Here is a 57,934-nt window from a genome sequence, read left to right on the forward strand (position 1 = left end):
CTGCAAGCATGCTAGGGGTCTGCTTTGTGCTGGGTACAAGTGCACTATAGCACAGAGGATGTGCTTATAATTTTTTTTTTTTTTTGGTGAATTTACTGAAAATGAGCTGTGCATCCCTGCTGTGCCTTCCGCTGCTCCTCTCCTAAGTGGGCTCATTCCATGAAATTAAATGAATTGGCAGCCACAGAAGAGCTACAGCCCCTTGTTAAGCAACAACCAGGCTGTTTCTGTGTTTTCACTCAATTTTGCAAAGCAGATGCAGTCTCCTCAAGCTGCTGAAGTTCTAGGATAGTGAAATTACTTTCTCTTAACTATTTGAGTGATTGCACTATTTCCCTTCCGACTCACTTGGATTTCCTGGCTTATTTGGCTTCCTCACCTCCCTATTTGGAATGCAAATCCATTGGAAATCTATTTTTAAAAATAAAAATAAAGATAAATCCCCATCTTGATTCCAGCTGCGTGGCAGCTGCTGGGAAAGCAATTAAAAGGAGTGGAAACTAAAAAAAAAAAAAAAAAAAAAAAAGTAAAAAATAAAAAAATATTAAAAACAAAAGGGAGATTGAAAACACAAAATAAAAGTCCCTTTGGTGCTAGGACAGAAGATTTGCCCTGGCAGAGGAAGAAGTTCTTGCTGACTCAGGCTCTGGGCGCGATGGGGAGCAGGCAGCGAAGCTTTCCCTGCAGAGGAGCTTGGCAGGGTCGAGGTTTCTTTGCCATGCGACTGGGATCTTGAGCTCACCCATCCCAGTCCCCACAGCTCTGCATTTCTCCCTGGCACCTGCAGCAGCACTTGGGAACCCCGGGCAAAGGTAAATGTGTGAGCAGATGCTGAGCTGGTCAGCAGTCTTCCCTCGGAGCTGCTTTGCTGGAAAGTGTCCTTTTGTTGTTAATGTGGCAAAATCAAGTGAACTTTTTTAAAAAATCAAGTAACTTCCTTAAACCTTAAAAACGATGTTAAACCAGCTGGTATTTAGTTTAGGTTCTGACTTTGGTTTTGCTCACCCTAATACTGCCTAATGAGTGCACACGTGGAAAGCCTGGCGGAAACATGCTATTATATCTTCCACGCGATGCACGCGTCCTGTTAACACAACGTAGTGCGAAATGCAAGGTTCGTAGCTCCCAGCCCAGGCCAGCTGCCTGCAGGCATCGCTCACCGGGGTCATCACCTCCTCCCCGCAGCGCTGGGAGCGCCGACACCGCCGGGACCGGACTCTGACGTCAGGCTGGAGAGGGGCATGGCCACTGGCTGCCTCTCAGCATTGAACCCTCTCCAGGACTGCAACGAGACGACGAGCCCAGACATCTCGGAGCTGCTGGAGATGCACTTCTAATGGAAAACACATCACCAGGTAAGGGGTCCCTGTTTCTGTTCTGGAAGTGAAAAACTATACCTGGGGTGTCTTCGTGGAGGGGTTCTCTTTTCCTGGTTATTTTAATACTGTTATGCTAAAAGTATAACAGCTCTACTTTCCAGCTCTGTTCTCTGGCAAACACTGAGTTTTACATCAAAAAGTTAAAGAGGCTTTTCTGGGTGCTCATGGATTTTGATTCTTGCCACGGATGCCCTGAGCACCACAGGTTGAGCACCCGGCGACCCTGCCTCCCTTCCCTCCCCTCCTGCGGTCCTGCGTTGCTACTGAAGGCTTTGAAAGATGGGAACCCTCAAAGTTCACTTCTCTGGGGAAATTAAAGAGTTAAACTTTGATATGGGACAGGCTTAGCACTCTTTTTCTAGAGTGCAAAGTTGGGGAAAAAAATTATTTGAAGAACTGTGTTAGAGCAGAATCTGTGCAAGCCCATCCTGTATTTATCAGGTAGTAAATACAAGGCTGTGCAGGGGCCAGCTGCAAGTTTTTGTTTGCAGACACTCACAAACAGGAGGGCACCGAGAGAGCACGTTCCCCACGTGGGGATTCAGCTTTGGTACATGGAGAATCGGCAGCTCCTCATGGCAGCACAGGGTGCAGCTCACCTTTATCCCTCCCCAGCCAGCATCAAGGGTTTCCTGCCAGTAATGCTGAGGAGCAGCTTGCTTTTAGGAGTCAGTTGTGATATGCTCTGTTCATTTTACATTAGAGGGAAAAAAATCTGAGGAGGTTCCAAGTAGGAAATCCCTGCGATGGTAAGTGAAGGGATGAGGTGCATGTACGGGACGTGCCTTCCCGGGACTACCTCTAGCATAGCAAGACACAGAACCACAGCAGAAGTTTTTGTCATGCCTAGGAAGTGTGTTCCTGGAGAACATGAAGTTTGGGTTCATTTACTGAGCACTCAAAAAGGAAATATTTCCAGAGATACTCAGTTTTACAGGCGATGCTCTTACTGGTTTAAGGCTTCTCAGCACTGCTGTCCCCAAAACATCTCTGGTTTCTTTCTTCTGAATCTGAAGCTTTGAATCTCAGATCTTTCAGAAGCATCTCTCCTGCTTACGTTTTGTGTCTTTGGGTATCTGCTTTAAACTGAAGTTCTTCCTGATGAAGTTCATGCAACATTTGTAGACATCACCATTTGTCTGCTTCTAGCTTCATGTTTCAGCTTCCAAGGGGTATTTGTTTCTTGTTCCAGAAGCAAAAATAAAATTAAAAGCAGTAGAAATTTAATTGGATATTTATTTGTTTTAGTTTCCTATGTGATCCCTTTTTGTAACAGCTTGTTAACATCAGTAGAGAGTCAGCGTAGTTTTTAAAGGACCATTGTATTTTCCTTGTTATCCGAATGCCCCCATGTGGATCTCTGTCTAGTGTCCCAGCCTCAGCTGAGCTGCTGCTTTCGGTTCACGAGTGAAATCCAGGCTTGGCCAAAAGCAAGTAGCACTTCCTCGAAATCACCTCCCAGTTGCCGTTAGCCTGCGATGTGGAAGCGCGAGAGAAAGCCTCGGGCAGGGCAAACAGCAGGAAAATATCTTTGTGCTAATAATCAGAGGGTAAACAGGGATCCATCGCCCCTGGAGTATACAAATGTTTAGTCCTTCCAAAAACAAACAATGAGGGGAATGGAGTAGTGGAATCATTTATTAACTCCAGCTGCCCGATCCATGAATCCAGGAAGCGATGTCTGAGGGGAACGGAGCACAATGCTTTTGAGGTTGCTTTGATTTTGGTTTCATCCCTTCTAAAGGGCTAAAATGCAAAAACGTGTTTTGAGGTTCCCTGCCCAGCTCTCGTTCTGGGAAGGTCATGCAGGCAGTCACCACGAAGCTGCCGCTGTTCCTGCACGGGATGTTGGCTGCTGGGCTGTGTGGTTGAAGCTAGAGCTGGGATAAATATTCCCCAATTCCAGTATTTCCCTGTCCAGTATTTAGGAGGAGATAAAGAAACAGGTTGTATTTTCTTAGCGATACCCTCCTCCAGCTATATTAGACTTATGATTTTATGACATAGCATTTGAGTAGAAATGAATTATTTTTGAGAGGGGAGAGGTGGGGTAAAAAAAAAAAAAAAAAAAAAAAAAAATCAGGCTCTTGCCAGCACACTTAAAGGAGATGGTGTCAGCATCTCATTTGGGCTATTTCTGGCATCTAAGCAGTGTTTCTGATTTGGCCTCCTGTATGTAGCGGGTGTTTCACTGTCTGGTTATGCCATCTAGAGCAAAGGGGCGGTGGCTTACCGATGCATGGCTAAGGCATGGCACAAATTCCCTGCAAGAAATGCATGATCAGAGGCTCAGCTGCATGCACAGCATGTGCCAGAACTGCTGCACTCAGCAGCTGGCCTTCGTGCTGTGGTGGCAGATCCAGAATCTTAAGCATTTGGAGAAATTGCATTAAAAGCAAACAAAATATATATTCTTCCATTAACCACTCAATCCTTTCATGTTATCTTCTCTCTGTTAACTTCATGTAGGTGAAGAATCAAACTACAGCCAGTTAAAAGCCTCTTCCTACAAACCTCTTGAGGAAGACATGGGCTGAATCTGGAAATGAGCATGAGGCAGCTGGGGCTGACCCCCAGCCCTGTGTTCACGTGTGTGATCCCACACCATTTCCTTTGAACTTCTCCTTGGTGTCTGAACTGTAACATGTGGAAAAGCTCTGGACCTTTGGCATGCTATTGGATTTCTCTAAAGAGGAGCTTACCCAAGTAAATATATTAACTTTCAATGACCTAAATGCTTTTTTGTTTGTTTGTTTCATCCTAGGTGGGAAAATGCAGAGAATATTCAAGAAAGCCTCAAAAATAAGCCAGCAAACCTGGGCTCTTTTATGGAAAAACATTCTGCTGGTGCGGAGGAAGAAAACAGAAACTTTCCAGGCAAGTGTCTGTCCTTCCAAAGGGAAGTTAGGATTTCCACTACCAACTGTTTTTGCACTGCATTGTTTTTGTTCTAGGTGATACATGAGAAGCCTCAGCTGGTTATGTGGCTCTCTGGAAAACATCCACTGTTGCGGTTCTTCCCGTGACACTACAATATTGTAGCATAATAAGGGTTGAGACAAAGCCAGCTTGTTGCTGTGTGTTGTTGATCCCATCTCCGCGCTGACCAGAAGAACACAATGTCCAACTCGTGATGTCCACCTATTGGCTCCCATACTAAAAAAACATGGTTTTTCACTCAGAGCTGTCCTCATACTTTAAAATTACTCCACCTGTAAAATAGCTCATTTTCAGGAAGAAAGCATTCGTGGCTGGATGAGCCGGACCATGCAGGCAGATCGGTCCTTGAAGCAGCTCCAACCTCTTCCCACAGCACCCAATTTCCAAACCACTGTGCTGCCACTCACCTTTATTTCTCTCCCATCTCCTAGGAATGGATTACATGTGCGGTTTTTCTCTTAATAATACAAATATCGTCAAGTATGATAGACCACTCTGTGCGGCAAGAAATCCCTTATAAATTCCTTGGGCGATTAGACGATCCTGCCTTTAATGCAACAGGAGTGACGCTGATGTATACACCTGTAACAAACACCACCAGGCAGATAATGAGCAAAGTGGCTTCAGACTCCGTGATGACAGGTAACTAGCTAAAAGGGCTTGGACATCCCAAATCCCAATTCACAAGAGCACACGATGTGGCTGCTGCTTCGTGTGGGTGCATTGCTAATCAGAGTTTCTGCTGTGGTGGTGTTTGTTCTCAGGTGCATTAGTAGAAGAGGTGGAAAACGAGGAAATCCTGGACACAAGAGAAAATTTCGGTGATGACATTATCGGTGTGGTTTTTAAGGATGACTTCTCCTACCATCTCAGATTTCAGAGTTACAGTGTGGTGTCTCCGAACGAAGCCTTTGAACACATTGGTAAGAAAAATAAATGAAACCAGAGAACTTGATTTTACACTAGAAAATGTATAGATGGATCTCTGTGCTGCCATGCCACTCAGAAGGGCTCAAGGCTGTATATGCTAAATGCTTCTAGAAAGATTTTATTTAGACTTTGAGGTTTTGTTCACTTAGGAGGAAACCAGGGAGCCACAGCCTTTGACTCCCCATGTCACATTATTCTGGGAGAAAAATGGCTGCTCCGGGCTCAGTAGTACTAAATCTTGATTTCTTGACTCATTTTCAACACACATGTATACATATCTGTGTGTGTGTACATATATGTATGTATATAAATATGTACCCATATATATATGAAAATATGTAGATAAAATGCTTCATTTTCTTTCTTTCCCACAGATACCTGCAGCAATTATTCATTAAACTTCTGCAAGGTCCCTTCATACTGGTATGTGGGCTTCCTATCATTGCAGTCCAGCATTGATGCAGCAGTCATAGAAGTAAGTGTGATCATGATAGAAAATATTCTTTCTAGAGCTATCCAGAAACTTTACTAGGAAAAAAAAAAAAAAAGTCCCATGGCTGTTAACTTCTTAAATATCTAGTGTCATTCAAAAGTGAAAAGAATGATGGATCATTGTGGCAAGTTGCATATTTCTTCTGGGTGCAAGAGATTTCCTGAGTTATGTTGAAAATTAACCTACTCATGGAATAACTGGGCTGATGCTGATTTAGAGGGTGACAGTCCATTTGTGGAGTTAAAAAGCATGGAACTTTTTTTGTTGCCAAACTCTTTTTTTCTTCTTCTTCTTTTTTCTTTTCTTTCTTCTTTTTTTTTTTTTTATTATTATTATTTTCAGGACTACAGGAAAATTCAAAGTAAAACAAATGGAAACAATATTGCTGGAATTTTTATCTTTCAGGTTTTATTTTTATCAGATTGACCCATTTCGAAAAGAAGTGTGAAATGTTCAGTATGGACCAAACTGTATTTTTCAGTGATAAATTCTTCCGTCATGAAAAATTAATCAACTCCAAATACAGTATTTACAGAGCAGTAAAGCTCCTGCCCTTTAGCTATACTATAATTGCTTCACTACTTCTGTTATATTTCTGTTCCATCTGTTTGGTAGGCAATGCTTGCTCTTATAGCTCAAAGGCAACATTAGTGTTTATTACATCGCAGTACAAAAAGATATTAAATTTTGAGGCTAATTTGCCCCTATTAAACTTAACATTGCTCTTGAAAAACTGGTAAGTTTAATGCCTACGAAAGGCTATTTTTTCCAAATTTGGCTGTTTAGAAAATAAAGAAAATAAAATTAATGGCTCACTTCTGTCCTTCAGATGAAAACCAACCGTTCTGTCTGGGAAGAGATGAAATCAATTAGCGGCGTGCGTCTGCAATCCCACTCCATCAAGCCTGTCTACAAGTTGGATTATATTTGGTTCATCATTTACGCCGTGCTGTGTTTCTCCCCATATATGTACTTTCTCTCAGTGAAAGTTATCAGGGAGAAAAAGAAGCTGAAGGTGTTGATGAAAGCCATGGGTTTGCAAGACCTTGCCTTCTGGTAAGCCTGATGGGAGCAGGCAGGGGAAAGGACAAGTGGGCAGGGGGCTTCTGTACGTCGTTGAAGCCTTTGCTTCAAACCTTCGCTGCTTTTATTGTCAGCTGGAGGAGCTCAGATTCCAAGGACGTTGCTCTGATGCAGGATTTGGTTGTTCGTTGTTTTGAGCTCTCAAAAAATAAATAAATAAATAAATAAAAAGAGGCAGTGAAAGAGCACTCTTCGTGTAGCAAAGCTCTTGGTGCCCAGGTGTTGCACGCCTCCAGGAACAGGCTGATACATGCAGAGAGCAGCAACAACAACAAAAGTGAAGAAATGGGAAATTTTGGAGATGATGAAGCTTGCGGGGGTGTAGGGTCTACCAAAACAGGAAGGCTCTACTTCCGAAGCCTTCTGAGCATGGGTATTTCCAGTTGTTTGGAAAGCACCGGGATGAGTAACATTGGCTGCAGAGCTCAGCAGCAATTTGCTGGTGTTGCTGCATCTGCAGAGGTTTGGGTGGCTGCGAGGCACCTCCTCACTCCCCTCCTTGGTGGTGCAGGGACCACAAAGCATCTCCTCCTGCAAGGAAGGCTCCTTGGCTCCTTTCTGGTGGGGCAGCTGCAGGTGGAGCCATGGTTGGGAATTACTTTGGGTCCGAATTAAGAAGGGCGCACCTTGAACTGGCTGTGTCTTGGCAGGTGCTGACACCTACAGAAGCAACAGTAGCTGTGCCTTCCTTTGCAGGTTGTCCTGGAGCCTCCTGTACACCATTTATATTTCAATCATGGCCAGTCTGATGACTGCGATCACGATTAACGGAGTCACCCTCGATCGCAACTTTTTGGAAATGTACTTCTTTTATTTCTTTTATGGCATAGCATCTGTAAGTCTGCCTTCTTTTTCTCTCTCTCTTTTTTATTTTTTTTAATGATGTACAAATTTTTTTCCATTTCCTAATTAAAGCATCTAAAACAGAGTACAGAGTACTCCCTGGCTGGGAGAAAGAAACAAAAACCTCTCCATTACTGCACTTTCTTGCTACAGTTTGTAGGCTAATATACCACTCCTATTCTTTGATTTGGGGAGATCTAGACTTAAAATCAGAGCAAGGAGTGGTGGTAACATGAGTGGGCATGAGAAAGCTGGTGCTGTGTGGGGCTGAGGCTGCATCATGGGGAGGAAGAGCTGGGTCTGGTCTGCCCATCCCTATAGACCTGCCCTGAATATCCAAGCTGACTGCTAAATGAAATAATCCTTGTGAGAAGCTGTGTGCATCTCTAAGTGACAACTGGAACCCAGCTGGGTCTCTTAATGTTGCTTGTTGGATTTTTATATGTTTCTTTTTTTTCCTTAATCACAAGCAGAAATGCATCCTGCTAACACCTGTTTTTCCCTGCTGCAGATTCACTTCTGTTTCATGCTCAGCTCCTTGCTAAAGCAGCCTAATATTGCCAGTTTCGTGGGATTTGTCCTTCACGTCATCTTTGGATTACTGGGCTTTATGACAATATTTGAAAAAGTGCCCCCATCTTTGGAGTGGATTTTTAGCCTCTTCAGTCCTTTCACCTTTATAGCTGGCATCTCAAAGGTATGCTCAAAATAAAGCCATCAGGGGAGCTCAGCTCACAGCAAACTTGCTGCAGGCTTCTGCCAGCTGGAGGAGTACCTGCCATGTGTAATTTGCATTGCCATAGAGACACAATTGCCCCTCCACCCTAAATATTTAGTACAACCAAAATTCGTCTTTAAAAAGTGCATGCTAGTTCCTAACAAACATAGTTAGAACCTGAACTGCACAAGGAACTTTGCCAGCTCTGTGTGTATATGTACATTATATATATATATATATATATATATATAAAAAGTTTCCAGCTCTGGAAAATGATTGCAGCAGTGATCCCAGGTGGGCATGAGTTTCTTGTGGAGAACATGCCATGATTACACAGCTGTAGCTTGCATGCAGTGTCTCTGTCTAAAGAGTGATGCATCTGATTTGTGCTTTTTATTTTTTCCCTCCTAGGTTATAAAATTAGAAAAATATGAACCAGAATTGTACCCTCTCCTTAACCCATGCATCATACTGGCCCTAGACAGTGTTTTGTATTTGCTGCTGGCCATCTATTTTGATAAGGTTTTGCCTGGTAAGTAGAAACATAAGGAAAAAAAGTTAAATTCTTCTATTTTTCTTCTATAACCCCCAGCCCCCTCATGGGGAAGAGGTGCAGGATGGCATTGCAGCAGCAAAGGCTGTGCCTCATTGCGTGAAGGGCAGCAAATTGGATTTACTACATTGCTTGTGAAGAAACTTTGGGAAGAATCCTGTTTCCCAGCAGCTGGCTGCAAGTAGCTACCCAGTTTGGCCTCAAAAGCAGGCTCCAAAAGGAACCTGAAATCCTTTGGCAAGGCACTGAGACCATCTAGGTCTACTCCAGCAGCCCTAACCACTAGGTTTAGAAGGATGTTCTAATTTTTGTATGCATTTTGGGCTGAGGTGACTATTGAGGTCTTTGCTCTGACTGTTGCCTGCCTGCATTGTAGACAGGGATGAGTGAGCAGAAACTGCAGAAATCACCCCTCCCTCCACACTGCCCAAGGGCTCTGTTCTGCAGCTGTAGATGGACAAAGCTGAGCTGCCACACAGCAGTTTGAGCCTTCTATTTCACCTTGTTTGCTTCTGATTTAGGCAAGTACGGGGTGCCATACCCTCCTGCCTTCTTCCTGAGGCCGTCGTACTGGCTTCAGCATGGGAGCCAGGGTGCGGGGCTGCGAGCTGGCAGCGTGGGCAGCCACCAGCCTGTCCCCAGCTGTGACACCGAGCCGATGCCACCAGGCTTCGAGGGGAAGGATGCCATCAGGTAACAGCTCTGCAGGCATGAAAAACATCTGCTGCCTTCTGGGTTTGGCTGGAGGGCATGGCCGGGTTGCCTGGTGAAGGGTGTACTGAGCTGGTTGAGCAGGACAGATAAGGGGAATGGCTCGTAGCTTCCCAAACAAATCATACCAGGTCATCCCTTCAGATGGAATTACCCTACCCCCTGATGGTGACGAGAAGGACCAGCCCGGGGAGGAGGTTGAGAAATGTTTTTTTTTTTCGCCTAGTTTTCAAAGCTTATTTTGAGGCAGAGGGAGCGTGCCAAAATTGTGGGATTCAGTAGTAACAGCTTGCTTAACTTTCCTTTAGACTAAACAATATAAAAAAAGTATACAAGAAGAAGGACAAGAAAACTGAAGCTTTAAGAGGTAAGAGAGGTTTTGCAATTGCTTTAATTTCATTTTTCACTAGATATGAACCCAAGCTGTTTTGAAACACACTGGATGTACTTATTGCATTTTAACAATGCTGGAGGCATAATTATGCAGTGGTTATTTCTGCCAGGGTAAATTACTGGCAAATTTCTATAAGGTTATCATCTTTGCCTTTTCACTCCAGGAAAATTATTATTTATTACTTCTGTAATAAAAGAAGCCTCCTTAAAATCTGTGTTTTTTTCAGCCAGGAGCCGCTGTGAAAAATCGCCTCTCAGCTCTCCCTCATAATGTGTAAATTGATTTGGGAAAAAAAAAACTGGCTTTGGGTCCCTGGCTGGAGCTACATCTGCTGTCATGGGCTGAGCCCTGCTCTCTAAGCATTTGCTCATTTGCCAGCCACAGGTGTGCAGATGGTTGGCATCATCATAGCACAGCCCCGAGAAGTTTGTTAAATGCCTTTGTTTAACAAGAACACTATGTGACAGTGAAAATATCAGTGTGGTCTCAAAGGTTTACATAGGGTGAAAAAAAATTTCAAAATGAGCCTTTTTTTTAAGGAATGTGGATAGCAAACTCTGTATCTCCTGCTTTAAAATAATTCCTGAACACTCATATCTTGGGAAGGCTATGGGCTCTTCTTTTTGTGGGGGCTCTCTTTTGAGTCATGCCAAAAGAAAAGGCTATGAACCTTGTAGAAAATAAAATCAATGTTTTGTGTTTAAATATTAACACGCAACACACATTTTCAGATCTGTGTCAAAAGATAAAATGTTCCTCCGGCAGATTTGGCAACAAGCTACATGCACAAGTCTGCTGGCCTCACAAACTTCCATCCTAATATTGCCATATTTCTCTTCTAGGTTTGTCCTTCAGCATTTATGAAGGCCAAATCACTGCATTACTTGGGCACAGCGGATCTGGAAAAACGGCTCTCTTAAACCTGCTCAGTGGATTTTCCAAGCCTTCAGCAGGTAGGACCTGAATGCAGAAGAGGAGAAGCTGACTGGTTTGCAAGCTTAAGGGGGTAAAGAAGCAAAAAGCCAAGTTTTATCTCGGTTGCTCAGTCTGGCTCATTGTCAGTGCTCCTTCAGCATCAGCTTCAGCACTAGCACATCCCTCGTGTGTGCAAGCATATGCAGATGGTTATGGCTCCATCTGGATGGCCTGATGTTTTCCATGAGCTGCTAATCAATAGGAAATATAATTTAGTTCTTAAGGGAGAGACTTGAAGTATTTTGGAACAGCATTACTTTTTGAGAGAAACACCCTCAATGCTGGAATTAATAGCAAAGGTGTGAACACGGTGTGCTTTCCCCTTACAATTGGGGAGGATTGTGCAGTATGAAATCTGTTTTATTTATTCCTGTGTGCAGGTTCTGCAACGATATACAACTACAAGGTATCTGAAGTGCAGGATATGGAAGGAATTCAGGCAATGGTTGGGATTTGCCCGCAATTTAATTTGCATTTTGAAACCTTAACGGTGAAGGAAAACTTGAGACTTTTTGCTCACATCAAAGGGATTCAGTGGAAGGAAACAGAGCAAGAGGTTGGTATGTGCTTCTTGGTCGCTGACCTCTGTCCTACAGCATTTGGACAGTTTGGTGAGATATATTCTAGATTATCACCAGTATCTTGTTCTGCAGAAATTAGAGCATCACTGATTTAGGGGAGTATTTTTTAAAATTTCTTATCCTTATGTGATGAGAGTCAGAATTCAGGTTTGCAGAACTTACCTCACAGCAAATCCACTTAAAGCAGGGAAGTTTTAAATCCTGAAGTCATACCCTTCTGTATTGTGTGTAGCCATGCATGAATCAAAATATGACCAATGTTGCATGTTTTATTTTAATTCGTTCTCAAGGTACAGAAAGTCTTGGTGCAGTTGGACCTCACTGGCCTTCAGGACATCCACGCTGATGCTCTGAGTGGGAGACAAAAAAGAAAACTGTCTCTTGCAATTGCAATTTTAGGGAATCCCCAGGTAAGCACCGGTCATACTTGCACACACAAAATGGGTATTGTTTTAGCACATAGCTTTGCATTTTGGTTCGGACGACAGACGTGTACTTTGCCCTTGGCACTCAGAGAGCCTGCTGACCTAGTGACTCACTTGGCTGCCAGAAGGATCAAGGAATCCAGGTCAGTGAGAACCTTGTAAATGAAAAAGGTATTAACAATGAAATAGAAAAAAAGAGCAATAAGAATGGCTGCCATTGAGGATGCATTTTATCCTTTGAGTGATACCACAAAAAGCACGAAACAAGGATAAGTGGCAATGGAAATGGCAATTTGGACACATGGCAGCCTGATCTCACTCCTCTTTGCAGGTGTTGCTTTTGGACGAGCCGACGGCCGGGTTGGACCCGTGCTCCCGGCACCACGTGTGGAGCCTCCTGAAGGAGCGGCAGGCCGGCCATGTCATCCTCTTCACCACCCAGTCCATGGATGAGGCCGACACACACGCTGGTGAGCCCAGGCATCCACCCTGAGAGCAGCTGCAGTGTAGGACTAGGGGGTCCCCACCAGCCCCCGTGGGGTCTGGGCTTGCTGGGTGCATCATGTCTGAGAGCGAGGTGTGCTTCAGCGACCCATCCTGTGCCCAGCTCCATTAAATCAGGGCTTACCACGAGCTGCACGCAGAGCAATTGGGGATGTTGTTCCAATTAATATCTTTCCTATGTCTTTATTTGTCTTGGGCTGCCTGGGGAATTTTCTATAAGCCAGTAAGAATAAGTAAGTAAAAGACTAATCTTGGTGCTTAGGTGAAAGGCAGCACTTTTGGTGTTTTGTTTTTATTAAAAAAAAAAAAGAAAAAAAAAAAAACTTCCAGTCCTGGCCTGACTTTACTCCTGTTGACTTCATTATAAAAATATCCGTTGAGTTCAGAAGGAGCAGAATAAGGTCAATCTACTGCACTGCTGTAAATTCCCCCTAAATCTTTCGTATTCATACCTCCTTAGATCGGAAGGCTTTCCTCTCAAATGGGAGATTAGAGTGTGTTGGCTCATCTCTGTACTTGAAGAGAAAATGGGGAATTGGCTATCACTTAAGGTAAATCCTTTTCTTTTTGGTCATCACTGTTTTTATGAAAAGCTTCTAGGCAACGTGTGTATTTTATCATAGAGGCTGTGTCTCCAAGGAGTTTCTATATAGAGTATTAGAAATCTTGACAATTCATGTTAGGAGATTTTTGAGGCTGCCAAAAATATCTTGCTTTGGATAGCAAGCTGCTTTTCTTTGGACCCAATCCTGAAAGCTCGGAGCATGTAGCTAACATGACTTTGCAACCTCCCTTGCAGCCAAAAGGGGACCAGAGTAAGAAGAATTGCAGTTTCCACATACTCTGTGGTGCCAGAGTGACGTACAGCAGCATTAATGTAAAGTTGCTTTTCTCCGGATTTTAATTTCTGTGTTCTTGGTTTAGCAGTGCTGGCCAGGATTAATATTCTTAACCTCAGCTATTTCTTGCTTGCATGGTAAAACCAGGGGCACTGCAGACGTCTATTAATAAATTCCCACTGAAACACTGCCTAGTTTTGGAGGTTTGCCTATGGCTTGAAGAATGACTGCTGGCTTTGTCTTTTATAGGGATGAAGAAAGCATTGTTTTTCTTATTTAATATTATAGCAATTGCTTTTTTAATACAAACAGGATGCGCATAAATGATGTGTGTGACCCTGAGGTTGCATCCTCCCTGGTCAGGCAGTACATCCCTGATGCCGTGTTCAAAGGACGGAGTGGGGATGAGCTGTGTTACTTGCTACCTCTGGAAAACGCTGACAGCTTCCCAGGTAACAACAGCCTGCCATTGCATGAGGGTTGTAATGGGAAATGAAGTGGTGGGAGAAGCAGAATGCAAAATTGCTGTGAAGGTCATAATTATGTTCCCTTGCCTGTGCTGCGTAGGATTAGGGAGCCCAGAGCTGCATGAGCATCAGCCTTGAAGAAAGCCTCTGATGAACATGCTAATATTAACTCTGCAGGTGAACAAAAGAAAATGCACCAATTAATCCACAGACTAAAAACTACTGAGTCTTCTCTGGTTTCAGGATGAGGTTTCGCCCACCAGGAAGGCTGGTGGTAATCGAGAACTCTGAATTTTGTACTACCTACCTCTAAAGAGTATGGTTGTTTTGCAATGGCTTTTACATTATGGAGCTTAGTGATATGAATACTAGAAAGTATTAATCATGCTAATTATGCCAGTCTGAGCTTCTGCTAAAGAAGCCTTGGCTGTTGGGCTGAGCCTGGCTCTCTCTGTCACGCAGATCTGTTCAGCCACCTCGACAGCGGTTTCTTGCAGGGGGTTGTGAATTACGAGGTCAGCAGGATGACCCTGGCAGATGCTTTCCTGAAGCTGGAGGGCAAGGAAGCCGTTGATCACGAAGGTAAAATATTGATTCCGCTTTGCAAGTTTGGCATGATTAAGGTTCTGCATTGGGTGTTCAGTTTAAAAAATATATATGTAAGTTTCTGTTGAATGTGACTTGTCATAGCTTTTGTCAGGTCAAGAATTGCAGTTGTATAAAAATTCAGATTTTCTTTAGTGACAATTATCTTCCCAGAGAAGTCTAGGTGATTCAGTCTTGACTTACAACGAGCTTTTAAACACAAGAATTGAAGAGTGATGTTGTAAAGGATTTGAAGGGTATACTGCCCAGACCAGGAGGTGGGAAGAGAGAAAAAAGTCAGAAGGCAATTTCCAAGGCCAGTGAAGACATTGCATGTGTAGACACATGAGTCTAGGTCCAACCGCTTTCAATTCACTTATATAAATCAGTTCTGGGTAAATTATGGCCCTTTTTCTCTGCCATTGTTTCTTTTCTGACTAAGACAAAAGCATTCCTCTATTCAGAACAGAGGACCCTTGATGGTTGTTTGCACTTACAAACGTGTCCTTTGAAAGCTCTTTTTGGATAACGTTGTTTCTCGTGTTGAACATGCAGCAGACGGAGACCTGGAGGAGAGGGACCAGAGCCTCGAGGTGTATCCTGAAGTGATGAGCCCCGCCACAAGTGGCATGGCGCTCTGGAGGCAACAAGTCTGCGCTGTGATGAGAATTCGCTTCCTGAAACTAAAGCATGAAGGAAAGCTTCTGAGGGCCTTGTAAGTACAGGGCCCAGCCTGCACCCCTCATGCTGGCCTGGGCCTTCCCAAAGGGTTTGATTCTCCCCTGGGGTGACTGAGGGAAAAGTATTTGGAAGCTAAGAGTTAGAAGGCAATTGCTTGAATGTTGCAGTAATAAGGACAGTTAGAACTTCTGGTAGCGCTGTGAATTGCTTAAGTTTTCCCCAGTTTTAAATTTCTCCCTGTCCTTTGCCACATGAGTCACTCCGTTGGTTAAAGGTGGAGTTCCCCTGGACCCACTCATGGTCTGTTTTTCCCTCTAGATTGCTGATGTTTGGAGTATTTATCCTTCCGATGCTTATGCTTGTCATTGGATTTCATTTATGGGACAGCTCCAGAATGTCAGAGCTGACTGCCAGATTCTATTTTCATCCCACTGGAGACAAAATTCAAAGCAAGGCGACAAATCTTCTCATCTTCAATGATACAGGTGAAGAAGGACATGTGATGTTGGTTCACTTTCTGGACCACTCTGAGTCCCCTTAGAGCTGATAGACCAGCCTTGTTTTCCTCTTTCTGTACGTTCCTTTATGCATCTGTGGCTTTGGGAGGTGTTTTCTTGTGAGCAAAAACAAATCCAGTTTTAGTGGTGATATCTGAGTAGCTGATATTTAAAAAAATAATGAACTAAGTATTAAAAAAAAATCATATAACTGCAGAAACATTCACTGTCTTTAAAAAGTTTAGTTCATACAGGAAAAAAATATAGAAAATATAAGTTGGCCCAGATTCTAAATGAGTTTTTTAACATACATCTGCTTTGCAAGTGGGAGCTTGTTTATAAGAGACTGTATTAAAAATCTAATTATTCTAATTTCTGTTCTTGACTTGATTTTAGGATCAGAAATTGAGGATTTCATTGCTGCTTTGAAGTTTCAAAGCATAATGCCAGAAATAGCTATTGAGAAAAACATCACAAGCCTGCAACTACATAATGGAGCTATAAAAATATCCCTGGAAGGCAAGGTGAATGATACTTTTTCTTCTTTCATCCCGTACGTCAACAGGAGCGTCTCAAATATGTCTAAGTGGGGTACAGGGAAATACACAGAACAACAAAGGGGAGAATATTTATTTGACACATTAAATACTGTCAGTAATCTTGTTAATGGGAATTCAGGATTATAGTGATCTTTAGAGAAAAGTATTAATGCAAGTCATCCTACTTTTCTCCAGAAATTTTTGCTTTTTTAAGTCATTTTGCTTGCAGTACCTATTAGCACACAGCCAGGTCTCTGAGTTCCCACTCTTTAATAAAACTGACTGCATTTGCCATCACTTTTCTCTAAAATCTTCACTATTATCCGTGCCTCCTCACACCTCTTACAGACATGAAGGTGACATCCTTTCCTCCTGTGCTTTCAGAGCTACCGATACACGCTCATGTGCGGTGCAGAGCCCATCAACTGCTTCCCTGTGCTCGTGAACATCCTCAGCAACTCCTTCCTCAGGCTCTTCAACTCCACTGCACGCATCCGCACCTGGAGCAACTCCTTATCCTTTGTGAGCATCCTGTGTCTTTTGCTGAAAATGACTCCAGATAGCCAAGTTGGAGTGATGAGGGCTGGGCGGGTGGAAGCCAGTCCAGCTGGCCAGTCATTAGGGTCATTCTCAGCAGTCAATACCAGGCCTATTTAATGAGAATTTCTTCTGCAGTGTTTTTTTTCTAATAGGGCTTAAATACCATACGAAATTCCAGCTTGTGCTATGTGGCAATAAGGGAGGAATACAGCAGCAATATTTGCAGGTTCCCCCTTGCTTCTGCATCCATTTGACAAGTGTCAGTATCAAAAAGATGGTGCCTATTCTCCATGATTTACAGTAATCCCAATATTTCTTGCAAATTTTAAGATGCTAAATGCTTTTGTTTATTGTTTCATGTTCTTAAGCACAAATGAATTACCGTAACTACCCTTGCAAACATGCTTTGAGCATTGAGCTAGCTAGGCTTTCCCCAGACAGCTGTTGATCATTGATGATTTCGGAATTTCTTTCTCGTAGAGAAACAGCCCAGAAATGAAGCGTGATGTTTTTTTCATCTCTCTCAGCCACATGCTGATTTTGGCTTCTGGTTTGCCTCCTCACTTCGCAGTGAGCAGCATGGAGGATTACAAGGTAAAAAGCATGTCCTGAAAACGGTCTTGCGTAAAGGGAAGGGAATGCAAATGCAACGGCTCTGGACAGCAGCTCGTGTGCTGACTTCTAGGGAGGGTACTGGAAGAAATGCAGCTACTCAAACACAGCGTTGTACCAAAATATGTTAGCCTGCATCTCCGGGAGCCAGCGTGTGCTCAGAACAACTTGGGTGTTAATTAACAAAGATTTTGGAGGCGGAAGATTTTTATTTTTTTTCTTATTAAGAGCGATGTGTTTTTTTAACAGCAGTTGAGCTAAGAATTGAAAGTGCCTGGAAGGGAGAGGGAGACTCCGCTGGGGCAGGGATGAATGAGGGCGATGGAGGAGGAGGAGGAGGAGCAGGAACAGTGTCTGGGGCCCTGCCAAGCTCCCTTCCTTCTCTCCTTTGCCATCACAGGTAAAGGCTCGCGCCCAGCTGCGGCTCGCAGGGCTCTTCCCCTCAGCGTACTGGTGTGGGCAGGCACTGGTGGATGTCCCATTCTTCTGGGCCCTGCTCTGCATCCTGTTTGGCATCATACTGCTCTTCAGCCACTCCTGCCCCTTGCATTCCAGCACCATCCTGCCCATGGTGAGCTCTCGCTGGGTGGGCACCCACAAATCCCCCTCCCTCCTCTCACTGCGAGCATGCCCAGGTGGAACCTGGGCACCCAGAGGCATTCAGTATTTTAACCAAAATGGGCTGCTGTAAGCAGGACTTGGTGCATCCGCATCCATCTCCTTGCTGGTGACATCAGCCTCTCTCTCTAGATCGTTTGCACCACCGGTTATGGATTTTCTCTCATCCTCCTCGTCTATTTAATCGCCTTTAAGTTTCGCAAGGGTCGGAGCAATCGCTACCTTTGGTCTTTCATCTTCATTCTGGTAAGAAAAGTGAATCTGCACTCTGAAATGTTTGATTTCCACACCTTGCCTCTTGAGGTTTCACTTCAAACATACTGATATTCAGCGGAATAACCCCAGAATAATCAGTGGCAAATAGCCCAGTTTTTAGAAATACTTGAATACTGGAAATACTTTTTTGACTTTATTCCAGGTGAACTTCATTCTCTTCATGATCAGTTATTCGGATGAAGTTTTCTGCATCACCTTCTCCACTTTGATTCCTTTGTTTCCATTGCTGGGCTCGCTGAGCTACTCATTAAGGGTACATATCCTACTAGACTCAATAATGGTCCTTGTGGTGCTAACCAGAACAGTGTGCTGGGATCCTCACTTCCACATTGCTTTCCAAATTTCCTCTCCCAAAGCAACAACTGCCAAAAAGATTGAGAAAATTTTGAGAAAAAAAAAATCTCAAAAAAAGATTTGAGAAAAGATTGAGAAAAAAGAGTGAGAAAAGGCAATGGGAGAAGAAAAGGTCCAGGCTGGGGAAGGAGGGAAGGGATTTGTTGATCCTTCACTTGAATGGTTTTTGTTTGTTTGTTTAGATGCAAAAAGCTGTGCCAATGGCTGCCTTTTGGCAGCCAGGCTAGAATGGGAGGGGCAGGCAGTAGAATGGGAGACCTGGAGGGATGGAGATTGCTGGGAAGAGAGACAAAATGATGGAAAAGGTCAGTCTAAATTAGCCGGTTTGAGACACCTCTGAATTAGCTGTAGCAATGGAAGTCACAGCTTTTTGAGGAAGTATGAAACCAGAAAAATAAATAGAAATTAAAGCTCCTTTCTCCCAACTGGCAGAAAAGCCATGCACCCCTACATCCCACACCTGCTCCAGTCCTGCACTGTGGCACACTGTGCTAAGGAGTTTTTGTAATTGACTGATTTAATTCTTTTTTTTTTTCTTTTCCTTGTAGCACACCCTGATGTTTCACAGTATGAATATTCCTGATCCATTGAATAACATCTTCATAGCTGTCTTTGCAGTAAGGAGCAATTTGATGATAACTATTTTGGAACAGTTGCCTGTTCTAATGTGATGGACTTGCACTGGGCTCTCATAAATCTTCCCAAAGTAAAGCATGTGTTTTGTGCAGAAAGTTTCATCTTAAATGTCGGTGGGGGAGGCACAGCCAAGTAATCATGGGCTTGTCTTGTGACCCCAAGACGCCAAATCATATGTGGAAAATGGTAGGGGGATGAAGCGGAGGTGATATAGAAGGCAGAGCTTAGACTTCAACCAACTTGTGAGAATCTGTTATGAACTGACCAGTCTGATGCTGCTTCTTCAAAAGTAAGATGTGAGATCTGATCTTGTAGGATGCCTTAGAGAGTCTGCTAGGGTGCTGGTTAACTGAGCTAAAACTGCAGCGTGAAGTCAAGGCTTCTCAAACGATCTGCATATGAGATGGAAATGTACATAATGTTTTAATTTAACTTCTTTGCCTTTTGGACCTGCATGATTATCTTTCCAATAGGTGAAGTAAATTATGGGTCCATGCATCTCTTTATAAGTAAAATTAATTGAGTGTGTTGCTATCTTTCTCCATGCAAACCTAATTTGTTACTGTTTTTCAGCCTTACATCCATTGCCTGATTTTTGTGTTTCTCTTGCGCTGTTTGGAGATGAAATACGGAGACACAGTTACAGGACAGGATCCCATCTTCAGGTGTGTCCTGGGTGCCTTGGAGCAGTGGGCATCCCTGATGGCCCCCCCAGTCACCCATGATGGCAGTGGGAGAGCACAAGTGAGCTCAAAAGTATTTTGCAAAGTTTGAGCAAAGCCCACCCTTTTAGTTCTAACCAGTTTACCCAGAAAGGAGGAGATTGAGAAAGGAGGGAGGAATTGTTTTATTCCTTTGGGTCATTGCAGTTTCAGATTTAATTTGCTGGAGTTTCCCTGAGTGTGTCTGCGGGCACAGTCCCACCCAGCGTGTTGCAACAGAACATCAGTTAAACTGCAATGTCCTAGTGAGAATAGTAAATGTGACCTGAGCTTTTTAAATTATGCTCTGTTGCTGAAATTTCAGGACATTTCGCTATAGCTGGCAAAATTAATAGTTACAAGTTGAAGTCCAGCATTTTGCCTCCTTTCCAAATGCACCAAGTATTGCTCTCTGCAGGACAGAGTTTTCCTGAAGCTCCACCAGGCTGGGGTCATCTGCTAACCTCTCTGCTCCTCTGCCACCAGCAGTGTGTGACCAACGTAAAACGTATTTGTAGAAGTATTCAGATGTCAAACATTAACAGGCAGGACTGAACTATCAGTCAGATGCCGAAACATCTCCCTGGTGTACGTTATATGACCAGGTCATTGGCACTTGTTGAACAGGGAACTAGTCAATAGTAGTAATGTAAAACAAGCTGAAGTTGGCCTTTATTTTCTCATACATATCAGAGTGATCTCCCCCCCACACACCATGAATGAATATTTGAACTGCCATCTGTGGGATGGACTCAAAGATGTGCTGGGCACTGCACCAATGCTGCCCAGGGAACAATCCTGTAAAGCCACCCGCTAACCCCGAGTGTTTTTGGACCTCCCCATCCTCTCCTGCAGGATCCGGCGGCAGCGAGCCGTGGTGCAGCAGAACAAGGACCCTCCAGGGCAGGAGGCCCCTGAAGTGCAGGAGGAGAGGGAGAGGGTGAGGAGTGCCATGGGCTCCCTGCAATCCCAGGTGAGCTGAGCACCGCCCTCGCTGTCCTCCTGCTCCCCAGCTTCGTGCCTGCCTGCTCTGAGCTCACACACCTCCACGGACAGACTGTCCACGTCCTGGAGCACTCCTCATCATCCAGACCATTGACGCTTGGTGGCAGAGAGAAATCAGTGCAGGAATTACTGGCACAAAGCTTTTATTCACATTCTGCTTTTGCTTTTTTATTTTATTTTTTGTTGCCTTGTTTCTCGGATGTATAATTTAGAGATTTTAAAGAGCCATGCTTGATGGCAAGAGCAGCTGAGCTGTCTCACGGGACAGGAGGAGGAGAGCTTTTATTCCCGCTCCATCTCTTTGCAGGAGGCGGTTATCGTTGTCAACAGTCTGCGCAAGGAGTATGAAGACAAGAAGGCCTGTTCCATGTTTAAGAAAAAGAAGAAAGTTGCTGTCAGAAATCTCTCTTTCAGTGTTAAAAAAGGTTCTAATACATTGCTGCCCTGCTCTCTTTCCCCACTCCCAAAGTCCATCTGGTGTGAAGGTCGTATTTGGAGACCTTATATTTATTAGACCTTCCTTGTGTGCAACCAGACCCAGTGCAAGCAGCATCTTCTCTACTTGGGCTCCTGTACTCTGGGCTTCATTTTGCTGGGATGCGTCAATGAATATCCCTTCCTCCTACTTAGCTTGTAGGCATTGCTTGGCACACAGGAGAAAAGGTCTTATGAATATTTATCATCATTAACTGTTCTTGCATATTTGTTCCAGGAGAAGTACTAGGTCTGTTAGGACCCAATGGATCTGGAAAGAGCACTGTTATGCACATGATTTCTGGAGACACAGCACTGACTGCTGGGGAGGTAGGTGGTTCCTCTGGAGCGACTGGGGTAACCCTGATGCCTTCATTAATGAAGGATGTCATAAGAAAAGCTGGTAACACAGCCCTTAAATCAGGGGATTTATGTGCACACAACCCTGGATACAGACAGAAGAAAGAAGAAAGTGTCGATACACATAAAGCATATTCTAGTTTTCATCAGGGTTAGAGACTAATGGATTGGAGCTACACAAAATCTTCAGTCTGGATTTGAAACCCTACTTGATATTTCTCAAGCACTGTAAGAAATGTTCACATCTTTAAAAGAAATAACACTCTATAAAAAGCCTTGCAAAACCAGGAAATTGAAAACGAATGTGAACAGGGTTGGGTCAGTAACCATCCATCACTTAATTATGTGCACGATGATTAACGACATGTGCTGGGGGGGGGGGGAGGAATACCATTGCTATTACAGATTTGGGACCGAATGTCTGAAATAGAAAAGTATTATTAGGAGATGAGAGTCTCACGCTGGTACTCTCACCCGCGGTGTGATGGCAGCAAACACCATTTGGTTTTGCACAAACACGGATCCAGATGAGGAGAAGCTGCAGCAGCTGGAGATGATCTTGAGTGATGCTGGGCTTCCTCCTCCATCAGGACCACATTGCGTCCCCGTAGCGCAGGAGAAAACATTACCCCCTTTCCAAAGGGCTCGTTATTCACCCCAAAACAACCCCCCATGACTGCAGAGGTGTGTGTCTTGTGCAGGTGCTGCTGCAGGGCTGCGAGGCCTCTTCCCCCCCGGGGCAGGGAGGGCTGGGGCACTGCCCGCAGGAGGACGCGCTCTGGCCGGAGCTCTCCGTGCGCCAGCATCTGGAGGCCCACGCTGCAGTGAGAGGGATGAGGAAAGAGGATGCAGCTGTTCTCATCAGCCGGTACACAGCCAGATGATTCCAGTTCGCCGTCCTTCCTCTCTCCGGAGATTTAAGACAGGAAAAGGGTTTTCTGCTGACAAATTTGGCTAGGGCGAACAAGAGGCGGTGCCTTCAGGGCCTCTTTGCCTTGGGGAGATGGGCTCTCTTCTGCTGTTACCTGCTGCTTTGTACTGTTCTCAATCCCTTGTCTGTGAAGACTTTCACCCTAGTTTATCTAGAAAATCTTCAGAAAACATTTCAACTTGCTTCTCCTTTGGTCCAGTTGCATTAGTAACTGACTTATCCCATTAGCTGCACTCACAGCCTTGAATTTCAGTATTTTTCCTTCCCACCCTCACAGTTTGGCAAAGGACCTGGATCTCCAGAAGCATCTAAACACCCCAGCTAGGAGGTTGCCTGTTGGAGAAGCCAGAAAGGTATGTGCTAGACTGGGCTTTGGCTCTGGAGCAAGGCTCAAAGCTTGCCTTGTCTTCCTTGAGCGTGGTGCACAGAAAGCCTCCGTCATGGCTGGGTTCCTGGCACGGGTGTCAGGGAGAGCAGAATGCACTCCTTGGTGTTGTAAAAGCTTTTCGTCTTGGATTGAAGGCTAAAATTCAGTGTTGATTTAAAATTTCTGTAAACTCAATGTGCTGGTGGAAGGTCCTTAGGCTTTTTGAAGGCAGTCACTTCCCTCTAAGCCAGAAGCGCAAACAGCGAGCAGCTTCCTGGCATGCTTTGGTTTTGTCAGTAGCTTTTGAATCCAGCCTGGCAGGATCTTACACTTCCCCCCCCTTCCAACGTTGTGTGTTTAATAAATACTAGCACAAATTGGATTTACAAGGTAATCTCCTCCTCACGCCCTGTGGTGTGCATCTGCCTGCAAACGGGATGGAAAACCACTCTCAGATCATCGGCACGCTTGTAGGCCTGGACAAAGCTGTTTTGAGGAGATGTTAAAATGTTAACCAAGAACACCTGAGGAGGATTTACTTCATAGTTCCTCCTGCTTTTTGCAATCAAAAGCTTCAGCTTCTAGGAGATTTCCAGGGATTAAGACATCCCAGGCAGCTCCCCAGTTTCAGTGCATTTGTACCGACAGACTGAGCACCAGCCTGACCTCATGTCTTTCCCATTCCAGCTGTGTTTTGCACTGAGCATCCTGGGGAACCCGACCGTAATGCTGTGGGACGAGCCGTCTGTGGGCATGGATGTGAAAGGGCAGCGCTGTCTGTGGTGAGCAGCAGGACTGGGATGGGAACGTAGCAGCTCGGGTCTGACCCTCATGGTTCTGGGATGGCTAGGCAGGCACAGGGCTCTGCCTCAGTGGCAGAGGACAGGCATTTGTTCCCTTTTTCCTCCTGATGCACAGGGGGTTGGGTACCACTCACTGGGCTCCTTACTCAGCAGGCAGCAAGCCTTTTGCCAACCATCAGATTTAATCTTAATGGTAGTGCACCAAGAAAACCTGAGTAGACTCCAGCTGAAACAATGCATTCGGTAGAAAAGACAAAAACTCCTGTTTCTTCAGAGCATGAGAAAAAATTATAGGTAGTTCTTACTCTCCATCATACAGCCTTAGTGCTAGCTGTCATTCTTCAACAACAGATTTACCTGAATCTGCAAAATCTGGAGGGATGCATGACAAAGTGCCATGTAGCACTGGCAGCCACGTGTCATCTTCAAGCAGGATAACTGAAACCTTTTAAATAATTCTGTTCTTTCTGGCTGTGCTGAGAGGTAAACGTCATCCCTCTGTCCCCAGGAAAGCGATGCAGACCGCCGTGAGAAGCAAGACACGGGCAGCCATCCTCAGCACGCGCTCCCTGGAGGAGGCAGCGCTGTGCGACCGGGTGGCCGTGTTGGTGGCAGGGCAGCTTCGGTGGGTATCCGTTTAGCCTCATTTTAGTCTGTAATCTGTTTTGTATTATTTTTATTTTTCTGTAATTTGATAGAAAATGTTAGTTTGGTTTGTCCCTGGTATGTAATGAACATACTTTTGTAAAGAGACAGAGTGCTTGGGCAGCGCAAACAAATATAAGTATATATAATATATAAATAATACATATAATAAATATAAAAATATAATAGATATAAATAAATATAATAATAAATGTAATATAAATACATATATATTATATATATATACACACATATTTAGCTGATGAATTAGAGGAAGTACATATCCTGCTTATATACAGTGGATGCTTTATTTGCCGCTTAAGCTGGTTTAAGCACCGTTTTCCCTCCTCTGCAGGTACATCAGTTCCCTTGAGGAGCTGAGAAGGAGGTTTGGCACAAGTTACCACCTGGAAGTCAAACTGAAGGACGCGGGGCAAAGCGATGCTATCCACGCTGAAATTCTGCGCCTCTTCCCCCACGCAGCTCGGCAAGAAAGGTCGCTACCTGGCAGGCTGCACACCAGCCTGGACACATGCTGGGATTTTCTGTTGCTCCTACTGACCCTGCCTAGTCATTTACCCAAGAGCACACAACCCTACAAGCACCCCTAAACCTTGGTGCTGAGTTACACTGTGATGGGTTCATTTTTTTTTATTTTTCAGGATTTATTCTTTGCTCAGCTACAAGATACCAATGGAAGATGCACTACCTCTGTCCCAGTCTTTCTCCAAGCTAGAAGCGGGTATAAGGAAACAAACAATTTAGTATGAAGATTATTTTCAAAATGCTCATACGGATTTGGTTTTTAAAGATTCCTTCTCCATCCCTCTGCAGCTAAACAGAATTTCAGGCTTGAGGAGTACAGCTTGTCTTTGCACAATTTGCAACAGGTATGTTGACTGAGAAAGAAAATGTCAGGAATGCTCCAGAGAGATGGTGCTAAATGGCTGGAAAGCTATTAAAAAAAAAAAAAAAAAAAAAAAAAAAACAGGTTTGTTGATTTCTAAAAAAAGTTCCAGAAATAACAACCTGGTACTGATCTTTCAGAGGAAAATAATAAATAAAATAAAAAATCAGCCCTTAACAGTTTTGATTCAAATCTTTCTATACGAGAAAGCTGAACTTAAAGGAAACATATTTCATGTAAGATATGAGAAATGATACAATATAGGAAAGATCAGAAACTGCATGTATAAAGAACAAAACCAGGCCACAAGGAACATTGGTACCAGCAGTCCTTAGCCATAACTGGGCTGTTTCCACTGTGGTGCCTTGCAGGTATTCCTGGACCTCACCAGCGACCTGGAGGAGCCCGACCTGGAGGCAGCACCTGAGGGGGCTGTGGAGAAGAGGCTGCTCCAGCCCTGAGCCCTTGCAGCCACAAAGGAAAGCTGTCAGCATGCTCAGCCAGTGCTACGGGGGTGTTGGGTCAGATACAGCCCTGGGACTGGTTACCTGCCTCGCATCACGTAGAGCTTAGCAGGTGCTCTGCAAAGAAAATAAAAATGTATATATTTTAATAAATAAAGCCTTTATCCTTTGACAATTGATGCCTGCAGTCCATCCACACACTCAGACTGACTCTCCTGATGTGCTGAGGGATAACCTTGCCAGGATGTTTCTGGTCAGCCTGGACATATACCCCCAGGGGCTGTGCAGGGGCTCATCTTTGGAGGAATTCATCTGCAAACTTGGAGAGGGCTCTTAAACCTCCATTCTTAAACCCGGATTCACCCACAGCACAAGGACACCAAAGATTTGGCTCACTCAAGCCCAAGCAGCATCCTCCTGGTTGGTGTTGTGAGGCGGAGAAGGGTGGTGCTTTCTATGAAGGTGCATGGGGCTGGGTTTTGACCCAAAAAGTGCGTTCCAGCCACCTCAACCCATCTCTGGTCCACACCACTGGGGACATGGAGAGAGGAAAGAGGAAAGGATGTCAGGGCCTGGCTGTTTCTGCATGCTTCTGGTGCTTGGGCTGAATTGGCTCTAAATAATAAATGAGAAAATAATAAGCATAACAGAAACTGCCCCTTCATTCAGACAGCCATGAGCAGGACCTGGCATATCCAACCCTCTGCTTAATTCCACCACCCCCATTCGCAAGGAAGGAGGAGGTGTGCACACCCAGCAGATGCGCTGGGATGCTCCGTGTCCTGCCTCACTCCACCTCTCAGTCTGCCTGGATCTGGCTCTAAAGCATCCAAAAGGCACTTAAATGTCAGAGGGTTTTGCAGGGCAGAGCAAAGGCAGCAGCTCCAACCCCTCCTCATGCCCAGCATCTCCTTCTCACCCCGCTTCTCCAAGGGTCCCCCAGGGCTCCACAGCCGCATCCCCAGCCCGGGCACAAAATCAAAACCGTGCCCTTTAGAAGCAGGCTGTCAGTCAAAAAAAAACAAAAAAAAAAAGTTTATTTTGATGTTGGCGAGAGGCTTTGTAGTCCGAAGGGCTGTTCCCATCCAGGTGGCAGCACTTCACTGCTCTTCCCACAGCAGGGCTCGTGGCGCTGAGTTTGCAAACAAAACCGGTGTCAGCAGAGATAAGCAACAGGCAGCGGTCGCTCCTCCACCTCCAGCAGTGTGCCGAAACACTGCTGCTGACTTCAGTCTCCATTGCTGCGCTGAGAGGCGTAAGAGTTTGCCAGATGAAGGATTTTTCTATGGCTTATTGTTGGGCTTATTTTTCCTCTCTTGGCCAGGGCTCAAGAATTTCCTGAGTAACTTTTTTTTTTCAGAGAATCGGCTTCGGCGACTCCGCAACAATATGCTCAGTTTGCTTTTTATAACATAAATAAATCTGAAAATCTGCCAAGGAGGAAGGCGGGGGGGGGGGGGGGGGGGGAAAGCTGAGGAGAAGCGCGGGTCCGTGTGAGGAATGCCTTTTGGCAGAAATGCCCGAATGAAGAAACGAGTGCGTGAGCAGAGGAGCTCCGAGCACCACTGCAGCAACTGGCCAGCGTCTCCCAGGGAGCCTCAGCATCCCTGCGTCCACGGGCACGTTGCAACGAGCCATCTTTGGATTCCTTTCAGACTTTCCCACTAAGGTAAGGCTTAACCATTCTTAAAACAAACAAAAATCAGTATTTAAGAGAGATGGAAACATTCAGTAATTAGGAACAGCATAAATAATGCTGCAAGAGACATGAATGCATAGGTGGGTCCCTGGGTGTCTTTCTAACAGGCTGAGTTAAGCTTGTGCTTAAGCTTGTTGTCACTTTTAAATGTGACAGAGACTTTTCAGCCCTGCCTTGGTATGGGATAACACTGAAATGGAGCTTGGTTTGCAGCAGAGGTGTATTTCTGGCAGTTCTTGGTGCTGGGAGGATATGGTGCACTTCAGCTGAGTTCAGTACTTTTGGTCCTCCAGCACACAGAGGAGCAGATTTCTGTCCTACATGCAGAGTAAGCTAAAGATGGAACCTAAAAAAAAAAATCTTCTGTCTGTCTTTCACTGCTAAAAATTCCCACTGGGACCGGCTGGGGTCAGGCAGAGGTGGGGGTGATGGGAGGGACACGTGGGACATCCGCAATGGGACCTGGTGGCCAGCTCTGTCCCACCCGGGATTTCCTGGGTGTGAAGCTTAAATCCAGCCATGTGTCAGCTTGTCCGAGTTCAGCTCAACTCCACAATTTTGGGGAAGTCTGGAAGTGGTTACCAAAGGCTGAATTCATATTTTTATATGCCTGGACAAGGGCATCTGTAAGAGAAGAACGCATTTGGAGCATGATGGCAAAACAGCAGATTCTTGTTACCGAGCCAACATGCTCATCCCTCTCCTCCCGACGTGTCCCACAGGGGAACACCACTTCTTGCAGCAGCTTGTGGAGTGCTTGGTGCCCACCACATTGCTCCAGCAGAGCCTGGCCATTCCTCGGGCACTTGTGCTGATGCTCTGGCTGCCAGTGAGGCCAGGAGCTCAGGATTAATGTTCATTCATGCCTTAGATAACCCTGCTGCTGTGGTCCAGACCCCGTTGAAAGCCAGGGCATCTCCAGGTGCTGCATGGGGTGCACACTTCTTGCATGGAGGAGAAAATAAAAATATGGCCCCAGTGTCCATGAAATCGTACAATGTCGGATATTCAAGTGGATGGCGTGGAGAGTAATAAGGGAGGGGAAAAATGTTAATATAAACACTTGAAGAAGATAAACAGTTTGTTTATGTGAGCATAGTCCCTTTGCATCTGGTACTGTGTCCTTTCACTCATTAAAGTTACTCATGACTGTTTTCCTGATGGTTAACATAGACATACTTCATCCGCAACGTTACTCCAGCTCGCTTTTTGCCTCCGTGCCAGCATTAGTCATTATCCAGGCAATGAATCCCTGTTTTCCTTTGACCACAGATCGTAAGGATGCTGCCAGCTCTTTGGGAGCAACCCACCAATGCACACTCGTGGCTGTTTGTTTCTCTCTCATTTCCCGTGAAAAACCCCGACAATGGCAGCTCTCTGAATGCACTTCCAAGAATTTGTTCTCTCGTAGCTCCCAGTTGCCTTCAATTGACTCCGGTTTCTGCATGAGCTCAGCTTGTACCATGGCCAGGCATTGCTCAACTTGGTGTTGAGCCTATAGCACATGAAAACTACATGCAAGTAGAGTTTGGCAATTTTACTTGACCATGTAGTTGTCATTCCTTGGATACTAAGGCCAACCAAGCCAATTATGTCATGCACTCTGATTTCAACTTCAGTTAACTCCTCCCAGCCCTCTTAAAGCATGGATGCATGGAAATTGGGTCAAAATTGGTGTCTTAATGCCGAGCTGCAAGGATGGGGAACGCACTGAGGGTGATGAGGGTCTGTGGCAGTGGGATCTGCAGAGCAGGGTGCCCTGGCACACACGCAGAGGTGGTGCAAATAAAAGCAGTTGCTGCAGTTCCAGCTTTGGTTGTATCCAAGAGTAATGTTTTATTATTATTTTTTTAGTACACTCAAAGATGAGGAGACTTCAGAGAAATCTGAGTGTGTTCCAGCAAACTAAAATTCTCTTGTGGAAAAATGTACTTATCAAATGGAGGATGAAAATGCAGAGCTTTCAGGTAGTTTTATTTCATTTAATAATGATAATGATAATGATAATGATAATAATAATAATAATAATAATAATAATAAAGTGACCACTGAAGATTGTCTAACCCCTGCATTCCCTTATACTTCAATTTCTTTTTATGATGTTAACAGCTAAATTACGCTTCAGAAGCCTTTGCTGGTAATGAATGCCTTATGAGGCTATGCATTTTTAACTGATATCTGTATTTTTTGATGCATACAAGAGCACGAATGGGTTCCCTGGATGAGGTGATGTGCACAACCCAAAGACCTTGTTATTTAATTGATGTCTAAGAAACTGGTGTGACCGAGTGCCTCGTGTTTGTATTTTGATCCTGCAGAGAAGATGCTCCTATCCTGCTATACTACTAAACTCCCTTCTCCATTCTCCCCTTACCTAGGAGTGGATGCTGTCTCTGCTCTTCCTGCCACTGATGTTCATTGTGGGCAACTTCATGCTGCACATCCCCTACCCTGAGGTGCCACACAGCTACCTCGGGCAGCTGGACGACCCTGCCTATGATGCTGCTGGCGTCACCATCGCCTTTACACCCATCACCCCAACCACAAGGCAGATAATGAATGCAGTGGCCTTGAAGTCTGTAATGACAGGTATAACTTTGTCTTTTAAATATTTAGCTTTGTCTTTGTTTAATCTGTTATGTTTTGTGTTACTTATTTTCAAGTATGTTTGGTCAGTAGAGAAAATTCATCCCAAATGCCCTATTCTCACAAATATTTCTTCACAAATATTCTTCAAAACTAATTCTGGTAATTTAAACTACTAGAAAGGTTGGTGTGTGTTTCTGCAATGTAAAGCTTTGCCTAAAATCTTTGCCACTTTGTAAAGTGAGCAGAACTGCAGAAGGGGAGCTGCAACCCTGACAAAATCGGGATCTATCCCCAAAGCCTGTGCTCCCATTTCCAGAACCGCAGAAACTCATTGCAGTGTTTCTTCCTACAAACCACAGGTATAAAGCTAGAGGCAATGGACAGTGAGAGAGCCCTGGAGGAAGCCTGGATTTCGAATAATGAAATTATAGGGGTTGTATTTAAAAACAACTTCTCCTATTACCTCCGGTTTCCTACTGGGAATGTGGCTATTCCAAATGACAACCTTGGATACATAGGTAGGTACCCAGCTGTTTTCTTGTGCTCTTTGATGCCTTTATTAAACTGTCATTTTTTTAAAGTTATTGGTTCCTGTAGAGCATCTGAATCTTCAATTTTCCTCTTCTATTAAATCAACAGTGGTGTATGAGTGATGCCCTTTTCCTTCCACCCTCCAGATACCTGTTACAATTTCTCAGTACGATACTGTGACAGCCCCAAGTATTGGTACAAAGGTTTCCTGTCCCTGCAGTCCAGCATCGATGCTGCTATCATAGAGGTAAATCAGATTTATGAACTGCAGTAGGTCTCCTTGTATTTTAAACTCTGTCTAGGAAAGACAAATTGTTCTGGGACAATAACAAGGGACAGGCTTGTCTGAAAACTCTCCAGAAAAAAAAATAACATGAAATACTCAGCTGCTGGAGTGTTATTGACAGCGACAGTGGAAACTTGGATGGAATCAGCAGTTTCCTGCAGAAGAGGACTGCTTTCGATTTCATTACGAAGATTTGTACTAACTTCTGTTTATCTTCAAAATTGCAATCAGCCCTGAAGGCTGGGAACCAAACGTAACGCCACGATTTGGTCTAGAGATTTCCCAGATGTCAAGGAAAAGGCAATTCTTGCAGGAGAGCGGGGTAGTACGAACAGCTGCTGGATGATTTGGTTTCAAAGTACGCATGTCTGTCATTTCTCCTTCCCAAATCGTCCTTCAAAAATAGATCAGAAGAGGGGCCCTTGCACCTGTCTGTGCACCCCCAGCTGTCCAGGCTGCTCTCATCCCCAGGGTGAGAGTCAGGGCCCTGGGGGGTGTAAGGCACTGGTGTATCTAGATCCTCAGCACTGGGTGAGGGAAGGATTCTTCTCTCCGTAGACAAGGGAGAGAATCCAGCTGACGTGCAGACATGCAAGTGAGCAGCCCCTTGCTACTGGGATTTATTGCATTGCTTCCTGATGTTGTTTACAAAGCTGCATATAAAATAAAATAAAATAAAATAAAATAAAATAAAATAAAATAAAATAAAATAAAATAAAATAAAATAAAATAAAATAAAATAAAATAAAATAAAAATATAAAAAATCTAGGGCTGATGAATCAAGAGGTTCATTATACAGTTCCATCTCACTGTAGAAAATAAATTAAATGTTAAGATTTTGACCTTGAACTCCTTTAGGTGGTGGCAAATCATTCTGTCTGGGAAGAAATGAAGTCAATTGCCGGTGTCCGTATGAAGTCCCGGAGTGTCATCTACTCGATTACACTAGAGTACAGTTATTTCATGATTACTATAGTGATGTGTTTCTCTTCATTCATGTATTTCTTATCAATGAATGTCGTAAGGGAAAGGAAAAAGCTCAAAGTACTCATGAAGACAATGGGGCTGCAAGACATTGCATTTTGGTGAGTTCCATTGTAATTAAAATGCCTGTTTGCCAAAAAACAATATACTTTGGGCACTTGCACACTATGTTAATTAGTTAAATGGGTTTCTAAGTTTTCTCCAGTACTCTAAGAACAAGCCAGAAGGGTTGAGTATGGCAGCTGAGTATTGTTTTTCTTTGGGAATTTCCTAAGGTGGGCTATGCTGTCTGCTTTGCATAGGATACAAATGGGTTCACCCTAGAAAATAGTTAATGTTTTAATTTAAAATGGTCCTGGTGTGAAATTGTAACAACAGTTCCTCATTAAACAGCAAAGTAATGGCAGGCTTCCATCTCCAGGCTCTCCTGGAGCCTGCTCTACGCCGTTTACGTGCTGATCCTGTCCTGCCTGCTGACGGCCCTCGTGGTGCAGGAGGCTTTCTACGTCAGCAGCTTCCCTGCCGTCCTGCTGCTGTTTTTCCTCTATGGCCTCGCATGTGTAAGTCGGGTTTGAGAACCAAATTTCCCCACTGCATGGTTTATTAAGGTTTTGATGAGCCAAAACACTGCTCCAGAGCCACGCGCACCGTGGCCAGGACTGTAAATTTTACTTGGTCACGCTAAGAGAAATAAATGAGTGTTTTTTCTGGTTCAGTGCTGGGATCTGACTCGCAGCCTGGAGGTCTGACAGGCTGGATGGATGTGGCCTAGAAAGACCTGATTTGAAACTCAGGTCTACCCACTGAGAAAGGATGTTAGCGTATTTTATTACAGACCCAACCCCCCTGAGATCTCTTTGCAAGTGGGAATGTCACTGGTTATGGATATTTCTCTCCTTCAGAGCCTGAAGGCAGCCTCTGTTCTTACAGATCCACATGGTTTTCATGCTCTGCTCCCTCTTACGGACATCCAAACTTGCTGGCTCCATGGGGTTCCTCATCACCTTTCTCTTCGGCTGCCTGAGCCTCGCAGTGCTGATAGAAAATCTTCCAGAGCCTTTGAAGTGGTTTCTGGGTCTCTTTTGTCCTTTTGCATTTAATGCTGGCATTGCCAAGGTATGGGGCATTATCTCTGCCAATGAACCATCCCAGCTACTTGCTGCCCTGGGTCCCCTCAGAGCAATTTTGTGAAAAAATCCCAAATCCCCTCTCTTCAATTTTGTCCTTTATTTCAGGTTTTCCATTTGGAAAAATACGGAATAGGTTTCTCTTTTTCTAACCTTATGGAGGAATCATACTTTTTATTTTCAACTTACATTATGCTGATCTTTGACTCAGTCCTGTACATGCTGTTAGCCATGTACTTCGACAAAGTTCTGCCGGGTAAGAGCAATTTATATTTATGACCATACTTTCCTCTTTTATAGTTTTGATTTATATGGATTGCATGTAATAGCTCCTCAAGGAGCTGATGGGCTGCTCCATTGTCTAAGTCAAACAAAATAGGATTTGGATTGAAAAAAAGGTATTACCCTGCTCAGGGACTTCTTTATGTCTACCATATTCTTGTAATTCCCAAATCAAAGATAACAGAGTATTTAGGGTTTTGTTTTCCTTTCTACTTATACTTGTACTGCTGTTGAGCTGTTTCTGAGAAAATAGTCTTACTATGTTTTGGACAATATTTTAATTCATTATATAAACATTGGAATTTATTAGAAATAGCTCTGAAGCCACCTTTCTTGTTCTGCTTAACCCAGCTCCTATGCACACTGATGAAAATCCCCAACCTTTTCTTAACAGGACAAAGCACCAATCTGGGGGCAGACAGGTATTTTTCAGAAACTCCAGCATGTTTGCAGTAGGATGACACTTTGAATGTGTATTTGGGTAACCATGGATCATTTTCTGTGCTTCTCAGGGAAATATGGCATCCCACACCCAGCTTTTTTCTGCCTGAAGCCCTCATACTGGATGCGGAGCAGGAGGGGCTGCCCTGGGGAGGGACCCCACAGTGCAAGGAGCCCTGAGGAGCCCCCAGGAGATGATGTGGAGCCGGTGCCCGCCGACTTCATGGGGAAGGAGGCCATCAGGTCGAGAGAGGAGGCACTGCTAATCGTGCCCTTTGCTTGGTAGCTTGGGGCAATGCTCCCAGTACTCCACCACTCCTGTCATCAGCTCTGTTTCCATCCATCCAGGCAGTTTCTATGTCCATGAGGGCTTTGCAAACCTGTTTCACATAGAAAAATTAGGGTGAAAATGGTTAAATAGGTTATAGTTAAATAGGTCATTCATGCTGGTCACTAGTGGTGAAATTCAGGTAAACTGCTGGGTTTGTTTTCATTTCGTTTTGTTTGTTTTGTTTTGCAATACACTTGGTTAAACAACCATTATAGACAGCGAGGGGAACCCGGAGGGCAGCCTGTAGTAAAAAGCCACCCCTGGCAGTGGGCCTGACCTTGTCTTTTCAAGGTTTGGTGCTGTCAGTGCATGCCAGGTAGCGATGTCCACATCTGCAGATGGAGCATGCCCAACCCTGCCGGACCCTAATGTCACTTTGCCACGACCTCATGCTTCTCATGCCATTGCTGTCATTTCAAATCAAGACCCACAGAAATGAGAAGGGGCAACAGGGAAGTGTGTTTATGGGAATCCTGAAATAATATCTGCCTTACCTTCCTTTTAGACTCAACAATATTAAAAAGGCATATAAAAAGAAAGACAAGAAAACAGAAGCCTTAAGAGGTAGGAAAGTTGTGATATTAATTCCTATTAAAGGTGAAGAAAAGAAGTTGTGCAAATATTTCAGATGGCCAAAGAAATAAAACAATATTTGGATTGCTTGAAAAATTATCTAAGATACAGATGCAACTGATTACAATTTTATTCCATTTTTCTTGACTGATTTTCCATTCCCAGTAAGAGTAAAGAGAAGAAGAAAGCTTTTTTTCAGTTGTCATGTTGCTTTCTCTTTGTTAATTACAAATTAAAGGCAGAAGAATCTGTTCTAAGTTTGCAGAACATTTCCTCAGTTTGCTTAATGCACTTCTGACTGAATATTGCTACTCAGTTCTTATATTCCTGGACTTGTCTTGCCTTTGACAATGAGTAGAGGCAAGTAAAACTTCTTTCTTTTTTTCCCAAACTTGGTGTTGCTTTTATTCTAGGTTTGTCTTTAAATATTTACGAGGGTCAGATCACTGCCTTACTCGGTCACAGTGGGGCTGGAAAGACAACGTTGTTAAATGTCCTCAGCGGACTGACTCTGCCTTCTGAAGGTAGGACTGCAAAGGGTAGGGTAGGATGGGGGGGCTTGATTTAGGACCTCTAAAGACCAATTCTTTCCCACCCCTTGTGTTTATTTGTATAAACAGGCTCTGCAACCATCTATGACTACAAGCTCTCTGAAATAGGAGACAGGGAAGAGATCAGAGAGATGATCGGCATTTGCCCACAGTTCAATGTACAGTTCGAAGTCCTGACGGTGAAAGAAAACCTGCGAACTTTTGCAGAGATCAAGGGCATCAAGTCCAGAGAGGTAGAGCGAGAGGTAAGGGGGTGTTCCCCTGAAGGGCATCACTGCCTGGCAAGGGCAGGCAAACCCCTCATTTCAGCAAAGGTTTGCTGGGCAGTGCAAAGCTCAGAGGGCTGGCTGTTTCCCCTGAAAATTGAAGCTGGTGTAGAGCTTCTGCCAGGCAGATTTGGGGGCTCAGTGCAACCAAAACTACTCAACTCTTTGCCTTAAAGAGGGCAGGGGGCGTTCTTGGGGGGCAGGCAGGAGCCAGGCACTGGGAAGCACCCTTGGGAGCTGCTCCCAAGGCAGCCAGATCTCCTCTGTGGCTCCCAAAGGACAGAAGGGCAGCTGGTGCTGGGAGCGGACTTTCTTGTGCTTTTCTAGGTGCAAACCATTTTGGAGCTGCTGGACATCAGTAATGTTCAGGACACTCAAGCTGAGAAACTCAGCGGTGGGCAAAAAAGGAAGTTATCCATTGGGATAGCCATGCTTGGGAGCCCCCAGGTAAATTACCTATGGCTTTAAATTTTAGTTTTTTTTTGTTTGTTTGTTTGTTTGTTTTTGTTTTGTTTTGTTTTGTTTTGTTTATTAAAATTTAATTTTAAATTACCAGGTATATTGCCTATGGCTCTGTCATGTAGGGAACATTTGGGTCCATTTGATAATTTTAATGTGGTCATCGTTATGTTGGAACAATGGTAAATTCTTAATCTTAATTTTGCTGATCTAGTTTAAAGCAGAGAGCTGCCTGAGCTCTGCGCAGCTCCCAGAATGGTTGCTCCTGCAAACCAGGTGGCCTGGCTCTGCTGGTGCCAGGACCTGGCCTCTCAGGGACCACCAAATCCACAAAGTGGGCAAGTGTTCCTGCAGTGAAGTGCCTGAGTGCATCCCTCGTGCAGGTGCTGCTGCTGGATGAGCCGACGGCTGGGCTGGATCCTCTTTCCCGGCACCAGGTGTGGAGCCTGCTGAAGGAGCAGAGAGCTGGTCGGGTGATCCTGTTCAGCACCCAGTTCATGGACGAGGCCGACATCCTCGCTGGTGAGCACAGGCTCAGCCTCTGCAAGGATGCAGAACATCCCTGGCACAGGAATGCCTTCCCCAGGCCAACCAGCTTGGGATGAAAACCTGGGTCAAAGGGATCTGCCCCCTGAAAAGCAAAGAACATCGTTGATCTGCCTTTGGGGAAAAAAAAAGAAAAAAAAAAAAAAAGAAAAAAAAATAATAATATGTGTGTATATATATACACAAAACACCACTATACATTTTACATTCCTTTGATGTTTTGTTTCTTTAGACCGCAAGGCTTTTATCTCGCATGGGAGGCTGAAGTGTGTTGGCTCTTCCCTGTTCTTGAAGAAAAAATGGGGGATCGGCTATCATTTAAGGTATCTGCTTCAGCCCTATACTGGTGTCTGGGAATATGCATGTACAGGAATCTGCCAGAAGGACTGTAAGAAGGAAACCGTCAAAGCAGCAAAATGAGCTGAATTCATATTCAGTTAAATTAACTGAAGCAGTACTATGCTCGAGAGAATTAATGAAGTTTGCTGGAATTTTTATTTTATCCATCCTAGCAAATACAGTGCTTTTTCATTTTTGTTTTGTTTTTATAAAAATTAACCATCTGTCTTGTGTTTTGTTTTGCTTTTTTTCATCTGAACAGGATCCATGTCAGTGAGTCCTGTAACGTAGAGAGCGTGACATCTCTGGTTAGGCAGCACATCCCCAACGTCATATTCTCGGGACACGGCCAATATGAGCTGAGATATAAACTGCCATTAGAAAACGTGAATAAATTCCCAGGTAATGTACATGACAATAATTGAGAATTGTCCATAGTGGGATAAAAATAATCAGAAATGTATGTGAGGAAAGAGAAATGAAGACTCTCAGAAGACTCAGCACGGGTCACATGAGGACTTCAGAACAGTTGTATTTTTTTTTCTTCCTACAATTTGGGCATCCATACAGTTCAGATCAAATAGTGTAATGAATGCTCTTCTTCTGCTTGTAATGAAACATGTGACAGGCAACCTGGGCCACAAGTGTTACTGCGGGTTATTTTTTCTTGATGGTAAAAGAAATAACAGTGATAAGAGGAAACTCCACATAACTGGTACTACTCCGTACCTGCAGCAGCAGCAGGCAGATGCTCACTCACCCACGTGTGCCATGCTCAGTCTGGCAGCCCCATGGCCCTGCTGCTGCCCCAGAGGCATAGTCTGAAACATGATTTATGTGTACGGCAGCTTTGGGTTCCCTCCAAATGCTTTGCATCCTGGCAGTTAACGTTTTATCCCTTTCCCTGCTGACTTCAGCTGCACCAAAGTTTAGTCCCTCGAGACGTGCTCGTGCAGGAAACCTGAAGGCACTGACGGTCTCTGTGTCACACAGATCTGTTCCGTGGCCTCGACAGCTGCTCCGACCAGGGAATTATCAATTATGGAGTTAGCATGACAACCCTGGAGGATGTTTTCCTGAGGCTGGAAGAAGAAGCCACATTGGGACAAGAAGGTACAAGTGTGACCGCAAACACACAACCCCCAGCCAAAGAGCCCGGCTGCTTTACAACCCCAGCAGCCGATCACCAGGGGGCTCATACTTTTCCCCACATTGTAATGTAAAAGCTGGTTTCAGACATGACTGCGTGTGCTCCACAGATGAGCATGTCCCTGGGGAGGAGTGGGCAGAAGCAGGACCGCGGTGCCCTGAGGAGATGGAGCCGGGCTCCCTGCTGCTCTCGGGCACCAGCAAGGCGATGGTGAGCGGCGCGGCGCTCTGGAGGCAGCAGGTCTCTGCCATGGCCTGGGTGCACTTCCTAAAGCTCAAGGGTTCGGTGAAAAACCTCCGGTCCATGTGAGTACCAAAGGGATGCTCTCAAGCAGAGCTGGAGCTCAATGCGGTCACAGCAGGGGGGATGATTTTCACACTCGTGTTCTGATGAGCATCTGGAGTAATTGATGTCACGTCTTGGCTATGGATGGTTTTGGCAATCTGCACTTAGAGATGAGGAAAGCTGTTTCCTTTCCAGTGCCAGTAATATAAAACCTGCCTCAAACACACACGTGCCTCTCCCATCTCTCTCTTTCCCTCTCTCTTTAAAGTTTTAATACTTGGTATCCTTTGTGCAGCTTCTTTCCTACACTGAGTGATTTATGCAAGGGAAACCAATTTTCTCTCTGAATAAAATGATAATTTAGGAACAGTTTTATTTCAGGTAGGGAAGGGAATTTTAAAATAAACTAATGTGTACAAACAGCAAGGAAAATATTGCTTTCAGACTTCCTTTTTAATTTTATATTTTTTTAAAACTTCTCTCATGTTGTCAGTGCCTGAGCTCATTTGGCCCCATCAGTCTTCAGTCTGGCACACGAGAAGGGAGATGCGGGGGTAGCATATCCTTCCCAATACACACACAGTCTACAAAATACCCACTTTCCGAGTGTTTATTCACTTCTCTCTTAATGTAGTTTGCTGCTCTATGTGGTTTTTCTGCTTCCTCTGGTTTTGCAACTGGCCCTGGTTGCTGCCTGGCAGAGCATGAGCGCCTGGGAGCTCTCCTCGGCGCGGTACTTCATGCCCCTGGGGAAGAGGGCTCCAGCGGAGACCACCAGCCTGCTGGTCCACAACAGCACGGGTGAGGGGAAGGGGCAGGGAGGTTCCTTGTCATCCTGTCCTGTTCGGGGCTGTTCTCTCCCATTAAGGAAAAGAAGGGAAAGGGACGATGGTTGTAGGATGAAGGGGGTGTAAAGGGTGGTGAAAGTTTTGGTGAGAGCAGAGCAGGGTAATCACCATTTTAGAGGGTTGTGAATGAAGCCTACTTTTGCTTCAGCAGCTGATGAGGTCCTGATGCAGACATGAAAAGGGATATCCCAGCAGATGGGATTAGAAGGGAGGCTGTTCTTTCCCTGCCCCAAATTCTGCTTTTTCAGAGTGTGCGTCTTACTGGGCACCACGCTCCAGCAAGGACACAGTAATCCTTGATCAGCCTGCTTCCAGAGTTTTACCTTTGACATTCCTCTTAGTGGATGTTATTTAAAAAAAAAAAAAAAAAAGGGCAAAAATTCAGTCAGTGAGTGTGTAATCCATTAACTTCACAAAAACGACGTGCTGTCTGGCTTCCCTGGTCATTAGATTTTGTCTGCTTTTTTGTTTGGTGGTCATGGATTCAAAAAAGAAACCATCAAAGCCTCTTTTGTTGCTCAGTATTATGATTCCTCTGCTTTTGGCTTTCACACCAGGCTCAGGCATTGAAGACTTTATCCACACTCTCGAGAGCCAAGATCTCACAGTGGAAATCACAAGCCAGGAAAATATCACAGAAGAGCTGAAACACAATGGGGCTATAAAAGTGTCTCGTGAAGGCCAGGTGAGGATTTTTCCTCTTGCCCTACCATTTCTTCCTAACAATTTAAGAATTAAGCAATTGACACACAAGGCATAAGCAGAATTAGCTATTTCAGGCTTGGATTCTCTTGGCCAAGAGTTTTCACCTTTGTTTCTTGCTCTTTGAAGAGCTACAGGTTCACCATCTTGTGCCACATGGAGGCCGTCAACTGCTTCCCAGTGCTCGTGAACATCATCAGCAACGCTCTGCTGAGAGCTCTCAACTCCACCACGCACATTCGGATCTGGAGTCACCCTTTTTTCTCTGTAAGTGTCAGGGTCTGATAGCTGGGTGTCAAAGAACAGTTCTTAAAAAAGGCTTCAGGTCTCAGCGAGCCATCAGATTGCAGCAGGGAGGCACGTGGAGCCTCTCCTCTCCAGTGAAAGCACTTTGCCGTGGTTGTGAGGAAAACCTTCCTCCTGCCAAAATTTGGCTAAAGGCCCGCCTTGTTCTCATTGTCTTGTACTCCTCGAGAAATGCAGCGAAATGAACTGTGGCATCCAGCCACTGCGCTGCACATGTTCTCTACAAACCTTTTGTTCTTCTCTTTTCAGATAGATAATCCACGATTCTGGGATTACTTTGTTTCTTTCTACCTCATTTACATGCTGTTGCTGTTCCCTGGTTTTCCTCCTCACTTTGCGATGGGCTACTTGCAGGATTATAAGGTAAATTCACTGAAATGGAGCAGGTTGGGGTTCATAACTGTATTGCCATGAAGATGTTTGAATACGATGGGCATCTCAAGGGATTTTTTCACTATGTGGCCATGAGCCAGCACAGAATGCTAGAAGATGATAAATAAGTAAATAAATTTGGCATTTAACCAGCCAAATGGCAGCTGGCCAACATGTGCCTTCCCAGACAGGAGCTCGTGCCCAGCTGCGGGTCTCGGGGCTCTTCCCCTCGGCGTACTGGTGCGGCCAGGCGCTGGTGGACATCCCTCTCTGCTGGCTCCTTCTCTTCTCCATGTTCGGCCTTCAGTTCGCCATGAGCAACAAGATTTCCGGGAGCATCGGCAACATCTTCTTGCTGGTACGTCCTCTCCTGGTGGTTGTTGGTTCATTAGTGCGGGATTTGGGTAAAGATTTGAGCAAGAGTAAGGGTAGCTGAGACAGCAGCCAGCAGTCTAGGGAGGCAGCTTTTTTCAGGAAATCTCCATAAAGCAATGCAGGACCATGGAAGGATTTAGCAGTTCATTTTCAGCAGGCAGGACTAAAATGCATGAGTGTAGCCAATGCTGGCACACCTACAGGTTCCCAAATCCTTACTGCCCTTCTCCTCGTTTCACCTCCTATGAGGATTTCCCCAGCTGGAAATGAAAGGCAATAAATCTTGTCTTAATACGTTCCTTCACACTCAGCAGTCAATTTGTGGTAATTTCTGAATGCCCTGATCTTAATTTATGGCTATGTAAACTGAACCACACTGCTGCATACAGGTTTCTGGTTGTTGACACAGCTCCATTTTCTCTAATAAAAGCACTTTTCTCTGCAGGTCATGGGTGCTTTGGGCTACGGAGTTTCCATTGTTCTCTTCATCTATTTAATCTCCTTCATCTTTCGCAAAGGATGGAACTGTGATTTTTGGTCTTTTATCCTGATCGTGGTAAGCATATGGCTAGATAATGTGATGTAGGGTTTACAGAAAAGTATTCTGAGCTCTTAAAGATGAACTAGAGATCAAGATATCAAGTATAGGTCCAAGACATAGATAAGGACATATGTTTTATAGTAGGCAGTTCTATGTACATTAGCATCACTGTGTTCTGCTCAGTGCCAGTCCCTCTCTTTTCCCCCAGCCCTTTGCTCTCACATTTCTGGAAATAAGGATTCATTTCACATTTTGGACCATTGCAAATCTTGTTCTCCTGCCCAAAGGTCTTGCTCAAGGTAAAGTTTCAAAAGCAAACTAACAGGGAGCTTGTATTCCGTTCCCTTATTCTGGGCAGCTCAGGTGGGTATTTGGCACGGACTGGGATGGGAACAGGATGAGAAGCCATACTGTTTTATTCTGCCCAAAGCAGCCCTGTTTCTGGACTTTCCCCAGCTGGCCCAAGCCAGCAGCCTTCCCTTAGGCAGAGACAGCTGAGTGCCTTCTGCATCCTTACCCTTCTGCATCCTTACCCTTTTTTCTCTGTATGTTTCTTGTCCATTTTGAGAAATTCAACAGGGAACTGAAAATGTACATCTATGCAATTTTGATGACCAGTGAGGAGTGTATCCCTTTGTATCAGCTGAGTAACTCTCTTGTTTTGTTTTTAGGTATGCCTCGTGTCTTTTATCATCAGCCGAGTCATGGATTACACACTTGATATGAGTGTCTCCCTCTACCTCATGTCTCTCTTGATTCCCCTGTACCCATTGCTGGGCGTTACGATCAACAGCGAGCAGGTAGGCAGGGGCACTGGGTGGCGAGAGACCCACAGCTCTATACGAATTCTGCACAACAAAAGCATTTGCTCTGGCAAGCAAAGTCTGGTGCTGATCACATGCTGCATCCTGGGAAGACTCATTAGTTTCTTCGTGTGGGTAGGATTTTCCAAACCATCAGAGCGCATTGTTGGATAACCATGTCAGATCAGATGTAATTTATCCAGCTGCTCGTTACTGCTAGGGGCTACTTCTCGTGCAGTTGAGCCATGCCTGTAGATTAGGTAAGCAATCTTAATTCTTTCCATGCAAAGTCAAATAACTTGGCCTAAGCAACCGTAAGAGAAAATTTGAGGTTATACATCTGACTTTGCATGGAAAGCGTATGAGCGTTATGAAAACCCACGAGGCACTTTACTTCTTCTCAGCTAGGGGTGATCGTGGAAAGGCAGCTCAGAATTTAACAAAACCCTCCAACTATGTGCAAGACTTTTTATGTGTTATAAGTGACTCAGGAGTGAAGTCCAAACAGAAGAGAGTCCTGCTTTGTCCTGTCCCCCTCTGTTGGGCCCCCAAGGAGGAGGAGACCAGATGTTTTCCTCTAATAGACCATTATCCCCCCAAAAAAAGTCTGATGCACCTCCTGAGTGCTGGGCCATTTTCTGGAACTGGGGTGCCCAAGTCCAAGGGTCTGTATGGTGAACATTTCGGGTAAATCAGAAACTTTTATATGTTGTTGTTGTATTTTCTGTTTGTATTTAAGCCTTCCAACACTAGCCAGCTTTATATTAAAAAACTGCAGGTCTTCACTACATATATATATTTTTATTCTTGCAGATTTTTGTAGAGGACGCTGACTTAATTGCTGCTAGTCCCAGGAACCATGTGCTAATAGCCGTCTTTGCAGTAAGAAAACATTTAAGATTAATTTGATTTAGGAATGTGTGTCTCCCAAACCCTGTCCTCAGCTAAGAGGAAGCTCATTTCATGTAGAAGGTGGATGTCGGGGGGTCTGGATGACAGATTGCCCACCTGTGCAAAAATAGCTTTGCTCCTTTGAAACAGGTAAGGGAAAATGAAATGAGCCTAGCTCGCTTAATGCTTCTGCCATTGATGTTTCGTGCATTGATAAATGATAGCAGAGTTCACCGCCTTCAGGATTACCCCGAGTTAGATGGTAATGGGCTTTTCCACACACTGGGTTTCCCCCTCACCTCTTTTATAACACTGCCTCCATCTTTTCAGCTTCAGCCACAGTAGAAAGGAAGGCAAGGCTGTTAATGTGCCAACCTCTATTTTTCAGCCTTATATCCATTCTGTGGGTTTCATTTTTCTTCTTCGGTATTTGGAGATAAAATATGGAAGAACAGTTCTGAGAAAGGACCCGGTATTTAGGTTTGTATAAACACACATGCACCCCAGGCACATGCGAGATCTAATCTCTTGGCACACTGCTTTTCCTTGAAGACATTTAGATCAAATGTCAGGATTTTCATGTCCCTATTTCTGTTTTCTTTATTTTTACTACTGGTGGTTTTTTTATAACTAAAATCCCTTCTTAAATCCTGCAATGTTATGATAGCATAAAACAGCCCTCAAGCTTTTTAGTGCCTCCACATGGTGCTGCCTGTGCTGTGAGGAGGTACTAGCCTGCTTCTCCATACAACGCAGAAAGCCCTGCAGAAAATAATGATAAAAAAGAAAAGAAAAAAAAAAAAAAAAAAAAAGGAAATGTTGAACCAGTCTTGGCCTATCCAAAATGTGTTGGTGGAAAACAAGGGTAAAGACTAAACTGCTAAGATGAACCTGTTGGGTTTGTAGAATTTCCCCAAGAAATGAGAGCAGCCACCAGCATCCTGAGGAGCAAGAAGAGGAGGATGAAGATGTTAAAGCTGAAAGAGCAGCAGTGAGAAATGCCATCATAGCTCCGAGTCAGGAGGAGGTAAGACCGAGTGTGGTCCTTCCCTCTTTATTTGATATCAGTAATAGAACTTCTGGTTAAAATAAATAAATAAATAACAAGATTAATAAAGGCAAGTCAATGCTCTGGCTGTATTACTCCTCGGTAGGAAAATCCAGCCCTCAAAGGGACAGAGTGGGTCCCATCAGGATAGAGAAAAAAGCTTTTAAGAGCACTCCTCAGACTCTCAGAGAACTACAAATCAAATTCAAAGATCTTTATAGGTTGTTTTGCTTTTTTTTTTTAATGGAAAAATATTACTGAAGTATTAATGCTCCCCAATATAATAGACTAATCTTTCTTCCTCCTGCTTGCTTTCAGAAATCAGTTATTATTGTCAGCAATCTATGCAAGGAATATAAAACAAAGAAAGCGGGTTCTGTTTTTAAGAAGAAGAAGAAAATGGCCACCAAAAATATCTCTTTTTGTGTTAATAAAGGTGAGAAGTGGAACTGTTTTACTCACCCTGTTACTCATACCCAAAGAGATAATCCTCTGAAGAGTCTCAGTCATCTGAGCCACGACATAAAGGCAGAATCTGTTTGCTCCATGGTTAAGGCATATCTGTGCTATGGCCGATGTGGTAATGAATAAGATGGATGCATCCAATTAATCTCTGATCCAATTAGACCTCTGATTTAAAATGCCATAACCCCCTCTGCAGCAGTCACTGCAATTCCTAGGTGACCTCAGAGCAGTGTTCAGACTCACATTGGCTATAGAGTTGAAATGTAATTTATGGACTCTCAGAGTATATATTTATACAGCTGTTTAATTTTATTTGATCTTTGCTATTAATACATTCTCTTTTAAGCTTTTTTTTTTTTTTTCTTTTCTTTTAATAGGACTCTGCCTGATATATTTGTTAAATGGTGATTATTACTAATAAGTGTTTTGTCCTGATTTCAGGGGAAGTATTGGGACTTTTGGGGCCAAACGGAGCTGGAAAAAGCACAGCTATCAAGATGATTGCTGGAGAGACGACACCAACTGCTGGGCAGGTAGGAGGCACCTGGAGTCTGGAGAGAAGGGATAAATGTCCACAAAAAGTGCACATGCAAAGCTTGCACCTAGCTATTGAATGATTTTCTTCAAAGCAGTATGAGGGACCAAGGTTTTAAGCAAATCATTTGTGCCATTAAATTAAATGGTGTATTAATAAAAATTATCGTGAATCACTTTTAGCTTTACCAATCACTTGCATCTCCCTGGATTCACCGTGACTATATTTAGGAGCCATGTAGCCAAGGGCTGCAAAATCAGCCCTTTGCTTCTTGGGTTTCCCTCCCCGTTGAATCCTGCTGAAACCCCCTGGCCTTCCTCTGAGCCCTATGCCTGGGTCTGGGCAAGGTTGGGAGAGGTGAAACATCGGCGTGGTTGTACAGGTGCTGCTGCGGAGGCGAGAAGGAGCGACATGCTGCCTTCAGGACCACCTGGGGCACTGCCCACAGGACGACCCGCTCTGGCCGGACCTCACCGTGCACCAGCACCTCCAGGTCTACGCGGCCGTGAAAGGAGTGCGCAAGGAGGATATGGCTGCTGCTGTCAACCGGTACGGGGCAGGGTGGTGCCAGGTCTTGGACAAGGTTTTATTCCTCTTCCTAAGGCACAGGGAGGAGACCAGAAGGTCAAAGTCCTCTGTGAGCCAGGGGGCACCTTGGAAGGAACTCGGGAAATGAATCTGCAAAAGCGATTTTGTGCTGAATGCTGTGATTAAGTGAGTGGGCTGAGAAAATCTCCAATTTACCTAAGTGTGTTTGGTGGGGATAGATTTACCACTGACGTCCCTTTTAAGTACGTTATCTGCAGGAAGCATTTCTAAAATCTCGGGTTTTATTGTTTGGCACTACAAGAAGGGTGCTTAAGTGCTGCCTGCTGAGCTGACACCGGCAAGGTGGAGTGGATTTATAATGCTGTTGACACGAGTGATTGTTCTTAGAAAAGAGTTTGTGGCCTATTCAGTGCACTCTGCTTCAAATATTCATTCACATTTTTACAACACAATAAATGTTTAATGAAAACAAACAGGAGCCAAGAACCAGGGGAAGAAAGTTCTGTTTTCTTATTGTTTTGGAAACCTCTGATTAGAGTATTCAATTGGGAATAACAAAAACGTCGGTTTTGATGTGTTTTTTGTTTTTTTTTTTCCTTTGTTCCCTTCCCCCACAGAATAGTGAATGCTCTGGAGCTTCAGGACTACTTAAAAAAATCAGCGAGAAAATTATCTGCTGGGATAACCAGAAAGGTGCTTTTTTTGTTCCTATGCTGAGCGTTGCAAAATGCCCTCTGTGAGCAGTGGGACCTGTGTGTGCTCCCAGCCCCCAGGAGAGCATCGCATTGCACCCCACGGTGGGCTGAGCTCACCCAGCATCTTCTAAGTTTGTGTCTCCTAAAACCAGAGGCTCAGTTCCCATAAGCAATGTGATGCTGCCCACAGCCCTTTGCAGACAGGGTGCTGGGGGCTGCAGCAGACCTGACCCCAGCCCCTTTCCCTTCTGCAGCTCTGCTTCGCCATGTGCATGCTGGGCAACCCCGCGGTGCTGCTCCTGGATGAGCCATCGACCGGCATGGACCCCAAGGGGCAGCGCTGTGTCTGGTGAGTAGGACCCGGGCACCGAGCGGTAAATGTGTAGGGTTAGGTAAAGGGCATTTTACCTCATCTGCGGTTAGTGCTGCTCACGTTGGGCCAGTGGTTTTATCAGAATCGCTGTTTTCCTGGATCTCCCCAACTAATGCATGAGCAAGAAAAGAGAAGCCCTTTTTCTTTTGAATCTATCATTGTTGTAGATTTTACGATGGTTGTATATGGATTTAAGAGTCCATAATTGGACTTGAGTCAAAAATAAGAAAAATTCTCATTATTTCCAAGTGTCACCAGTCTAAAGTTTTTATATCCTTTTATGTTAGTTTTAGGGGTAGGCGTATTTGGAGGGGCAAAAAGGTTTAAGAAAACATGTCTGGCATTTCTAGGGAGTGTTGGCTTTTCTTTTTTTTTTTCTTTTTTTTTCCTGTGTCCTCAGGAAAATGATCCGTGCCGCCCTGAAAACCAAGGAGACGGGGGCCATTCTGACCACGCACTACATGGAGGAGGCGGAGGCGGTGTGCGACCGTGTGGCCATCCTGGTGGCTGGGCAGCTACGGTGGGCAGTGGTGTGGCTGGGACAGGAAATATTTTTTAGCCCCCCTGGGTCCAATGGGGTCTTCCCCTCCAGCCTCGGCCTCCTGAGCCCCCCAGCATGGGCGTTATGAAGTGCTCCCCATTGCAGGACGATTTGGGAAGGAGCAGACAGCTGGGGATCAGTGGTTTCACACTGACTTCATGCTTTACCCCTCCTCTGCAGGTGCATTGGCTCCATTCAGTACCTGAAGAGCAAGTTTGGCAAAGGCTACCTGCTGGAAATTAAAGTCAAGGACCCAGAGAGCACGGATCTCCTCCACACTGAGGTTCTGAGGATTTTCCCGAGTGCAGCCCGTCAGGAGCGGTGAGTATAAATACAGGATGAACAGAGGCTCCAGGATCACCTCTTCCCCAAAAGTGTGCCCAGTGCAGTGGGCAAATGCAGGATTCAGGTGAAGAGAGGCAGAGGGGTCAGAGTCCCTCTGTAGGGATCTGGTCCCATAATGTCACCAAGTCCAGCCCTGCTGCCATCCCCACAATAAAACACCCACAGGTCCAGCTCATAGTGTGACATGAAAAAAGGCATTTTTCATGGTAAAAAACAGTATTGACAATGGTCAATACCGAGCAGGAATCACCTCTTCTTTTCCTCCCAGGTTCCCCTCTTTGCTCGTCTACAAGGTCCCAATGGAAGATGCGCTGCCCCTGTCCCAGTCTTTCGCCAAGCTAGAGGAAGGTAAGAGCAAGGGAAGATGGCTTTTTGAAAAGGTGGAGCACCGACTGGTAATTTTCAGCTCTATTTCCATTTCTCCACAGCCAAGCAGAACTTCAGCCTCGAGGAGTACAGCTTCTCTTTGAACACTTTGGCTCAGGTAGGTGACAGACGTGCTGCAAAGGCGTGAGCAGGAACAGAAGCCAGGTCTGGGCAGGAGGCAAGAAACTGCAGGAGCTGCACCGCCTGCAAAGGTGCATCAGAGGGTTAGGGAGGGTCTGAGAAGTGATCCGAACTTCATGTTGCCCATTTCAGGTGTTTTTGGAACTCTCCCGAGAGCAAGAGAAGGATAATTTCGATCTGGCTTTGGATGGGGCTTTCGAATGGAAACAGCTGCAGCAGGAGGACAGTTAGAGACCCACGATGCTCATTTACACATTACTCCGTATTAACCTAAGTGGTGTGATATTGCACGTATTTACTGTCATTATCGGTGTACCAGGAGGAGGAGGAGGAGCTCTGCCAAGGGCATTTCTTACAGCATTTCACCTGGACTCTGGGGGTGTCTGCACCGAGCCCTGCCCCAGGCTGAGTTTCTGAGGGCTGGTTGATAAAATGCTGCCCGCTGCGAGAGCTCTTGTCGAAGGGAGCAGCTCAGAGCAGAGGCTGAGGGAGCAGAGGGACCAGAAGGGTGTGAGAAGGGTCCTGGCTCATCTCTAGGGACCAAGGTTTTGCTTTGCTCGGTGGGTCTGGGTGCAGCAGGGAATCTGGACACACTGCCAATCTCCTGGGCTCATCTCCTGCCAACATGTGGGACTGTGCCTGAGACACGTTTAAATACATCTTATTAAAATTTACACTGTATTTTTATATCCTTCCAATAAATGTCTCTATAGAAACCGCAGCAACACCCTCATATGTCATTACTGCTGCGGACCCCCAGCAGTAGCTCAGCACGCTCACCCTCCTCCCCCTGGGGATGGAGGTGGCCGCAGTGGGGCTGAGGGGTTTTGGCAGGGCAGGGGATGAAGAAGCTGCGTGCTGCAGGAGCTGCTGGTGAGCCTGGGCAGGCCTCAGGGCTGTCAGAATTTGGGGTCAGCTCACAGCGTTGGAGCTGCATTTTCTGAATTCATGGAAACGACCTCCAGCCAGAAAGTCCCGGATCAGCAAACAGATGGCCAGTAAGACAGCGATGGGGAAATATCTGCTCCATCTGCCCTGGTGCCCACGAGGCACCATCCCACACCCAGCCAGCGGCCAGATCCCCCCAAAAGGCTGTCACCACTTGGGCAGGGGTCCTGAGCCTGCAAGCAGCCACTCCCCGGGGCACGGCTCGCCTTGGCTGTTTTGCAGTCGAGGTCGGAGTGCTCCTCGCACCCCTGGAGCAGCAGCCTCCTGTCAGCAGCTTGTTACGGCCCGCGCTGTGAGTTTGTTCTAGCCGAGGGGAAGCTGAAGAGCTGCCAGCTGCAAAGCCTTCGGAGGGCAGGGCAGGAGCAGCGTGTGAAAACGAGAGCAGTAACGGGGGACGTGCTCCTCTGGCGCAGCCTCTGGCAGGAAAGCATTTAGGGCTCGCAACCCACCGAGGGTCATGGCAGCAGCACAGAAATATTTTCCGTGGAAAGTGGAAGTCCTGGTACATTTGCAGAGTTTCTGGAAAGGGAAGGGATGGGAGATGCTGTTAATCTTTCTGGAAAGCAAAGCTGCTGCTAGTTCTTCTCGTCTCTATATATCCATCACTCCCTTCTAGAGTTGCTCTGCACTTGAAAATTAACCTCGTACCTGCTCAGGGCTTTATCTTTTTGCTGCAATGGCCAGTGAATATGCCACAAGTCAAAACCAGGACACGGCCTTCCCTGGGTGTCCTGGGTGTTTCCAGGTGTCCCAGAAGGGCAATGGTGTATGGCCATGGTCAGGAGCCGGGCAGACCTTGCAGGAGCAGTGGTTCCAACCCTAAATTGTGCTCTGAAACCCATCAGATCTGGTTTGTTGTGGGCAAGCAAAATGCAGGGCCCCAAACCCTGCCATGGGAAGTGTCTCAGTGGCATGACATGGGAAATGATGTGGTGCTCTATGCCAGCCCTGAGAAGAGTTTGAATTTATATCACCTATAATTCTTACATGCAACATCCCCATGCCTGATCCAACAAACCCTTCCTGCTCTTCATATCAGCAATTCCATGAGTCAGCTCTTTGGAAGGATTCGTTTCCTCTGGTGTAAAGATTAATGAGAGGATTTTCCTCCTGGAAAAAAAAAAACAAAAAAAAACAGGCACGCGTTATGCCTGCACTCAGCTCGTTTGCTGGAGCTAAAACCCTCACAGAAGATATGAATCCAGATTTCTTTACATAACCTGGTGGCTGTGTCGCAATCTCTGCCTGTGTAGGTTGCACACCCAGCCCCAAACCGCGCCTGGTGCTCGGGGCGCTCGCTCAGAGGGCTCCTTGTTCCCTCCCGCTTGCACAACAGCTCCTCTTTTACTCCCCGCCCCTGGGAAATGGGGTATGTGAAATCCCCAAGCATTTCGGTCACCTTCTCCTGCACTGGGCTGCAGAAAATGCAAACTCGGTGAAAGGGAAGGGGTCTCTGCGGCTGTGAGGAACTCAGGGCTGTGCAAGCCATGACCCTCTCCATATCACAGCAGTTTATATCATATTTTGCTGTTCCCCTCCATATCTCTGTCCCTACATGCAGACCTCACTCCTTTCACCAGGAAATCTCTTTTCTATCACAGCCAGGTGACAGGGTCCATTTGGAGGCCTTTGAATGATGCAAACAATAACAAAATCCCAGCGAACTTCCCCCAATCCTGTCCCAGAGTGACAGGGTATGGCGAGGGGAAGCCGGGTGCATGGGGGGGTCAGGGAAGCAGAGGGAAGGACGAGGCGTGACATCTCCATGGGGCAATTGCACTGCTGAGGCTGGACTGGGTTTTTCCTTTCCTTGGAGCATCTCCAGCCGTGGCTGCTCCTTCCAAAAGCACTTGTACCGTGTTTTTTTTAAGTAACTGCCCCCGACCTGCCTGCTAGCACGGGGCTGGTGGGTTGTTCTGGGTGCTCTTTGGTGCTTCCCATGCCAGGCAGCTGGAGCTGGCTCCATCCTCTCCTGCACAAGGAGGAGAAGGGCAGAGACCCACAAAGCCCCCACGGGGAGCTGGTTGGGACTGAGGCTTCGTGTGGGCCCCCAGGGAAGGGGGACGGGGCTGGTGCCATCGCCAGCACCACATCAGGACTTCCAGGAGCTGGGCCGTGGCCAGCACTTGGAGAAAAGGGGTCTGTCCCCAGCACAAAGCCGGGCTCAGCTGGCAGCGAGGAACAAACAAAAGTGCTCGAAAAGTTCATGAGCACTTAACATTTTCATCAGGAAAAAAAAAAAAAAAAAAAAAAAAAAAGGACAAGAGGACAAGAGTGTGATTTCCTAGAAGCAAGCAGGCTTCCTGAACGTTCCCTTCAGAGGTCACCCCCGCCTCCCTCCCTCCCCTGCCCTGAGCTGAGGGGCTGGGGGACAAACCTCAAACCTCCCCCTGCAGCTGCCATTGAGGCACCCCCGAGTGACATCAAGGAGCAGCCCACATCTTCGGGTTAGGTGAGAAAGGTGGGGCTGGCCTGAAATTTTCAAATTTCAAGGCACTTCAGGAAAAGCAGCAACGAAAGCTTCAAAATATCAATGAGCCAAACTTGTACGGAGGAGGGTAGGGCTGAGAGATGCTACGCAAAGGGTTGGTGTCCTGCAGGACATCTCAAGACCTCATGGCTCGGCTGAGCATTAAACATCCTTTTTTCAGGGCATCCCTGGTACAAGTAAAAGAAAGTATAAAGAAAACAGGATATGGATAAAATAAAACAAAATATAAATGAAATAAAACAAAGCAAGATCGAAATGAGATGAAACGAAATGCCATGAAATGAATGAAATTAAAATAAAATAAAATAAAATAAAATAAAAATAAAATAAAATAAAATAAAATAATAAAATAAAATAAAATAAAATAATAAAATAAAATAAAATAAAATAAAATAAAATAAAATAAAATAAAATAAAATAAAATAAAATAAGCCCTGAAGCCCCCAGGAGGCTCCGTCCCAGCGAGCACAGCTGCCCGCAGCTGGCCGCCCCATGCAGAGCCAGCTGTTCCTGCAGCACGGGGAATGAGGCAAGGCAGATGCTGGCAGCCCCCAAAGCGTGGAGGCCAAGCCGCTTTTTCCATTCACCGGAGACAAAAGAGGAAATGGGGCTTGGATTGCTGCCCCCTGAGCGGGCTGCAGCGGGTCCTCGGCTCAGCCGGCCTGGGTTGTGCTCCCCAACGAGTGCCAGGACGTCCAGTCGAGCATCACTGAGAGTATTTCATTTTTAAGGCATGAATTAGGATGCACGTGAAAGCCAAGAAGACCGTTCCTTCCCTTGCCTTGGTGCTCCTTAACTCCCCGCAGCATCTCTGCACCCTCCCGAGGCTTCAGGCTGAAGCTGCTCTGCAGCCCTTCAGCACCAGATGGATAAAATATCAGGCAGAAGGCTCTGTGTGGCTGTGACAGCAGCCAAACCCAACAAAATATTTACTTCAAAGCAGGCAGAGGGATAACTTGTCCAGCTGGAAAAAGCAGGAAACGTTTTTTAAAAAGAGGGAGAGGATTGTGTAAGGCATGATGTTTTAATTAAATCATGCTTTAATGATAACAGGAGTTCACGAACTTGTGTTCCAGGCAGAATGCAAGTGTCCGTCTGTCCGTGTGCCTCCCCGTGTCCTGCCACAGGAATCGGGCAGTGCTTTGTGGATGGGCGAGGAGGGAACGGGGCTGGGCAGGAGCTGAGCACCTGGGTATCTGTGGTCACAGGGACTGGATACGTTCCCTCCCACAGGCCTTTCTGCTTTTCCAAATTAATTTTGGCTATTTGGAATTATCCAGAGTCATCTAGACCTGCAAGTATTGTGTCCCTGGGCAAGCCTGGGATCAGGTGAGGACAGTCGGATGGATTTCAGCACAGACACCAAAGGCAGATCCTTCCCATGGGCTTGGGGCTTGCAGGAGCAGGTTTTTTCTCTTGGTTCTTCACCCAGGAAGCGTGGATGATGCCATAAGGACAGAGTTAAAAGGGTCTTTTTTAAGGTTTCTTCAGCTATTTAAGTAAGTCCCACGTCCACGGACAGGCTGAAAGGCAAGGTCTGCACTGGGCTGTTGGAAACAACCCTTATGTTGCCAGTCCCAGCATCCATTTATTTAAATGGTTATTTATTTAAAACTATATTTTAACCTCAAAGCAAGGGCTGTGGGACATGAGGACTCGAGGCAGAGCTCTGCTGGGTTTGGCCTCACCTGAGGCAGCTGAGGACATCCACTCGCTGGCGCTGGCTGCTGGCAGGGGCCACAGCTCCTTCCACCCACGCGCCTCGCTTTTCTTTGGCCTCATTGTGAGAAATTCATTTCATGTTCTAAATGCAAATCCTCTGAAGGGCTTTCAGGATGCTAAGTAGGAATTCAGAAAGAAGAACACAAAGAAGCAAGGTTTTTTTTATTATTTTTTTTAATTTTTTTTTGCTTTAATCTGAAAAATAACTGGCCTTAAAACCACCACATTTTTCTCCTCTCGGGGTAGGACAGAAAACTCTTGGCAGCGTTTTGCAGCACAGCCATGCTACCCCCAGCTGAGGAACCCGTCCCATCCCTCTGCATCTCACACCAGGATTTGTATTTGCTGGTCACAAGAGACCAAAAAGCAAGAGATGGGCAAAAGCAAGAAGTGGTGCCTGCTCTGTCCTTGTTCTCCTGCCTTCAGAGGACCCATCGGGGGGACAGAGGGTGGTCCTTGGTCTCTAGGGACCCCATTAAGCTGCTGTTGACTGAGTGCTTCATTAATTTTTAACATGAAAATCCAAGAAGGGAAAACCAGGAAAGAATGAATTTCTGGGAAGAAATCTCCCTTTTTTGGTTACAAAGTGGGCTTGGGCTAAGTGGCAGAGTGGCACAGGATACGGTTTGCCAACGATATCAGCGCCTTTCAAAATCATCCATTCGAGTGAAACATGGTCAATAATTTACTAGAAATGCAATGTTTACAGCAGAAGCCCTCCAGCCAGTGCTTGGCTGAAAACAAATCTTTCTTCGGGCCTCCAGATGACTGATCTCCTGATCGTACCTCCCCTGTTCTGCCTTTCCTAGAAAGGGAACAGTGCCAATGGCTAGGCGAAAACACCGCCTTGCCATTTCCAGCTGCATCTCCTCAGCTGCAGGTGCCTAAAAAGTGCTCCCATAAGCAAGGACGAGCACAACATAGGGAAAACATGTTTGGTCCAGCCTGGGAGTGAGCAAACGCAGAGGTGGGAGGCTCTGAGGCCAGGCACTGTCCTCGCTCAGCCCCAACACCTCTGGTCCTGCACCCTGTGGTTTATTAACAGGAGGTGATAAAAGCCGAAGGAGCACAATGCCGGGGGAGCTGTGGGAGCAGGGAACGAGGGCAGCAGATGAGAGGAGCAGGAGCAGGGGTCGGAAGAGGCTCTGCTCACGGGGGAAAGGCTGTTGGGACCACAGCAGTGGATGTCCGGACAGCTGCATGCTTGCAGCAGTGGGAAAAGCGCTCAGCTTTTCACTTCTCTCAAAATAAAATAGGTTTTGTTCTTTTTTTTTTTTTTTTTTCCTTTTTCTTTTTCTTTTTTTTTTTTTTTTCATGTAAAAAAATTTTGCACAATGGGGTTCCGAGAAACGAGATGCGGGCCTTTTCTTCCCTTTCCTGGAACTGCCCCTGTGAATCACTTGGCTGCGACCCGGGGGGTGCAGCGGCCCCGGGCTGCTCCCAGCATCTCCATTCGCGCTGTGCCACCTCCTGGGGACACGGCGGCGGTGCAGGGCTGCCGAGCCGTCCCGACACGGTGCCGAGCACCTTCGGAGACATTCCTGCTGTCCCAGCCCTGCTCATAGCCTTCCCCGTGCCCCCTGGAGCCCCTCGCCCCCGTGGCCGAGCCCCCGGCCGCAGGGCGCAGCAGCCGCCCCCATCCCGCAGCCGTGGGCAGGGGCGAGGTGCTCGAGATGCTGCAGGGGGATGGAGCTTGGGAGCGGTGCTGGGTTAAATGTGCACTGTGCACGCTGCAAAAGGGATGATTTGGGGTAAGGTCTGGGACTTGGGGCAGGAAAAAGGGCTGTTCTGCTATCTTTTAGCAAGAAATGTGAGGGGTCCCTCCGTGTGCGTGCGGCACCGCTAAATGTGGAGTTCTGGTGACTGCTCGCTCGCGCTGGTGTACAAGCTGGGTGCTGGGACCCATCTGCTTGGGCACACTGTGAGCAGATCCCCTAGGGACAGTTCTCCCTGTGCTCACCATCAGGACATGCTCCAGTGGCCTCCTGCAGTGTGCTGCTCGTTTTGGGATGGCTTTGTCACCCAGACCCTAATGGGATGTGCCACCCGCCACACATCATTTTGATGGCTCCTAGGGAGGCAGAACGAATGAGAAATTATGGCAATGAAGGACTGATTCATGCACAGTCTGTGAAAGATTTAGGACTCTGATACACAACCACCTCCTACCCTAATTTCCCAGCCAGGAGCATTGCCCAGGGTGCTGGCAACACCCTCACCTCATGGCTGCGAGCATCAGCAGAGGGGGAACACTCAGCTCTGTGGGCTGCAGGGGCAGGAGGAGAGGTGGTGAGGATTGTAAGGACTGGGCTGTGTCTGAGGACAACCCGTCGATAAAGCTGCATCACGTTGATAAAGCTGCATCACTCAGCTGAAGTGCTGAAGGTGGCACCGCTGCCTCTCCTAGGAGCGAGCAGTCCGTGCTGCACTGCTCTGCTCCCCACCAGTGGCTTTTGGTGGATGTGAGGCTCTGCAGGTGGGAAGGGGGAGCTCCAAGTGCTGGACCACAGAAGCTGTGGACGTGGCCAGTGTCCCCAGAGCTGCAGCAGCCACCAGCAGCAGGGATATTCACTTCTTCCACACGGCAAACCTTCCCCCAGGGGTTTTGTTTGCTCAGTACGTGCCCAGACCTCACCAGCAGTGCCAGCCCTGATCTGGGGGGGCAGATGGAGCCTGAGACCCCCCTCTGCCAGCAGAGGGAACGAGAAGGGTTCTCCTGCCTCCCCATCGAGCCCTGCCAGCTGCTGTGATGCCAGGAGCTGTGGTGGTCCTGAAGGTCCAATATTTGCAGCCAGAGGCACACACCTGGGGGATAAAGGTGCTTCTGTCATTTTCCTTAAATCTCACCCTCCCAAATGTATGCCCACGCCCTCACTGCTTTGCCAGTGGCTGAAGCAAACAAACAAATAAATAAATAAATAAATAGTGTGTTTATTCAAAGGAAACAGGCCAGGGAAGTGCCTTTTCCCATGCACAAGGGCAGGGTGGCCAGGTCCCCAGCAGGACAGCGGGGACAAACAGCCCGGTGGTGCAGGGTGAGAGCCGCAGCGCAGTGGTGGCCCCAGCTGCCCAAGCCTCGCTCCTCGCTGCTGTTCTCGTTTATAAATAGAAAGGCAGTTGGTTATTATTAGAGCTCGTTGAGTGGGTCTGGAGAGAACTGCAGCAAACCCTTCCAAAGGAGCTGCTTTCCTGTCCAGCAGAGCTCCTGGGGTCACGCCCGGAGGAGGAGAGCTCCAGGAGCACCACGAGACACAGCACCAGCTGTGGTGCTCTCAGCACAGCTGGGGCTGGTGTGGTGCCACCCAAAGGATGCTCTGTCCCCACCCTGCTCCGTGAATAAGTTCTTTCCTACAATGGAACAGGAGAGCAGCAGAGAAGCTCAGGCCATTTACTCCAGCACCTTCCCCGGGATCCCAGAGGACAGCTCCCGCACCATCACGCCGCCCCGATGTGCTCCAAGAAGCCCTTTCCCAACCCAGGTGGGTGGTACAAGGACACCTCATCACATCTTCACGCTGCCCCATGACCTCTGTGGGACCATGGGCAGGTGCAGGAAGAGGAGAATGCACACCACAAACACCCAGGAGGTGTCTCGATTTTTGGGGCTCCAGCAGAACCCCCGTCAGGTACGTTGGGGTGGCTTTTGTGTGTCATCCTCATGCGCTGCCCCAGCCACCCTCCCAGAGAGCAGAGAGCTCAGGGTGTGCCTGGGGGCTCTCAGCCAAGAGATATTTCTGGGCTTTTGTCCTTAAGTCCCGGGGGATGAAATCTTTCAACAGCATTTAGCATCGGAGAGATGCGCCCAGGCACATCACGGGCTGTCTTATCATGTCTGAGCTGCTCTGTTCCACCTGATTGCAGACATTATACAGATTATTATATAAATTAAATCTCTTTTCTTGTCTGTTACTGTTGGAAACCACATTCTTCTTGTATCTGTACATTATATCCTTCTACAACCTGTCCCTACATCTACAAAACTGCACCCAGTGATGCACGAAGATTCAGGACTGAAAACATTTTGTTAGTGACCGTCCTTTACAGCAGGGCTGGGAGAAAAGAAAAACAAAATACGCTTGCTCAATATTTTTTAAAATAAGATTTGAAAGGAAAGCATGAGAAGTATCTATCTGGTTTTAATTTCAAATGAAAAAAAAATATATGGCTATTAATACATGTCAATACTGTACTGCTCTAAGAAGAAAGTATAGATAAAATCTGCATGCTTTAATGCCTTAATGAGGCTCAGGAAAAAAAAAAATATATTCAAAAGCAAATATTTGGGAATCTCTAGGTAATCTGTTCCATTTATCATGTTTTGGCAATCAGAAAGTCAAACTGAGGTTAGCATAATGAAGAAAATCAAACAGGCCCTTTTTCCCTGCTGCTCTAAAATCACAGAAGCATCCAGACAGGGAAAAAGAAAAAAAAAAAAGAAAAAAAAAGAAAAAAAGAAAAAGAAAAAGAAAAAAAAAGGAACAGAAAGGAAAGAAAAAAGAACTTCTGCCCTGCTGTCCTGCTGTCAGTGCGCAGGGAGTCTAATTGCCAAGGTTTCTACCTGCACGTCTGAGCAGGCTGTGCGAGAGGACAGGAACTTTTTAATCACA

At 45.8% G+C, this 57,934-nt stretch overlaps 2 protein-coding genes across 3 annotated transcripts; both read left to right on the plus strand.

Moving 5' to 3' along the window:
- Positions 1–676: 676 nt before the first annotated feature.
- Positions 677–25,999, plus strand: LOC309885197 (ABC-type organic anion transporter ABCA8-like). Its single transcript, XM_082774893.1, has 40 exons — positions 677–812; positions 1,186–1,355; positions 4,144–4,256; positions 4,751–4,961; positions 5,084–5,242; positions 5,624–5,724; positions 6,572–6,798; positions 7,522–7,660; positions 8,180–8,365; positions 8,798–8,918; positions 9,461–9,632; positions 9,959–10,017; positions 10,887–10,997; positions 11,400–11,575; positions 11,891–12,010; positions 12,357–12,495; positions 12,990–13,080; positions 13,681–13,820; positions 14,298–14,417; positions 14,976–15,135; positions 15,420–15,586; positions 15,995–16,122; positions 16,522–16,659; positions 17,158–17,271; positions 17,690–17,860; positions 18,040–18,153; positions 18,326–18,436; positions 19,086–19,154; positions 19,747–19,838; positions 20,730–20,847; positions 21,187–21,304; positions 21,592–21,683; positions 22,415–22,581; positions 22,922–22,997; positions 23,699–23,793; positions 24,323–24,439; positions 24,815–24,955; positions 25,122–25,201; positions 25,294–25,349; positions 25,738–25,999. Exons 2-40 carry the CDS (start codon positions 1,337–1,339, stop codon positions 25,825–25,827), a joined length of 4,818 nt encoding a protein of 1,605 aa, XP_082631019.1. The 5' UTR covers positions 677–812; positions 1,186–1,336; the 3' UTR covers positions 25,828–25,999.
- A 1,291-nt stretch (positions 26,000–27,290) lies between these two features.
- On the plus strand, positions 27,291–48,881 carry LOC309885196 (ATP-binding cassette sub-family A member 9-like). 2 transcript variants are annotated; one of them, XM_082774891.1, is made up of 39 exons: positions 27,291–27,499; positions 29,384–29,496; positions 29,908–30,118; positions 30,478–30,636; positions 30,796–30,896; positions 31,795–32,021; positions 32,342–32,480; positions 32,851–33,036; positions 33,156–33,303; positions 33,842–34,013; positions 34,607–34,665; positions 35,088–35,198; positions 35,295–35,470; positions 35,819–35,938; positions 36,334–36,472; positions 36,729–36,819; positions 37,098–37,237; positions 37,829–37,948; positions 38,095–38,290; positions 38,905–39,071; positions 39,676–39,803; positions 39,950–40,087; positions 40,376–40,489; positions 40,686–40,856; positions 41,319–41,429; positions 42,086–42,214; positions 43,031–43,099; positions 43,497–43,588; positions 44,015–44,135; positions 44,475–44,592; positions 45,063–45,154; positions 45,539–45,705; positions 46,323–46,398; positions 46,655–46,749; positions 47,174–47,293; positions 47,495–47,635; positions 47,928–48,007; positions 48,088–48,143; positions 48,299–48,881. In XM_082774891.1, exons 2-39 carry the CDS (start codon positions 29,395–29,397, stop codon positions 48,395–48,397), a joined length of 4,881 nt encoding a protein of 1,626 aa, XP_082631017.1. In that variant the 5' UTR covers positions 27,291–27,499; positions 29,384–29,394; the 3' UTR covers positions 48,398–48,881. The 2 variants fall into 2 exon arrangements, with proteins under 2 accessions (XP_082631017.1, XP_082631018.1); XM_082774892.1 differs by lacking the exons at positions 27,291–27,499; positions 29,384–29,496; positions 29,908–30,118; ... (4 more) ...; positions 32,851–33,036; positions 33,156–33,303 and adding an exon at positions 33,687–33,751.
- Positions 48,882–57,934: the final 9,053 nt, after the last annotated feature.

The sequence above is a fragment of the Aythya marila genome, assembly GCF_965140915.1.
Source record: "Aythya marila genome assembly, chromosome: 18".
NCBI classification, from domain to species: Eukaryota; Metazoa; Chordata; class Aves; order Anseriformes; family Anatidae; genus Aythya; species Aythya marila.

Coding starts and splice junctions, on each gene's coding strand:
- LOC309885196 (XM_082774891.1), top strand. CDS start 29,395: ATGAGGAGACTTCAGAGAAATCTGAGTGTGTTCCAGCAAACTAAAATT. Junction 37,949..38,094: donor AGCCACATTGGGACAAGAAG/GTACAAGTGTGA, acceptor TGTGCTCCACAG/ATGAGCATGTCCCTGGGGAG. Junction 38,291..38,904: donor GTGAAAAACCTCCGGTCCAT/GTGAGTACCAAA, acceptor CTCTTAATGTAG/TTTGCTGCTCTATGTGGTTT.
- LOC309885197 (XM_082774893.1), top strand. Junction 4,962..5,083: donor TTCAGACTCCGTGATGACAG/GTAACTAGCTAA, acceptor GTTTGTTCTCAG/GTGCATTAGTAGAAGAGGTG. Junction 19,839..20,729: donor GGACAGGATCCCATCTTCAG/GTGTGTCCTGGG, acceptor CCTCTCCTGCAG/GATCCGGCGGCAGCGAGCCG.